The sequence below is a fragment of the Lactuca virosa genome, chromosome 1, assembly GCF_052849685.1.
Source record: "Lactuca virosa cultivar CGN04683 chromosome 1, Lactuca_virosa_CGN04683_v6, whole genome shotgun sequence".
Classification (NCBI taxonomy): Eukaryota; Viridiplantae; Streptophyta; class Magnoliopsida; order Asterales; family Asteraceae; genus Lactuca; species Lactuca virosa.
Window position 1 is genome coordinate 55,222,542 of NC_136426.1, and position 72,089 is coordinate 55,294,630.

Here is a 72,089-nt window from a genome sequence, read left to right on the forward strand (position 1 = left end):
TTGGGTTTTTGGACCATTTGAGTATTCCCAGTGGATAAAGTTGGAAACTTTATCCTTCTTAATCGCATTTTGGACTAGATCTGAGCTTTAGAGCTTTTGGAATCAAAGAAAGCAGCTGAATGTATTAAGCTGCTGGAACTCGGACAAACACGGTGTGTTTGTAAGCCAAAAAGGCGTGTTGGCTGAGGTTTTCCCGAACATTTTGATGATGGCGGAACACGACGTGTTTATAAGTAAACACGACGTGTTGGGTCAACACGTAATGTTGACCTTGACCGTTTACTTTGACTTTGACCAAGTTTGACCTTGAGGGTATTTTGGGTATTATGGAGTCGTATGGAAATTGGTTATTTAATGGAATCAGGTATCGTGTAGAAAGCTGAGATTCGGAGTCAGGCCTCATCAGTTCTGTTCATTTTGCGAGGTGAGTTGTCCTCACTATACTTTCGGTTCGAAGGCACCAATGTCGGCCCTTCGGATTGTTATCCTGGTTTATCGTATGATTGAGTGATCTAGTGATCTGCTTGATCTGTATCCTAGTAGATAGGATAATGCTATGCTTAGTGATCCGTGAGATATGTCTGATTATTATTGGATGGTTATTTGCATGATTGTCTGTTATGTATAGATGTATCGACACAGTGTTTGTGTGGTTGGGTTGAGGCATTCCTGCTTTGTGTTGTAGGCCAACAGACCCAGGGCGGCCCAGATAGGCTGAAGGCCCGTGAGGCGAACCAGTCAGACCGAAGGCCCGGAGAATGGTCCAGATAGGCTGAAGGCCCGGTAAGGCGGTCCAGTCATGCTGAAGGTTCTGTATGCATGTTGTTTGCTATTATTATTATTATGCTTATGTGTTGTGTTGGTACTTTGGGGGAAACTCACTAAGCTTTGGGTTTACAATTTTAGATTATGTTTCAGGTACTTCAGAGGATCGCGGAAAGGCGAAGGTGTGATCGTGCACCTCATCGTGTTTGGTTTTGTGATTTTGGGTAAACTCTAATATTAGACATGTTTTGAAAACTATTTTGTAAACAATGATGATTTTTGGGTTGTTTGAAAAGTTTAAATTTTTCATGAATTTTATGGATGTTACAATTAAGAACTTATTCTTTAAAGTCCTTAGTCTATCTTCACCAAAACAGTTTCTAACAACAAAACCAATGTAAAAGTTGGTGCTTTATAGACATGCATGTCTAATGCATGTCTTGACTTCATATTAGGTAAAAAATAAGGGTTTTATGACCAAAACTTCATGCATGGCTTCAAAACCCATTCGTAATTCAAATGCAAAGCATCAAACACCCCAATTATCCCAGAGATTCATAAAGTTGAAACCTTTATGAGATCTCACCGCCCCACCATCCTAGACTTGAAGAACATGGGACAAAACTAAAGATCTAGCAACGTATAAACATAAAGATTGATTCTTGGACACTTACAAAGGTCTAGAAGTGTACTAGAAGGAGGTGTGGAAACTTGCTTGTTGGATCTTTTCTTACTTCTTCTTCCTTCTTCCTTCAAGAACTTCCAAGAACACTAAAAATAAGCTCAACAATGAAGGAAAGATATTAGGGTTTTCTTCATAAATTTAGGAGGTGATGGAGGCTGAGGGTGGAGGAAAACCCTAGCCATCACTTCCTTTAACTAAGGTGAAACCCAGAAATGTAGGTTTTAAGTCATCAAATGGCTGCCACGCCGTGACCCATATAATGTCACGTCGTGGCTGCTTAAATGAAACTCGCGACCAAAAGTACATTGCCACGTTGTGGTGGTGCCTCCACCACGTTGTGGCAACCCCAAAATGCCAAAAATCAAAAAATGAAAGTACCTCAAGATCCAGATGTTACAAGATTGGTGGTAATGATGCATATCTGTTGGTAAATAAGATGATGGAGAGGAAAAATAATGTTTCCAACTTTTTTTATAAAGATGAGAATCAAGGTTGAATGCATTATTTTGGGTTGATGACACCTCGAAGTTACATTATATGGACTTTGGGAATGTAGTGTCTTTTGATGCAACTTTTCTTATGAACAAGTATTGATATATAAATGTATTATTTATTTGTATTTAAAAAAAGTAGTTTATAATTGTTTGTGTATATATAGATACGATATGGTGTTTTTTTCGTTTACCGGAATTGACAATCATAGGAAGTGTGTTACTTTTGGTGTCGATCTTTTATCCCGAGAGGACACAAATTCATATACTTGGATTTTGAATGCTTTTCTGGAAACATTTGGCAAACAACCTAAATTGGTGTTATCGGATCAAGATGTTGCGATGAAGAAAGCAATCGAACAAGTTTTTCCAAGATCTACTCATAGACTTTGCATGTGGCATATAACATCTAAGCTTTCTAACGAGGTAAAATTCACGGAATAAGTTAATAGACATTTTGGTCTCAAATACATTTATTAAGTAAGGTGGAGTTTGTATGGATTCCAATTTAATAAAATATATTATTTCATACTTTAATACAAATATAGTTATTAAGCCACTTGTTGTGCATTGAAACTCTATACTTATCATTAATATGATTAGACTTCAAAGCGGTTCATATCTTAGAGTATATTTTCTATATATTCCCCCCATTTTCAACTTATTCCTGTTATTATTATCCTCTTTATCTAATTTCTTCACATACTTATTCCAGAAGGAGATTCCAAACGAATAGAAATCTCCTTATGATTTCTATTACTTCTATAATTATATGTTTTCTGGTCATTGTAACTTTGTTCAACTAATTTATGTTGAGAATGGTAAAGCAATTGTGACAGACTTTTTATCCCAATTGCATGAGGAAGACTTCTCCCAAGATGAAGAAGATGATTATAGAGTTTATTAACACTTTAGAAGAGATATTGGTATATTTGTTTAACAAGTATGGGGTTTTGGATTTCCCAAGCTTATATGAAACCAGGATATTTGCTTGCTAATGAAATTGTTCAAACTTTGATTGAACATGGTTCTAGAACTTTATGAAATATATGTCAGCTTTTTTTTATTTAATATTTATTCTTGTATGTTTATGTTTCTATTTGATGTTAATTATGTAATTTATAAATTTTGAATATCAATGAAAATATATGTTAGTATATGTGTTATGTTTCATCATAATCATATAAATATAGTCATTTCTTTATATAATATAAGTTAATATATTGAAAAATATAACATTTTTTGAACCACCATTAAGAAATAAATGTCGAATCTTACAAATTATTAGATATATATATTAATATTGTGAAAGTTAGGAACAGTACCTGACCAGGGTACTGTTCCTTGGGTTAGTTAGTATACTTGAGTTAGTTTAATCCCACATTCCCACCTATCCACTTTCCACCGCCTCTTTCTACCTTCCAGTTGGAAGACCTTCTACATCCAGTTTCGCCTCTTTCTACCTTCCAGGACCTTCTACATCCAGTTGTTGGATTAGTGTCTAAGTTCATAACTATTTTGGTATGTACTTGACCCGATGGTGCATGGTCCTTTTGGGTTGCCTTCACCAAAGCAACTTGATAGGATGAATTATGGAGAGAGAGGATTAATTATGATTTATTAATATATTATATGAATAATATATTAAAGGAGAAATCATATTGTTTAATTAATATTGGTCAATAATTAATTAAGAATTAATTTTGTGGCTAAAAGATATTAATTAAACTTAGGGGACTAGAACTATCAATTGTGTGATAGTTGAATATTGGGCTAATAGACTTCTTATTAGAGGGGTGGACGAATTCTATGGGGAAACCCATTAGAAATCGTCCAAGGCCTCTAAAGGAGGAGTCCATGGGTTGCTTAGGGCCTAAGCAGTCAAATTAGGGTTTCCTTGTTAGATAACCCTAATAGCCTCACTATTTAAGCACCCCTAGGGCACCAAAAACGTGGCCATCTGATTCCTTAGGGTTTCTAGACGTTTTTTAGTATCTCTCCTCTTCTCCTTCTTCATCCTCTTGCTCTTGGTGTTTGTGAGCCATTAGAGGAGTGACATTTGTGACTCTAAGCTTTTAGAAGCCAATTACTAGAAGGAATATATTGTTATTACTACATAACAATCAAGGTATGATCTAAACCCTATTCTTATGTTAATATTGATTATCACATGCTAGATCTAGGGTTTATGGCTTTGGATGATTATTGCATGTTCATTAGACAAACTAGATCCAAAGCTTTAGGGTTTGCATGTACACCATAGGAATGTTGTAGTGCTCATAACCCAACAGTGGTATCAGAGCCTAGGCTGTTTGTATGATGAATTGATTCTTAAATGTTCATTGCTTGCTTAAAAAATCAATTTTTCTGGGTTCTGACTGCCAGACTCACCGAGTCCATGAATGGACTCGACGAGTAGGTCCTACTCGACGAGTTCCATTGTGGACTCAACGAGTCCAAGGGTCTGTCAGCTTAATTTCGCGATTTTCTTGCCTTTTTGGCTTGGGATAATTACCATAAACGTTTTTAATTAGTAAAATCCGATTTTTATTGATTTTGGGTGAATATCCTTTCGAAAATAGTAGATAATTGTCAATTAATCAAATATTTGTTGCCTTATATGATAATGTATAATTATTTTAGTTATTTGGTGAATTGTCTTGCAAGTAATTGGACTAGGTCAAAATTAGATAACCAAATTAATTGTTAATTGCCTTATTTGAATTTTTGATCTAGAATGTTCTTGATAAAATTTGAAAAGTTTCAATTTTCTCCCTTTAGGTTTCATAGTTTTAAATTTCAACTTTAAAAGTTTTAGTTTTGAAATTTAAATAGTTAAACCCTAATATTTTGAAATGTTTCAAAACTTGCCCTCAAGTTTTGGAATTTAAATTTTGATTAAAAGTTTGATTTTAAAATGTTAAATTCTAAAACCCTAGTTTTGAAAAAGTTCAAACTACACCCTTATGGTTTTATTAAGTTAATTAAAGGTATAATTAAAAGAAAGTTAATAAATCCATTTTGACATGGTTTATGTTTAATTAAATTAAAATGTATAATTTATTAAATTAACACATCTAGCATTTTAAAAAGTGTAAAATACACCCTATACTATATATAACATTAAAGGTCTAATATTATATATGTATAACTTAAAATGCTAGTCTTACCGTTAGTAGGCCTCATTCACGAAGCTGGTCTATAAGGTGTGTTTAAGGAAATTGCCTATAAAATGGCGATTGAATGGGTATCCACTCTTACCCACCGTACTCTTGACTAGTGGAGGGTCGTTAGCCGAAAGGGTAGGATAGGGCGAACCCTCTCATCATTAAAAGTATAATGAATAAAGTAACTAAATGTTTTATAAAATTCCCAAATCTTAGTTACTTTAGGAAAAAGTGAAATCGATGCAATTCCATGGAATTACACTTTGTACCCTTGTCGAGACAATTAGTGGAGCGTGTGTGGTTAACCGACACACTAAGTTGGGTTTGGCATTGGTAGCGAAGGATGACTCGATGTTTGTCATAGATCGATGAAGCGTGTGTGGTTAACCGGCACGTCGATTAGGTGACTGTAACATTGAGGGCACCACGTACATTCGCATGGTTATTCACACCTTATTTGTGATCCTCGGCATCCCAGTCACAAATGAAGGGCATAATCGAGATTAAACATGACATTGAAAAGTTCAATGAATCTCAACAGATCTAGGAGTTTCAATTCATTTAAAACTTAACCTTCTTTTCGTTTTTCATGGGGGAAATTGGTAAATCGTCATTTACCTACCTTCAAATGTTCTGCGAGTTGATTACGGCATCCCTCTACCAACTTGTAGGATATTGTGTTGGGTCCTAGCCTTAATATCTCATTTGGGTGTTTTATTAAGGACTCAATCAACTAAACTTGAATTTTCTCCCGTTTCATAGATGTCAAAGTCTGACAACTATGGTCTTCCCAAATCCGTTGGAAAAAGTTTTCCACATGAAGATGATGTTCCACGATTGGATTGTGGAAAGAGAAATCATGCTAATCTTCCTCCACCTCCTCCAATAATTCTCCCTGACCCACGTGTTCGAAGACTTGAAAAGTTCAAGGTCACTCAAACCCTATTAGCAAAAGACATGAAAATGGAAAGTCTATATGTGCTCATGTCTTGAATAAAAGGTAACATATTGATAGTTTGGGAATGTTAGGTGTCAATGTCTAAGGGAAGTTGGTTCTTGACTTGGTTCTTCAGTCACTTCCCAAATCATATGTAAGTTCGTTAGAGAGTACTATATGATGAACCACAATATGACCCTTATTGATTTGACTTATTTGCTTATTTGCTGCTAAATCAGGAATGATTTGGCGCACTGGTCGGAAAACTTGTCTGGTAAATCAATATCCCAACCCTCTATGGGAAATGGTAACATTGGAAGTCCAGAAAAGTTTTCTCTACGCAAGAGAAAGGCTGAGTCTGAGATAGTCTCGTGTACCATTCCAAGAAGAATCCATATGTTTAAACTGCCAAAAGAGGGGGCATTGGCTATGAAGCTACCCTCACTACCTGGGAGATCTAAGAGATGGGAGAGTCAAAATATATGACTCTACATCAGGTAAAATCCACTATCTAACTCTATTAAGTTCTTTTTAGATTCTTAATACATGATGTGATAAGATTACATTTGGTGTTTTGTAGAATCAAAGAAGAAGGAAGCTTAAAAGGAAAGAAGTGAGCTAAATCTGGTCATGAAGAAATGGATCTTAATCGCATGACTCAAAGATCGGATTGTTTGAGCTACTACTTTTGAGTTAGGATAGATTGCTAAGTAATATTTACATAGTTTTCATTTGTAATAGCATTGTAAGGACAATATTTTTCCGCAATAAAATAAATTTTGATTTATCTTGTTTATATTTCCTTGCGATGAATTTTATGAAAATTGGTATTTGAATAGTTCTATTGTTAGCAATATTGTGAATGGATTTGATTCTTAGTTACGTTATTTGTGGTAATGTCAGAAGTTTACCAAATGAGGAAAGTTTCTCATCACCCAAGTTTCAATTGGACAGAAACTTGGAATCATGCAACTGGTATTGTGTGATGAATGAAAACCTTCGTATTTGGGAAATTGAAACTAATTCTTTGTTCACATAAGTATGTGAGTCAAGTGAAGGACTAGGAGATCTGGTACACAATGTTGTGCACTGGTCAAAGAACGATAAGTTTATTCGTCATGATTTACTAAAAGTCTAGTAAACGTGATTATGCTTACAAGATTAAGTGTAATTCTGAATCATTGAAAAGTTTCAATGAATAGCAGAACGAATAAGAAGAATCAATTAGGCAGAAAGATAAAAATTTCTCCAATCTAAGAAGAAGGGAGAGTACTTTTGTATCGTGTTTTATGATCGTCTTGGTTATTGTAGGAACCATATTACAATCCATCCTCTAAGGATACCTTAGTGCACTAGTTTGGCTAAGAAGAGGAATGGTGAATTGTAGAAATGGTTAAGTCAATAAGAGGTATCGTACTTCGTTCCAATATCAAGTCTTAGAGTCATACTCCAACTCTTTGAATTGAGTGACATAATCTTAAGTAGGAATTTTGTACATTTTCACATTTTGGTAAGTTGTGATGTCTTGGATAAGACAAAGACCAGCTAATACCAAATTGTGTGTAGGTTTGTCTTGATAAAGACATACACTGACTCTTGAATATTTGTTATGTCAAGAAATGTTTCTCGACAAGAGAATCTTATATGTCGAGAGGTCAGTGGGAGTCTAAAGATCTTGGAAAGTTTCAAGAACAAATCAAGAAGTAAACCTATTAAACACTAGCACACGACTTGAGGATTGTAACCTATCGTGTTGATAAAAAAATTTATTTCTGTGCCAATCCAGTTGAGTGATTATGCATATGAGTTCTACGAGTTCTCAATTGAATGCATAAGGGCAAACACCTTGATCAATGAAAGTACATTGACTGGCATAGGTGAGCTGCTAAATAACTTAGAAGCAATGGTGGGACCCTTGATGGCAAGAAATTAAGAATGAACAAGTTCTGTCCATAAGAGGTTGAATTTGTCACAAACATTATCTTACGATTATGCTTATGACAAATTTGCATGGATAGGAACACATGCACCATAAAATCTAAGTGTCATAAGGTTTCTCTCCTTCATGAAAATGATTGTGAGGAAACGCTTTCACTAAGAGAGATTTTAAGGAGATAGCGATTATGTAAATTGCATTCTCAAATTCGATTATGATTACGGCATCCCTTTTCATAGTTCGAATTGTGAGATTTGGCAATTAGTTTGAACAATCGAGACTTATTGCTATAAGTTCTGTAATTTGTTAGACACACATGTGAGTTGTCTAAAGTAAGGTGTATGAGTTTGAGATGCTTAGATAAAAGCTTATCAAAGCATAACGTATTGGAAATATGAACTTTGGAAAGTCGATAAGTATTGTCTTTTAGAAGTCCAACTGTTTTCTGAATACGTGTCAAAGCTAGTGGGAGGATAAATGTTATACTAGTATGGGTATAATCATCATGTTAGTGGGAGCATGATTATTATTGCAAGATAGCAATATTAATTATAGAAAACAAAAGTTTCACTTTGCAAAGTTGCATAGGTTGAAAAGTTGTTTTGCTATAATTAAGGGAGAGAATGTTATACTTCGTTTCAAATCTAAAGGTTTAGATCGAGAAATTTTAATCAAATTTAGTCAAAAAGATATATGAATGTTATGTTGAAAGGATTCAACGTAAGAGAATTCTATATATATATATATATATATATATATATATATATATATATATATATATGGAAATATTTGTTGCGTTCTCACACTCGATTATGATTACGACATCCCTTTTCATAGTTCGAATCGTGATAACATGGCAAATAAAAATATTATAGCAAAAGACTGGTAAAGTATCATGTCGTAGTAATATTCGACCGTTCTAAAAGTTTCCAATTGCCTAGGGCATTAAGAAGGAAAGAGGACTAGAATCGGATTTGACTGAATTAGTTAAACAACTGTCAAGGATAATCTAAGGCTCGCCAAGGATTGGTCGCTTGTGAACAGTTGGAAGTATAGTAATGGAAGGACCATATTGACATTATTATTATTAGATATGATTCTATTAATAATGAGTTGTCATATGGCAAATATGGAAATATTTCCTTATTGGGAGTTGAACGTTAAGGATCTATGTCTAGATTAGAAACTTTTATGCAAGAAGGATATTCAAAGGAATATACTTTGAATGTGAGACTTCATGACTATGGAATTGTCTTGCAACAATCTCCAATAGAAGACTTTGCAATTTCATTGGCCGAGTCTTGGTGATTGTGCCATGACATTACGAAAGGACCATTGCATAAAGTGTTAGAATCTAACATATTCTATAAGTGGAAAGAATTTGGTATTCTTACACTTGCGGTTAGGATTGGGAATTGTAAAATAAGTGTGATTGAAAATGTTATTCAATTATACTATTTCACAGAGTAAGGATCATAAGTAAACATAGTGTGCATGCTAAGAGCATGGGACAATTGTCATTATAATTCAATGAGAAGTTGATTAACCGAAACAACAAATAACGAGTAATCAATATGGTGATTAAATAAAAGGTGTTTTATTTATACTCAAAGGTTTGGGCCATATAAGATTAGTATTATTCTTGTGTTTCAATTTGCATGTTTTGACTTCCTAAATAATTGAGTTATTTGATAATAATCAAATTATTTGAATGTTCCACAGTCGCTCATACTTTGGGAGTAGGTATGAAAGAAGATTGTCATGAATTGGTGTGTAGACTGTCTAAAGTGTATTAGAGATAGCAAAGGTTTGCTACAACGTTCATGAGTGCTTACGAATATGATTTGAGCATTGGATTAAACCCACGCTCACTTGGATCACTTCATGGATTTTATCACGAGTGATTGGTGAGACTATAATATCTTATATTCTTGAAACCAAGATGTGTGAGTTGTATCTTGCGAGTCGGTTATACATTGATAATATGTAAACGCACAAGTAACTTGGTGTTATAAAACGTATTGGTGTGTGTGATTCGGTGAGTAAGTACAAGCGAGCATTGAGTCGAAGTTTATCCGTTCCTTTTACCCAATGTGGGATAAAAGCGATATCTGTGGGCCCCTTGATGATTTAGTGATAACAAAGGAAAGTGCTCGGCCGGGCCAGGGCTAATTTGATTTGTTCAATTAGTCAGTTGTCGTAAATCAGAAATCGGGAAACAACACATAGACTGAGAGAATGATTTCAATCCATGTCTCACGTCTATATGATATCTAGAACGGAGGAATATATGATTCCTTATCTAAAGGACGCGTATCTGATAAGATCAGAGTTGACAGTGGCTTTTGAAAGCTACGATTGCGGATCAGGTTCTGAAGTCATATGCAGAATAGTTATTAGACTTATCCAAGTGGGAGACTGTTGGATTAGTGTCTAAGTTCATAACTATTTTGGTATGTACTTGACCCGATGGTGCATGGTCCTTTTGAGTTGCCTTCATATGGAGAGAGAGGATTAATTATGATTTATTAATATATTATATGAATAATATATTAAAGGAGAAATCATATTGTTAAATTAATATTGGTCAATAATTAATTAAGAATTAATTTTGTGGCTAAAAGATATTAATTAAACTTAGGAGACTACAACTATCAATTGTGTGATAGTTGAATATTGGGCTAATAGATTTCTTATTAGAGGGGTGGACGAATTCTATGGGGAAACCCTTTAGAAATCGTCCAAGGCCTCTAAAGGAGGAGTCCATGGGTTGCTTAGGGCCTAAGCAGTCAAATTAGGGTTTCCTTGTTAGATAACCCTAATAGCCTCACTATTTAAGCACCCCTAGGGCACCAAAAACGTGGTCATCTGATTCCTTAGGGTGTCTAGACGTTTTTGAGTATCTCTCCTCTTCTCCTTCTTCATCCTCTTGCTCTTGGTGTTTGTGAGCCATTAGAGGAGTGACATTTGTGACTCTAAGCTTTTAGAAGCCAATTACTAGAAGGAATAGATTGTTATTACTACATAACAATCAAGGTATGATCTAAACCCTATTCTTATGTTAATATTGATTATCACATGCTAGATCTAAGGTTTATGGCTTTGGATGATTATTGCATGTTCATTAGACAAACTAGATCCAAAGCTTTAGGGTTTGCATGTACACCATAGGAATGTTGTAGTGCTCATAACCCAACACCAGTTTCTTCCACAGCTTCATTTTCCTCTCCCTGACTGATTCTGAATGCTTTTATCGGCTCTCTCTCTCTCCCACCGTCATTATGTCGGCTTCTCCATGGATGCTCTGCGTTTTCTAGGTCGTCTTTGTCATTCATCGGCAACCTACTCCACTACTCTATGCACCCATGAGCGGTCCCTCTGTTTCCTTCACTGCAATTCCTCTAAATCTACCAATGGTCGCTTCGGTAAGCATCGATTGAAATCATATGTTCAAACGTTGGTGACGGAAGGAGTTGATTGCAAGCGGTCGTCATCTACCCACTCTAGAAATCGACGTTTGTTTGCCTCATCTATCTGAGAGAAATCGAGTTTCGCCAGGTGAAACACATACAAACACACTCCGTCTTTCAATTTTGAACAACATATGGTAGGGCATCGTCGCTCCTGGTACGACACCATCTCCTTCTTCTTTCCCCCCCTTTTTTTACCTTTTTGATTGTTTGTTTTTCATATTCCGTACCCTAATCTTGCATTTTTATAAAAAATGGTAGCCCTCTTGCTGTACAGATATGCCGAAATACACAACAGATCGATCAGGTAAATCCCACTGACCTCAATGTATCATCTTTTGGTTTTGGTTGTTTTCGATTCTGAATCATTTTCATGTTAGTTTCCTTCATATTTTCGTTGGTGCTGTTTTCAAGAAAAACAAACGATTACAAAACCAATTTTAGGAATTCAAGGTCATGATTTGCTACAAGAAAAACAAACCCAATTAGGTATGGAGACCGGTTGTCCCTGTTTAAGGTTTACCACAAAATTTACCTATTGTAATATTGACTATAATAATTTATTGGTTATTTTACCAATTTTTTGTTTTTTTTTCAGCAGTGTCATTTGAAAAACACACTCAGTTTGTTCATCTGTCATATTGTGTTAATATGTATGTTAGATTTTCATTAATATCTGTAAAATTTTCAGACACATACGTTAGGGCATCAATACAAAAGTTTATAAAGCCCAAGTACATATATGAATTCATGTTTTTAAAAAAATATTGATGGTTATATCTAATTCACAGGTGAAGAATGAAAAGAGATGACAGGATAGGAATCGAAAATGGTGCTACAAGCTCCAGATTATCTTAAAATAGTTCACACCTCATTTCTTATTTTTCTTATCTATAAAAATATTTTTTGTTGTTAAACTACAAAAAATGAAAATATTTTACTTAAATATTGTTTTTTATTTTCTTTTTCAGGTACCCGTTATGGTGGTAGTCTGCGAAAACAGATAAAGAAAAGGGAGGTCTGTGATAACTGCACATCGCTATTGAATATCCAAAAGTATTGATTACCTTTATATAGTTCCAAGTTTGATTTTTTAATAAATAAAGCTTTTAAAAATATACTTATTTATTCATGGGTAAATTAGTTGTAAGATCCACCAAATCTCCACCATTTTATTCTAATCAATTGACAATTCATTGATTTGGTTGTCGTTTATAAGTAATTTCACTTCAACATAAATATGGTGAAGGACAAAATTGATTGATTAATTTCATCGTGCATTTGTATTCTTGAAGCAGGTAGCTTTGGGGCTTCAACTTTGACAATGGATAGCGGTAATTTTTGTGTAACCAGCACTATGTACGTACAATTCAACGTTTTTATGGGTGAACATCTCAATTGAAGGTTTGTAGACTTTATTAACATTTATTTTCTTAATTTACAGATAGTGGAATCTGTGGGCAGATTTGGGAATCACACCATCATCTCCATCTTAACCTCCACGTAACAGACCCGCTTTGGAGCTGGCCGCTTCCTCCTCCATACAGGTTTGTTTTCATATTGGATAAAATCGGTAAGACCAGCAACAATCGAAATATGTCTATGTATGTGTTTCTGTATATATAAATATTTGTGTAATAGTGTATATATGTGTGTATCTTTATATGTACATGTTTCTATTTGTGTATGTGTTTTTATGTGGGAGTGTTTGTATCTGTGTAGGTGTATATATTTGTTTATTTGTGTAGGAGTGCATACCTTTGTGTATTTGTTTGGATTTATGTGTTTGTTTGAATCTTTGTGTATTTTTGTGATTGTATGTGTCTGTAATTATGCTTCTATTTCTATATATCTATGTGTCCAGATGTGTGTATTTATGTATTTATTTGTGTAGAGATATGTATTACTGTGTATTTATACGTTACTTTTGTGTAATAAAAAGTATATTTCTAAAAAATGTATGTATTGATATTGAAAAAAAAATAGCATCCTAAAGCTGACAAATGTGCCATCATTTACAAACCGTGGTCACTACCACCGTCTTCCGGAGCTGTCTGTTACTCAGGTATACATTTGGTACTCTTCTCTTCACCAGTAGATATGTCTTATGTGAAACTGATTACTCAGTGATCCGAAGGTAAATTTGAATTTTTTATACAGATGTCCTCAAGCAAACTTCAGATGATGAATCAAGAAAGAAGAAAGATGGCCACTTTCTTTGCATGAAAGATGAAACAAATTTAATGTTTAGTTATGAATTTAATATTTCAGGTTCATATTCGCATTAATTCTTTAATTTTGATCAAATTTAACAACATTTTGTATCCCTTTCATCCAAGAGGAATCTGATTAATTTAATCAATTTTTTTTCTACTTTCTATGACAGGAAATTGTTCGTATTATGTTTGAATTTAGAGATAAATGTATTCTGGAAGTTGTAAATGTAATCTCCTAATTCTATCCATAATAAACCGGTCTTAATGAGACAAAATGACCATTTTACTCTTTACCTCTGCCCTTTTTTTTCTCCCAACACTTTTCACACTAAAAAAATCATAAGTATCTTTATAATTGATGAAATACAAGGATTTTTTTATTTCGGAGCGCAAGGGTAAAATGGTCAATGAATAGTGATTTTTGTGTTCGCACCAACATAATAGCATCAGAACACATGGTTTCATTAATTGCATAAGCGCTTTGTACGTCATCTAACACATTATCTTTACATTTTGTAGGCTGACCATTGTCAATTTCAGAGAGGTGTATGTACAATGAAACCAATTTTTCTTACAAGTTGATTTGGAAGACGGCGTGACATAGGAAAATGCAAAACTACAATCTGTTTCAGGATATATATGAAGGGTATTTTCGGTAAAACTATACATTTACTTTTGAAAAACATAGAGTTTTGACTGAAGATAACGTTTTGGACACATTTTTAATAATATTTGTGTGCTGGAAGGAGGTGTTTATGATCCTAAATTGTAAGTTGTTCATTTTGAGTTCGTGGGCTCTTTTTGTTTTTGTTTTTTGTTTTTTGTTTTTTTTTTTTGATAAACAAGGATTTTCTTATTACCATGTAATTGTTGTTTATTCCCAAAACCCACCACATCAGTTGCTCATCTATTTCAAATTCTTTTATGCCACATAAATGGAAGGATGTTGATATATTACTGCAATTTGAACAAATTTATATGATTTATGAGTTTATGGATTTTTTTTTTACTTTTGAGAATTTTCTATTGGAACAGGTTTTCAAGTAGATGTCGGTTCCAAAGGCTGATGTATTTCCTTACATTAGTCTAATCAGGTAAATATTTCCTCGGTTGGACCTTAGTTCTTATTCTTGGTTACAATGATTTAGTTTTGAATCCCCTTTCACATGGAGATCTTATGTTAGAAATTGTACTATACATTCATGTGGAATAGATCTTCATGTGTACTTATCAGGTAATTCTGGGTAGTTTGCAGCATATATCTTTTTTATTATATATTTTGGATTCTTTTCTAAATTTCCCTTTAATATACTATCTTTATGTTAAACGCCTGATAGTTAATTATTTGATTCTTGCGTCATCTGTTAGATGTGGCCACCACCGGAGAATGAAGAGTACCCGACAACCTGATTCAGGAATGATAAACAACAGGGGAAAAAATAAAGGTTCTACAAAACCAAACGTTCAGTAAAAAAATGATTTATGCAGGTTTTATTATTTTATTTTAATATTTGGCTGTAGGTTAGATAGAAAGCAGCAGATTATAGCAATTCCAGGTTGAGACATAATAATAAATTTTATTTGCATTTATGTTGTTAGCAACTGCTGCTATGTTACTATCCCCTGTTTCACTCTGGAGGCTTAAGGTGGTTCTTTCATCCTTTTTTATTATTTTCTGGTTATATGTTTTGTGTGTAATCTATATCTAATCAGACAAATCATGAGAAAATTATGGCAGATTGTGGCAGGAAGGAAAACAAGATTAAACGAACTAATTTAAGTGGATATGTTTTGTTTCTGTGGGAGAAAGTGCCAAGAGGTGGTGGATTTGACTGTGACATGGTTAGTTGAAGTCCGGTTACTGGATTTGTGGAAGGTATGCTTTAGTTAACGCTTTTCCCCAAAAAGAAAGAAAAAGAACAGACTTTTAATTAGACCAATTACCTTTATTTTTGCTGGCTTTTTTAGTATCTTTATTCATATCCCCTAAGCAACATTGTTTTTTCTGTTGATTTCTATAGATTCAAAGTTGTAAATTGATAGCAAATAACAGATGATTACTAGATTGTTGACTCAGTCATCATCACATAATTGTTAACACTTAATCTGAAGTTTTTCTCAAAAAAAAGTTACATCAAATTAATCAGGTTAATTTTATTAATATAAAAAGTGTGCAGGGGCAATATGATCCTAAAAATGTAAAAATTGTTTTTTTTAATATTAAAACATTATTAAGGGGAAATATAGTCCTAAAGCTATAAAAATTGATTTTTATTTATATAAAATACTAAAAATTTGCCATTTTTCTGACCTTTGTTGATATTGATACATTCAAATTTGTTAGTTGGGTTTTGCAGATCACAGTTTCATACGAAGGTCACTCCCTTATTTCATTAAGATGGAAACCAGAAGGAATTCAAATTTTGGAGTTGGAATCACCATACATCAGATTGATGTATGTTGATTTTTTGTTGTACTATTATGCAATTTTTTGAAATTGTTGTCATTTATGTATTTTTTTAAGGACTGATCATTTCTGATGTTATTTTAAAGCACGCCATCTCAACATTTTGTAAGCATGAAATATTTTTTGAAATAACTAAAAGTTTTCCTAATTATAGCATTATACTTCAAAAGTATAATGCTATAACAGAAAACCGACACCTTCCGTCCCGCGCAACGCGCGGGTAACCATCTAGTTATTATTGTTGAAATTACATATTCACGCACACATCTCGTTAAGGGCAACTAGTAAAAAATTACATATGTCGATTTGTTTGTAATTGTCTTGTACATAATCCATATTTTACACATTCATTTATAAAAAACCACATAATATAATCTATCATATATATGTAATGTTTCACTAGAATATAATCATATTTTTGCATAAAAACATTATCACTTCTTTATAATATAAAACTTCATATATTCAACAATGTAACATGTTTTGAAACTCCATTGACAAATATTCGTTAGTATATGTGTTGTGTTTCACCATAATCATAAAAATATATTCATTTCTTTATGAAATATAAGTTCATATAGAGAAACAGTGTAACATGTTTTGATCCACCATTAACAAATAAATGTCCAATCTTACAAATTATTATTGTTGAAGTTACATATGTAGACACACGTCTCGTTAAGACCAACATCAATTAAAAAATTACATAGGCCAAAATGTTTGTGATTGTCTTATATATTTTCCATATTTTATACATTCATTTATAAGAAATTACATAATATAATCTATCATATATGTGTTATGTTTCGTTATAATGTAATCATATTTTATGTATGTTATAAATGTTGCATAAAAACATAATCATTTATTAATAAAATATAATTTAATATATTGAACATTGTATCATGTTTTGAAACTCCATTAACAAATATATATTAGTATATTTGTTGTGTTTCATCTTAATATAATAATGTTTTATGTACGTTATAAATGCTTCATAAAAACATAGTCATTTATTTATAAAATACACTTTCATATATTATAAAATGTATCATGTTTTGAAACTCCATTAACAAATAAATGTCGATTATTACAAAATATCGTTGTTGACTTTACATAGTCACACACACATATTTGACACTTGAATTTCATATTTAACACATGCATTTATAAATAAATCACATACTATACTCTATCATATATAATTTAATAGCAAAAATGAAACTCAAATATGAAGCAAATTAAATATAATGTTAATAAAACCAAACATATCTCTATTTAAATAAAACAAAGTATGCAAACGAAAAAATAAATCACCGGATTGTCAAATGCAAATTTTGATATCTAACAAATTCATAAACTAATATGGAAATATAATGAGTTCGTGGTAAAAACATTATCAGCAATCATCATCCTTCATCAAAATTTAAGATAATCCTTCATCTCTTGCATGTTCTCTTCTTTTTTGTATCTTCATCCAAGCTCAAAAACTCAAATGCTTCTTTTTGAAATTCATCCTTACAATCATTGAATTCAGAACACATTAGTTTTCCTATGTATTTTTGTCAAAGACGACATAATAGTGTTGATTGTCAATTTGACTCAAACTGTAATCCACAACTCCATCGAGTGACAACTTCACCCACGTAGCTTTCCATATTCCTCATCAATAAAACTCCTAAATTTGGTGAATATGTGACCGATTGACACTTTATATTAAAAAACACAATGTATTTTTTGAAAATATCTAACGAAAAATACTTTCCCACTACTTTTCAAGTATATCTACAAAAATTCATTCTAAAAAATAAATTTTAACATGTAAAAAACATCTACATTATAAACATATTCTTATAGTACCAACACACGAATCTAAAATAAATAACACAAACATTGATCAATATTATAAACATATTCTTTTGACAAAAATATGTAAGTATCTAAAATAATAATTTGATATACTTACCAGAAGCATTAAAAAAATCATGATCATCATCTTCAATGTTGATAGTTTGCTTTCACTTTCACTTTGTATGATCCATGATTGTTCAAAACTTATTCAAACCGAAACTGATATCGATTTCTATGATGTTTCGCTCCAAAATATTGAATTTACAATGGGTCTTCCCTCTTAATTAATGAGATAATTTTATTCTTATTGTGTTTATTATTGAAAAAGATTCATTCTTATAATGTCTCCTAAACTGATGCAAAGACAGTTAAGCATCGGACGGTTACCTTAATGAATAATTAACATTTTTACTTATCTACCCTTCCATGTTAATTACAACCATATCAGCATCTTTTTTTATTAATATTTAGGTAGATAACAAGAATAATCTCGCCCACTTGATCTACCAAACCAAAAGGCTGAAAATCATTCTCACATTTACACAATAATTGTGTTTCTCAAATGAAGCTATATATATATATATATATATATATATATATATAATAATAATGTTGGGTTCAATAAGGAACCATTTTAAACCATAAAACAAATATACCAATCTTGGCCGTTATAGAGAAATTGATCAAGGGCCAAATAATGGATGCGCATTAAGAGGTTGGACGCACATCCACCAAATCATAACAAAAAACTCATTTCTTTTTTTTTTTTTTTCGTTTTTTAAATTTTCAGAATAAATTTACTACCGAGAAAAAACTGAATATACCAATGTTCATAAGTTTTTATCCTCTTTCCATAAACATCCATATTTATATATAAAAACAAACTTTTTTTTTCGTAAAAAACTCAGTTTGTTTAGTTGTTTTTTTTTCAATATTTAGGTTATATATTTTATCCAAACAAAAATAAATATACCAAAATTCTCAACTTTTTGTCATCTATAAATAGACGTCTATATCAATAAAAAAAATTAGTTTTTCTTTTCATTTTGATTTGGTCAAATTTACACTATGAATATGAACATCATATAATTTAGTTTTAGCATCCACAATGTGAACCTGACATAATATTTCAAAACTTTGATCATTCATAAATTATTTTAGTGAAATTACATGTGAATTGAAGTATATATATTTACTTGTAATTTTATAATATTTTCACTTTTTGATTACTAATAAATTAGTTTTGTAAAATTCACAAGTAAATTTATTCACACTGTGAATCTGACCTGTATATAATTCATTTTTTTTTTAAGATTCACAATGTGAATATGACTTACTATTATTCACACTATGAATATAAACTAAAAAAATAATTCATCCACAATATGCACTTGAGCTAAAATTTTCAAAAAAAAAAAGTAGGTTTTTATATATCATAATGAATGTATATTTGAAGAGTACCAAATAATATGAACTTTGGTATATTTATTTTATTTTTTCAGATAAAAATTAAACTGAAATATTTAAAAAATAACAAAACGAAGTGGTTTTTTAATTCGTTTTGTAAAATTCTCAAGTGAATTTATTCACACTGTGAATCTGAAATGTATACAATTCAGCTTTTAGGATTCACGTTGCGAATTTGGCTTATTTTTATTCATACCGTGAATCTGAACTGAACTTATAATTCAATTTTCAGCATTCACAATTTAAATGTAAGCTAAAATTTTGGAAATTCTTTTATATGAAGATAAAATATTATGAATTTTGGTATATTTGGTTTATTTTTCGATAAAAGAATAGTCATAAAAATAAAAATAAGAAAAGAAAAAAGAAAATGAGTTTTTTTGGTATTATTCGGTGTATGCACATCCATCATAAGTGATGAAATTGTATGGATGAGATTGATTTCTTAGTTTTATGGTGTAAAATTGTTCCTTATTGAACTTTTAACACCCTCCTCTCTCTCTCTCTCTATATATATATATATATATATATATATATATATATATATATATATATATATATATATATATATATATATATATATATATATATATATATATATATATATATATATATATATAAGTAGGTTCAGTTGAGATTCCGAAGAAATAGAGATCTTGAGATCTAACCTCAGCCACATATATTTCATTTGTTACTCTAGCGCTCCGGCATACCGGCACGATGGGAAAGTTATAATCATTAAATATTATTCAGAAATGTCAGTTCTTTTTTCCTCCGCCACCTTCCCCACCACCACCTTTGTAATCAACCGACCCCACCACTGCCACCTCTGTCACCTATACCACCACCACCACCTCATCTGCCACCAACCACCATAATCATATATGATTACTTAATCTATAAACATACATATATGTATAATCATTTATGATTAGGAATATATGTAAAAACATTTATAATCATATATGATTATAACTCCCTGCCATATAATCATTTATGATTATGATTAGGCATACCTACTACTACCGGTACGCTGGAGCGTTAGAGTATCAAATGAGAAATATGTGGCTGAGGTTGAATCTCAAGATCTTTCTTGTGACATCCTCTAATTTTGAGAACCAATTAAAACTTTTCTTTACGCTTTTAAAACCATTTATTTATTTTTTGCAGAAAATCCCAGTACAAAAGATCATTTTGATTACAAATGTTTGTTTTCCAAAATGTTAAAACCCACCCTAAGGATGTCATAATCAATACAGATACATAAGTTACATCGTAAAGACTTGATGATCCTGAATACTATTACGAGTTGTCTCTTAATCATTTAGTGTCCTAATCAACTTCTAGTAGCTTAAGTCTTGATACATGTGATGCATATAAACTAAGTGGGTCAGGTTAGAGAAACTGGTGAGATACATAGGGATTTCAATCCCACAATATTGAAATGATAATATTCCTTGATTATTAAACCCGCAAAACCAACCGTTACCATACTAAATCCATATAGGCTTACATTCCTACATATCTATTCCTACCGATCCTCACAGATCCTAGTCTAAGATTATCAGAGAGAATTATATATCTGATGAACCATTAAGTTAAGGGTTTTACTACACAACTAGGGGCTCCCTTGGCCGGTGTAAGTCTTAAGGCACCCAAGCCTTCAGAGTAATTTGATGAATATGGTATTACCTTTCATCTATGTCTGTAGGTTATGAGCCTACATGAACAACGTAATTTATAAGACCTCCTAGAATGGTCAAGTGTTGTTATCCTACTATGAGAGATGACCAGACATACCGCTAACAGTTTCCTAATCGGGACCCACCATTTATGGTTATCCTGTACGGAGCTACCGTACATCGACACCTGATAGTTTCATGGAAAATAACTTTATTCTCTGTTCCTAGGTTACACACATTCTCTTAATGAGACCAGTTGATACCAACTTAACTAAATTGGGTATCTTCCATAAGTCTAAGTTTATCTCTAAACTAGATTACAGTGCATGTAACCAACTTTTAATACCAACTCTATTCTTGGGTGACACTAACCTATCTTAGTCTATATCTATTCCATAAGAGTATTAGGTATTATTATTCATTTATCTTCTCAACAATTCTACTTTTAATATCATTATATAATATTATCCATTTATCCTAACATAAAATAGAACCATATCTGGTTCGCACAAAGCACATTATGTATATATATCCTATCATATAATCCAGGAAATAAGCACATAATTCTCATACTACTTCCAACAAATATTTAATATTTTAGTTAATACTTATATTAACTCATGTTCATGAAACGGACTATGCACTCACTTGACAAAGTGTCTGGTGATTAATGAATTAGGCAGAGCTTCGCCTTACACCTTTTTCCAAAAGACCTAGATGTACATAATGTTAAGTCTTAGTCTAATTTCATACTTCATGGAACTATTGTCCTAAGGGTTTGGATTTCTCAACAATACCAAAGTCTACTTCAAGATCTAAATAAGGAATAACTAGGTAGGATCATATCGGAGGTAGGGTCCGTTTGGTATACAGAGTATACTGTTTGGAAATCTCGCTTTAAACACTTCACTAAATCCAGCCTAGACATCACTCCCATAAGTAGATCAATCAGTATAACGACATGGAATTACTGATAAATCTTATTTATAGGGTCGTAATAATGACTTATGACTATAAATATAAGTTACACTGAAAGGATTAGAGTGTAGCTTAACTTACAGAGGTTCTTCCTGAAAAAAGTTAGGAAATTGCACTCGAAGAGTTTCTACTCGCTAGCTACTACTATTTCAGAGGTAGCTGGGCTTTGCCGAAGACTAAAACTAAGGAAAATGAGGCTAGAACTGAAGGAAATCGAGAGAGAATGATAGAAGAGGTGTGGAGGAATGAATGAGGCTTGGCCTCCTATTTATAGCCGATTTTGGGGTGTGCAGCGTGCAAAATGGGTGGACGTCGTGCATTTTAAACTGAAGTCTCCCCAGACACTTTGTGCCACGTGCTAGGCTCTCCGTGGTCCGCGTTTTCACCTTCTAGAAGCGCGCGCCGCGCACCGTGCGGGGTGCAAAACGCAAATTTTGTAAATTTCATAACTTCTTCATACATACTCCATTTTCGATGTTCCTTATATCCCCGGAAAGCTCTCGACGAGATCTACAACTTACCTTTAGACTCCATTAGCTAATTCGGACTTTATTTTTCGTCCCTATTTTTATAAGATTAAATGATTTTGCTAAAATCATAACTCTCTCGTACGGAATCCGATTTTGGTGTTCCTTTTACCAAAATTCTTATCTCAAAGAGTACTACGACTTTCATTTTGGCGGCTTTACCCAAAATTCAACCATTCTCTTTGTACCTTTTTACGACACACATTCCATGTGTGCGGCTGAATTTTATATCTTATAAAAATCATATCTAATTCATATGGAGTCAGATTTCTACGAAATTTATATTTTCGGGATCGGGACGACGTGTACTTTATATATATATATATATATATATATATATATATATATATATATATATATATATATATATATATATATATATATATATATATATATATATATATATATATATATATATATATTGGTGCACTTATTTTTACGATTTACGAATGATTCGGCTGATTTTTCATATTTTTCCTTAATACGAAACTTGTATTATATAGTCTACAGCACGCACAAATATAGATTATCCTATTCAACGATTTTAATTCTAATAATTATTACTTATGTGTATCCTGAATTTGTGGGCGTTATAATTATCTCCCCCTTAGGATGATTACGTTCTGGAATCTGCACGTTACCTTTCCATCCTAGGTTCTAACCGTAAATCTTATGTTTTTTCTATTGAGTTTCCAACTCTTATACTTATTGACCACTTACGGTGTTACATCTATTCTTCCTTCTAAATTCGATCTCCATTTGAAGCTCCTGCTCTTTCTTAATCTAAATTAAGGTCCTTACTTTGACTATTGTAACAGATCGATGGGTCATGTCCTTAATGACCTCTCATCGATGATACAATGGTTAGACTCATGTCTCTTTGACTCGGGTCCTCACACAAAGGATACCTTACTTCATGTTCTAATGTGACATAATCACATTGTGGCTGGTAGCACTTCTAGCTATAGGCTACTTAATCCTAACGGTGGTTGTGATACTTATATCGATCGCTTTGATTATCTTTTCTTTCAATCAAAAGTCGGATGCTATTTCGTACTTACCTTGTAGAGTAGTCAGACTCGATTCACTTTAACTACTAGGTTCAGAATAGAAATCATCACCGAAACATAGGTAATGATGGAAATGAACAAGAATAAATACAATCAATAGTTCCTTAGTAACCTTGTGACTCCTCCTGATCCAAGTACGAGTCATGTGCTTCTGGTAGTACGGGCCCATACTACCTTCCACACCTACTCATACTCGCAAGTTGTCTCGCAGTTTTCCCAAGTTATTATTTCTTAAAGATCACAAAAGAAATTTAACACATATAGATGTGTCTAAGTAATCATATACAACAAATTTCGTAGACTCCACTAGGATTTCTTCCACACGTATCCTCAACCGCAATTTCACTCTCCAACCTTTGGTATAAATTCTTTCTCATGTAGTGTCCTGCTTTACAAGGAACACTATACTAGAATTTATTCTTAACCAATCCATTATGTAAAAATTATAATTTCGTAATGCCACACAACGATGTAACATAACTAGAAATTTTTATAAATTTCGAAAATGATTACAACATTTATTCATACAATATGCCCCTTATATTATGCTTCGCATCCTATTACTATCTATATAGGACGGCTACACATATATCAATCTTCAGACAAGCATCTTCCTATTCTTGATTTCCCGTAATGGCATCCGCTTCATCAAGGATCATTTGGCCTTTCAATGTTCGAGCAGTCCGACTTCACGTGCCCTTCTTCTCTGCAAATGAAGCAAACTTTTCCTCTTATTGGGTAATTTGTAGAGACATGTACCGGCTTCTTGAATTTGTAGCAGATGACACAGTCGCCAAAATGCCTATTCTTGCACTATCGCACCACTTCCTTCCTGGTTGCTACCAGACTCGTTTCTTGACTTCTTGTTGTTGTTTTTGTTTTTGTTGTTGTTGTTGTTTTTGTTGTTGTTGTTGTTGTTGTTGTTGTTGTTTTTGTTGTTTCTTCCCTCAACTTTCCTCTTCTCACCGACTTTAGCTTTGTCGGCTATCCTTTTCTTCATCATCCCTTCAACAGACTTTGCAGCCCAGACGGACGCCTCAATTGTACGTGCCTCCTTAACCAGCACAATGTACTTCCATGGTAGCCCCTTGGCATACTTGTCAATCTTGGTCAGTTCGTCCAAAACAAGATGCAGACAGAACTCCATTTTATCAGTGAAGGCGTTAGTATACTCATCCACTAACATGCTTCCTTTTGTCAAAGGCAGTAATTGATCCTCCAATTCCAACATTTTCTCAGCTGAATAGAACTTCCCTCTTGAAATGACTCAATAATTCATCCCATGTTAGCTGTAGTGGCCTATTCGGGCTCACAATCTTAACTAATGTGTTCCACCAACGAAGTGTTGTTCTCTTGAACCTCTTCGCAGTGTAGGCGGTTTGTAGCTTGCCCGTGCATCCACACATTTTGAAAGCTGACTCCATCTCTGATATCCAATCCATGACTCCTACATGATATTCCTTCCCATTAAATGATGATGGCTTGTAAGTCATGAAATCCTTATACTTGTAATAACCCCTAGGCTCATCATTTATCTGGACCTCTCGTTGCTCCGACCCCTAATAACTTTCCGGGTCATCATTATTTCCTTCTTGGGTCGTATGCGTGGGAATTGGTCCGTTGTTGATTCCTTCAACAATTACGGGCTCAATGATCATAGTTGTGTTGCCTCTAATAGTAGCCAACTCTTGAGCTAAAAGCTCCCTGAACTCGTGTCATTGTTAATCAAGCATTTCTTGCATCATGGTGCGGACTTCAGTCATCGAGATTTGAGCAACTCTCGTTCCGACGTTTTGAGGTGTTGGACCTCCTTTGTTTGCGACAACTCTACCGCTCCTTGTGGGTTGATGTTTTTAATGTCGTTCATGGCAGTATGGTAGGGTTTTAGTTTGGAGAGTCCTCTGTTAGTGACAATGGACTTTAGGCTCGTATTGTTAAGTCGTTGAATGATCTTCATGATGTTGGGATTATTACTCAGTCTAATATAGTGATGGGATGACGTTTCTACTAGATTTTGGCATGATGTTTGGATTGGAGATATGACACTTAAATTACACATGCATGAGTTGTTTGCTCTGGATATTAATAAAGATTGTTCGGTTTCAGATTGACTCGGCGACCAAGGTAGGAATTGGTAGTGGAGTAGACGAGTCGGTGGAGGAGTTGAGCAGAACCAGTTTAATGATATAATGCAAACGATTTTCAAGTTTACGATAAAACTAAATTTGAAGGAATATCATTGTTTATTATTAGCATTAACTTATAACACAATTATGAATTCTATAGATTAAAGAACTTTACTATAATCAACGTAATTCAAGTGGTAATTCGTAAGCATAGTATAATTCAAGTTCTTAAATTAAACAAAACACGAATCACTAGATTAAAAACAAAACTCAAAACATCAATCTTATGCAATCAACCACACATAGATATACGTCAAACAAGAAGCCAGAAGAAAAGGATTTTTAGTCGTTCATGACTAAAAACAAACAATCAAATGTATTATTTAACACTAGTAACGTGTTAATTAAACTACAATGCAAAACAATGTTTTGAATGGGTTCTTAAATCTTCGTCTTCTCCAGATATTATTGCTTGTGTCCAAAGTTGAGATCCCCTATAGTTATGACCCAATGGGTGTTTAAAGTCATGACGGTTGGCATCCACTCGACTGAGTGCATTTTGGCATGTAATTCTCCTCGATCTAGTGACCTTCAAAAACATGGGATTATGACTTCTTCTTTGACTTGACTGAGTGGATACCAAGAGGAAAGCCAACTCGGTCGAGTAAATTTTTGTTTTCTAGTTTTCTTCAATAATTTTGACTTATTCACTTTCGTTATGGTCTTCATGAAACTGATCAAATCATCAAATACTCTAAAAATCAACCAAAAATGTGCAAATAATAAGGTTCCATCAATCTACAAATAAAGTCCTGAAAATGTCAAAATTCTTGAACTATAACATCTAAATGCAGTGCAAATACATAAAATAAACATTATGCTTCTAACAAAAAAAAAGATTACATGAAATAAACACACATACGATGCATAAAATGCTTCTAACAAAATAACGATTAATCAGAAACAGAAAAACTAGAACCTTTGACTTGCCTACGTTTACAAATCTCCAAGATAGATGAGAGATTTTTAATTTTGGTGTATATAAAAATGGTTTGGAAGACCCTATTTGTGTGTGCTAAAACCTTATGAGGCTAAAAAAATGGAGTGATGACGATGTCAACCCTATCACGTCATGCCATCTGTCACTTACAAAGACTAGGTAAAAACCTAGATTATGTGCATTGGTCATTGGTTTTTATCTACTTGATGATGTTATCTCTAAGGTGGTCAAACTATTGACCATGGTCGTTTCAGATCTTGGATTCAACTTATAATGCCGCTGAATTCGGCTCCTATTAACATGCAAAAGTCTAGACAAAGAAATTTGCTAACTTTCATTTCCCCTTCAAATATTTAACACTTTTTCATGAATTAGAGCATTGGGTATGAGCAACATGTTATAACACCATTTTGGTGTCACTTCACATGCCACATCATCAGTGGTGTTATAACACCAAAGTAGGAAATGATCACCATGTTATAACACCCACTAATTTATAAGTCATTATTTTTTTTCGAGTTTCTTTTTTTTAATTATAAAAAGAAATAATTTTTTATAACACATAGTATTTAAATAAAACATAATATTTAAAAAAAACTAACAACATTTAAAAACTTAAAAAAATATATAACATTTAAAAACTAAAAAAAACATAACATTTAAAAAGTGAAAAATAAATAAAACAAGATGAAAAATTACATAATTTTTTCCTAAATACACTACTCATCATCATCGTCGTTACCTATATATAATCCGCCAAGTCTTCTTGAAATGGTATGTGTTTTGTGTTTTTGCGTGTCTTGAATATCAACATCTCTATGCAAATATTATGTTGGTCCCAGTTGAAATTGAACGTGCCTAGGCTCCGTTGGGATATAATGTGCCATATTTTGTCCTTTTTTCTTCTACCACTATGTTATGCATTATGATACATGCATACATAATATAACGTAAAGTTTCTAAGTCCAATGGTTGTGGCGCATGTTACACTATGTGTCACTTCAACTTTAGAACTCCAAAAGCACGTTCCATATCCTTGCGTGCTCCTTTCTTGTATTTTCTTGAATAATTTGCCTCTTGGTTCCATCGGGAGTTGGAATGCTTTCATGAATATGGAATACGCATGATATATTTCATCCGTAATGTAATACCCAAACTTGTATTCGTTTTCATTCACCGTGAAAGGAAAATTTGGTGTCTTTATTAACAAAAAATCGTTGAATATTGGTGACTAATCAAGAATGTTGACGTCGTTGTTGGAACCCACAACCTTGAAAAAAGCATGCCAAATCCATAAACCTTGGGAAGCAACAATCTCTAATACAAACGAAGGTGATCCATGATGACCACTTGCATACTTTCCTTTCCATGCAACTGGAAAAAAAAATTCCATTTCTAGTGTGTGCAATCTATGCTTCCAAGCATTCCAGGAAAGACATGTCTTTCTTCATGTGCTGCAAACAGTTCTTGCATATCATGCAATGAAGGTTTTCTTAAATAAATGTCACCAAATGTTTCAACACCCTTTGACAATCTGTACAAACTTTCCATTGCAGTTCTTTCAGACATTCTCATATAGTTGTCCATGGAATCGAGTGACTCCCCCCATAGCCATCAAACGAATGTTAGAAAGTAAAGGGATCATAATAACAATAAATGTAGACTTAGATAGATTCAACGATCGTGTTTATTAAACACTTTCCAAAATCTATAATTCATCCCTTTTACATGGGGTACACAAATTTAGAAGTGGGATAATCCAAGAATAAACCAATCTGAATTACATGCCTAATTCAGATTGAAAACACATAATACCTTGCTTGATATGTTCTTGAGAGATAGAGAAATTATGATATAATTTTGAGTATATGAATGTTCAACCTTTTTTTGAAACCAGAGAAAGTTCTTATCCTAAAGGGAAAAATGGTTAGAATCGGTTAAACCAAAAATGGTGCCAAAACATGGTAGTTATTGGACACAACCGATACCTACATCATCATGATGTCATTAGTGGGTTTTTGGCGGGAAAATGCATGACTGGAGTTTCAATTGATACAAAATTCGTTTAGGTTTCGGGGCGCTGCCCCTTGGAACCCCCCTTGGACCCCGCTAGGGGCGCTGCCCCTAGAACCCGCCAAGGGGCTGCATCCCCTTGGAAACCTACACCCAGGGGCGCTGTCCCCAGACCCCCGTATTCTTGAGTTCACATTTATCACACCGAATGTGCACCCCGCACCTCCAAACTCGGTTAGTAAATGGAGTTCGGCCTATCTCATTATTAATAATAATTACACCAAAATAAGTTGATAACACTAAAATCAACAATAACGAATGGCCACATCACATTTCTACAACGTTGTGAATCATTTCCTAGTTCTATCATCATATCTCAATTGAAAAACTCTATACCTAAACATATATTAATTATGTAAACATTTGTATTTTTTTTTGTAAAAAGATATAGTAAATATGTAACGCCCCATTTCTGGTATGTGATTTAAATGAAGTAATTTTCATTTCTTAAGGGGTACTCGACGAGTCAGTAGCCCGACTCGTCGAGTAGAGACGAGTTTTGCACGCGGTTTAAGTTGGCAACTCGACGAGTCCATATTCTCGGACTCGGCGAGTCTGCCAGTCTGAATGAAACCCTAATTTCAAGGGTTTGCACCCTATTTAAACATCATTATGCGCCTCAAACCAGCCTCCATCACCCTCAGAACGTCCCTTACTAAACCCTAGCCTCCCTTTAAGCATTCTTGGAGTATTTCTCATTTTGTGGAGGATTTTGGTGCATTTTGAAGTTAGAATAAGAAGAGAGAAGAGGGGTTCTCAAGAGGAGCAAAGAAGATCTGAGTTTAGTGTGTCTTTCCAGCTTCCATCAAGGTATAAAGCTCGAATCTTTGCTTGTCATCATGTAGATCTCCATAAAAGCTTGCTAGTCTTGCTTTTGAGCCTTTTCTAGACTTTGAGGTCGATTTATGGGTAGTTAAGACGAATGGGTTTCAGATCTAAGCACTTCAGGACTCCTTAAGCTCAAGGTTGCCACCTTTATTGAGCTAAGCACCCATTCCAAACCTAGATCTCCTCTTTTAGCTCCTTATTGGGCATTTTAGCTTATCATGAGCATGCATGAACGTAAATTTAGAAACTTTACATGTGAAATCAGTCCTAGGACCCCAGATCTATGAATTGGATGCATTGGAGTTGAGAAAAATCTACTGTATAGTTTGGCATGCTTGGGACTCGACGAGTTGTTCTTCAGACTCGGCGAGTCGAGTCGCGAGTCCTTGGTTTTTCCCCGATTTGAGAGTTTAGGGTGAATCAGTGAGAAGAGTAAGGACTCAGTGAGTTAAGACTTGGATCTGGAAGCAGTCAGACTCGACGAGTTGTTCATATGACTCGGCGAGTCAAAGACTGGGTGTGTTCTTCTGTTCAAAGGAACTCGACGAGTTGTTCATACAACTCGGCGAGTCGGATGAAGATTAGACTCGATGTTAGTATCGAAGAAGAACCCGTTGAGTCTTTGCCAAAATCGACGAGTAGAAGCGAGTAGAGGATTAAAATGGTTGATGGGGACTCGGCGAGTTGGCGGTCCAACTCGGCGAGTCTGGTCAACTGAAAGTTGACTTTGTCTTGGAAGTTGACTTGTCCAGGGGTAAATAGTCATTTTTGTTGGGTTTTGAGCATTCTAACACTTCCTAAGTGTACATGCAACCCTAATAAACCTTGGATCTATGTTTGTCTAAGGTACATGCAAAATATTAATTTCCAAGGTTTATAACCTATCTAGCATGGCATGGGGTACTTTTAAACATAAAAGGACTAGATGAATTACATACCTTTTGTTGATTGTTGATTTCTTGGAGTTTGAGAGCCAAGCACCAATAATGTGAATGCCTCAAATGGAAATCACAAATCACCACAAACTTGGAAAATGTATGAGAGAGTATACTAACACTTAGAAATCGGCCACCACTATTACACACACACTAGGGTAGTATTTCATGCAACATGAACTTGTTTATATAGTGTGCATGGTTAGGGTGAAACCCTAATAACCCATGTCTTTTCCTTTCCAAGGATCCATGGGTTAAAAGCTCCATGGATCATCCATGGACTTCCATATAAGCTTAGCCCATTAACAAATGAGTATTAGCCCACACCATATAAATATAATAGCCCATGATTTAATTAGTCTTCCTTTTAATCACTAAATTAATTCATAATTAATTCAAGATTAAAACTAATTAAATAACATGACTTTATATTAATATATTATAACTTATAATATATTAATAAATCGTAAGTATACAATTCTCATAAAATTATCCATAAACAGTTTGGGTGAAGTGCAACCCAAATGGACCATGCCGGGTCGGGTCAAGTATATACCAAATAAGTTATGGACTTAGACACCTTATCTAACAGTCTCCCACTTGGATAAGTCTAATAACTGTATTTGCGTATGTTACTTCAGGAACCAACCAGCAATCGTAGCTCTCGAAAACTCTGTTGAACTATGAAGCGCCATTTTAGATAAGTGATCATATAATCCTCTGTTCTCATGATATCAGCCGGACAAATACATGGAACAACGTCGTACTTATTGTCCAGCAGTTTGTTTCCCGATTTCCGATTTGTTTGACAAAGAACTAAATTGAACACTTCAATTAGGTTCTGACCGGGCCCGGTACATAGGTCAAAACAAAATCATCGAGGGGCCCAGATATCGCTTTTAATCCTCCAAGGACTAGAAGGAACAGATAAACTTCGACTCATATACTTGTTTCTACTACTTGTTGAATTATACACAAAGGCACGTTTTATAACATCAAGTTACTGATGCGTTTACGTGCAATCAATGCACAACCAACTCATAGGTAACAACTCATATCTCTAGGTTTGAAGACTTATATGATATTACCGTCTCACGATCACTCGAGATAAATTCCATGAAGTGATACAAGTGAGCGTGGGTTAATTCCAATACTCATAACTTATGAGTACTCATGAATGTTGTAGCAACCATTGCTATGTCTAAACACGTTTAGCCATCTACAAACTCGATTCATGACAGTCTTAATTCATACCTACTTCCAACATATGAACGACTGTGGAGTGTTTAAATAACTTAGTCATTCGGAAAGAATAACCTAGCTATTCTGGAAGTCAAAACATGCAAAGTGAAACACAATAATAATCGAATCCAATATGGTCTCAGAACCCTTTTGAATATAAATAAAACCACCTTTTATTTATCACCATATTGATTACACATTATTCATTGTATAATGTTTCAAATAATCAACTTAATACTTGAACAAAAACAACAGTCGTCCCATGCTCCTAGCATGTACACTTTGTTTTTCTAAACAATAGTTATGCCATACTCCAAGTATGCACACTATGTTTGTCTATGATCTTTACTTTGTGAAATAGATCAATTGAACATGATTCCAATGATGCTCATTTCACAATCCCAAATCCTTATTGTAAATGTAAGAATTCCTAATTCCTACCATTTACCAAAAAAAACTGTTAGATTTTAAACTTATATGCACTGATCCTCTCGTAATGGTTATGCACAAGGTCACCAAAACCTTGTCATCAGTCATTACAGAGGATTCCAAAGGAGATCAACTCTATGGAAACGAACTCTCATATTCAAAGTACATTGCTTTGAACATCCTTCTTGCATAAAAGTTTCTAACTTTCTCATAGAATCTTAATATCCAACTCCTAATATGGAAAATTTCCATATTCCTATTTTGATTATCATATCTGAACAAGAGCTACCTCTTTTCAGAATATATCCATATGGTCCTTCCAAAATTTAACACTATACTTCCAACTGTCCCTGAGCAACCAATCTTTGGTGAGCCTTAGATAGTCCTCGCCAATTGCTTAATCATTTTAGTCTTATCCAATTCTAGACTTTTCCCTTCTTAATGCTCTGAGCATTTGGAAAATTTAGAAAGGATGAATATTATAGCACATGTGACCGATCCTATACCCGAAGCATATGGGACACGATTCACGATGTCTCACATGAAGACCTGATACTGGATCAGTCTTTTGCTACAATATTTTTTTTATTTTCCATGTTTTCAAAAATCGACTATGAAGAGGGATGTCGTGATCATAATCGAATTTGAGAACACAATATATATAGAATTTCCTTATGTTGAACCATTCCAACATAAAATTCATACATATATCCTTGACTAAAGATGATTAAAACTCAATCTAAGCTTTTAGAATTGAAATGAAGTATAATTTCCTCTCCCTTAATTATAGCAAAACAACTTTTTCAACCCCTACAACTTTACGAATTGAAACTTTTGTTTTTCTATAATTAACATTGCTAACTTGCAACACTAAACATAATAATCATGCTCCCACTAACATGATGATTATCAGCATAACACTTATGCTCCAACTAGCTCTGACATATTTCCAGAAATCAGCTGGACTTCTGAAATTTAGATTCGTACACCCTTTCTTAGATAGCTCACATGTGTGTCTAAACAATTTCCAGAACTATGAAAAGGGATGCCGTAATCATAGTCTTAATTGTTTAGACCTTTGCCATTTCTCACAAGTCCATGTTACTGTGCCGGTTAACCACACACGCTCCACTAACGACTTTGAGAATGCAAACATCACAATTGCTATCTACTTAAAATCTTTTTAGTGAAAGCATTTCCTCACCATCATTTTCATGAATCGGAGAGAAACCTTATGACACTTATATTTTATGGTGTATGAGTTCCTATCCATGTGAATTTGTCAAAACCATAATCACAAGACAATGTTACAGAATTATACTTAACCTTATAAGTATAACCATATTTACTAATCTTTAGTAAATCATGACGAATTGATCTTTGTGGTGGACCTTGACCAGCACACACCCAGTGTACCTAATTCCTTAGTCCTTCAATTGACTCACATATGCATGTGATCAATGAATTAGTCTCAATTTTACAAAGATGAAAATTCTCATTCATCATACAATACAACTTGTATGATTCCAAGTTTCTGTCTAACTGAAGCTTGGGTGATGAGAACCTTTCGTCATTTGGAAAATTCAGACACTACCACATATGAGAGAATCAAACTCATATTTCCAATATTGCTAGAAACATACAAACATCAATTTCCATAAATGCCATTGTAAGGGGATATAATATAAAATAAACTAAACAAAACTTTTATTTCTTTATTAAAATGCGGAAAAATATTCCTTACAATGCATCTTCAAATGAAAACTATGATATTACATATTTCCTAGCAATCTATCATAACTTTTAAGTAGTAGCTCAAAAATCCGATCCTCGAACCATGCGATAGAAATCCATCTTCGTGATCAGATTCAGCACACTCTTATTTTAACCTTCCTTTTGCTCGATCCTGCTAAACATCAAGATGCAACCTAGTCACATCATGTAATAAGAATCAACAATTAGGAACTTTAACAAAGTTAGATAGTGGACTTACCTGAAGCCGAGTCAAACATTTTGTCTCTACTTGCTTTCAAATATTTCAGGTATTCAGGGCAGATTCGCTTCCAATGTCCCTTCTCATGACAATAAAAACATATAGACTCTTTAGGAATGGTACACGAGACAATCACAGACTTAGCCTTTCCCTTTACCTTTTGGTCAACCGGGTTGACCAAGGCCGATCCCCTTCCATTGGGACGAGAAAGCTTTTCTGGACTTCCAATGTTACCATTGTCCATGTCAATGGAAGTTTGAGAAATAGATTTTCCATCAATATTTGCTTGACCATTGCGCCAAATCATTGCTGATTCAGCGGCAACAAGCAAATAAGAAAGATCTATTAGGGTTATGTCAGGATCTGTCATATGGTAGTCTTTAATAAACTCACTATATGACTCAGGAAGTGACTGAAGAACCCAGTCAACAGCGAACTTCCTTGAAATAACAGCACCCAACATTCTCAACCTGTCTATGTGTGACTTCATTCCTAAGACATGAGTGCACACAGGTCTTCCATCTTTATGTTTCATTTCTAGTAGAGCTTGAGTGATCTTGAACCTTTCAAGTCTTTGGGCTTGTGGGTCAGGGAGAATAAATGGAGGAGGTGGGGGGAGTGAAGAATGATGTTGAGGGACATCATCTTCAAGAGGAAAGCTTGTTTCAAGCGATTTGGGAAGATCATAGTTGTCTGAACCAGACATCTACAATGGGAGAAAATCAAGTTAGATGATTCAAGTCCTTAATATAACACCCAATATGAAATATTAAGGCTAGGACCCAACACAATATTTTATAACTTGGAAGAGGGATGCCGTAATCCAAGCTATAAAATATTTGAAGGTAGGTGAATGACGATTCACCAATTTCCACCATGAAAAACGAAATAATTTATTAGGTTTTAATTGGATTTGAAACTCCTAGATCTTTTGAGATTCATTGAACTTTTCAATGGCATGTTTCAATCTCGATTGTGCCCTTCAAGTTTTGTGACTGGGATGCCGAGGATCACAAAACAAGGTGTGAATAACCATGCAAACTCACTTGGTACCCTTAATATTATCACCTAATCGATGTGCCGGTTAACCACACACGCTCCACCGATCTATGATAAACATTAAGTCACCCTTCGTGATCCTTACTAGCCCAAGTTAGTGTGCCGGTTAACCACACACGCTCCACCAACGACTTGGTAAGGTACAAAGTGTGAATTTCATGGGTTAGCACCATATTCACATTTTCCTAAAGTAACTAAGATTGGGAATTTATAAAAGGTTTAGTTACTTTATAATATTCATTATACTTTTAATGAGAATTTAAAGTCATTGTCCTACCCGTTCGGCTAAAGACCCTCCACCGATCAAGGAAGCGGTGGGTGAGAATGGACACCCATTAAGTTGCCATTTTATAGGCAACAACCTTATACCCCCCTTTTAGACCGGCTTCGTGAATGAGGCCTACTAACGGTAAAACGATTTGATCTTATACATATATATAATAATTAACCATTAATGTTATAAATAGTATAAGGGTTGAATTTTAACTTTTAAAACTATAAGGGTTTGGAATTAAAGTTTATTAAAGTGTGTGAAACTTTACAAATTCCAAAACTTGAGGGCAAGTTTTGTAACTATCCAAAACTTTTCATTTCATAACTTATGAATTAAAGGTTCATAAAAATGAAGACTCTTCATTTTATGTAACTTATGTGTTTTAAGTATGTGTTTAAAAGAGGTGACCTTTGGATATCCATAACTTGAGGACAAATTATGGACTCCATTAAAACACATAAATGATCAAGAATTAATCCTAAACAATTCAGCAAATAATTCCTATCATCTTCTAAATTCATAAGAACATGAACATGATCATCAAAGTTTCAAGAATTATATGAACACATACAAAGCATGAAATTTTGATATAAGCTATTGTAAATGGATTAGAACTACCATTACACCAACTAAAACAAGTTTTAAAACACCAAAACAGTTTAGGGTAATGTTTCTAGTCCATTTCCAGCAGCAAAAGTCGAAAATCTGCATTCTGAGGCTCCTACTCGCCGAGTGCACGAACCTACTCGGCGAGTAGGATGAGTTTACACATGAACTCGGTGAGTCCCCCCATGGACTCGGCGAGTTCATCAGTCAGACAGCAAAAAATTGACTTTTTATCACTGTTTTGCATCAAGTATCAAACAAACAGGCCTAGGCTCTGATACCACTGTTGGGTTTTGAGCATTCTAACACTTCCTAAGTGTACATGCAACCCTAATAAACCTTGGATCGATGTTTGTCTAAGGTACATGCAAAATATTAATTTCCAAGGTTTATAACCTATCTAGCATGGCATGGGGTACTTTTAAACATAAAAGGACTAGATGAATTACATACCTTTTGTTGATTGTTGATTTCTTGGAGTTTGAGAGCCAAGCACCAATAATGTGAATGCCTCAAATGGAAATCACAAATCACCACAAACTTGGAAAATGTATGAGAGAGTATACTAACACTTAGAAATCGGCCACCACTATTACACACACACTAGGGTAGTATTTCATGCAACATGAGCTTGTTTATATAGTGTGCATGGTTAGGGTGAAACCCTAATAACCCATGTCTTTTCCTTTCCAAGGATCCATGGGTTAAAAGCTCCATGGATCATCCATGGACTTCCATATAAGCTTAGCCCATTAACAAATGAGTATTAGCCCACACCATATAAATATAATAGCCCATGATTTAATTAGTCTTCCTTTTAATCACTAAATTAATTCATAATTAATTCAAGATTAAAACTAATTAAATAACATGACTTTATATTAATATATTATAACTTATAATATATTAATAAATCGTAAGTATACAATTCTCATAAAATTATCCATAAACAGTTTGGGTGAAGTGCAACCCAAATGGACCATGCCGGGTCGGGTCAAGTATATACCAAATAAGTTATGGACTTAGACACCTTATCCAACAGTCTCCCACTTGGATAAGTCTAATAACTGTATTTGCGTATGTTACTTCAGGAACCAACCAGCAATCGTAGCTCTCGAAAACTCTGTTGAACTATGAAGCGCCATTTTAGATAAGTGATCATATAATCCTCTGTTCTCATGATATCAGCCGGACAAATACATGGAACAACGTCGTACTTATTGTCCAGCAGTTTGTTTCCCGATTTCCGATTTGTTTGACAAAGAACTAAATTGAACACTTCAATTAGGTTCTGACCGGGCCCGGTACATAGGTCAAAACAAAATCATCGAGGGGCCCAGATATCGCTTTTAATCCTCCAAGGACTAGAAGGAACAGATAAACTTCGACTCATATACTTGTTTCTACTACTTGTTGAATTATATACAAAGGCACGCTTTATAACATCAAGTTACTGATGCGTTTACATGCAATCAATGCACAACCAACTCATAGGTAACAACTCATATCTCTAGGTTTGAAGACTTATATGATATTACCGTCTCACTATCACTCGAGATAAATTCCATGAAGTGATACAAGTGAGCGTGGGTTAATTCTAATACTCATAACTTATGAGTACTCATGAATGTTGTAGCAACCATTGCTATGTCTAAACACGTTTAGCCATCTACAAACTCGATTCATGACAGTCTTAATTCATACCTACTTCCAACATATGAACGACTGTGGAGTGTTTAAATAACTTAGTCATTCGGAAAGAATAACCTAGCTATTCTGGAAGTCAAAACATGCAAAGTGAAACACAATAATAATCGAATCCAATATGGTCTCAGAACCCTTTTGAATATAAATAAAACCACCTTTTATTTATCACCATATTGATTACACATTATTCATTGTATAATGTTTCAAATAATCAACTTAATACTTGAACAAAAACAACAGTCGTCCCATGCTCCTAGCATGTACACTTTGTTTTTCTAAACAATAGTTATGCCATACTCCAAGTATGCACACTATGTTTGTCTATGATCTTTACTTTGTGAAATAGATCAATTGAACATGATTCCAATGATGCTCATTTCACAATCCCAAATCCTTATTGTAAATGTAAGAATTCCTAATTCCTACCATTTACCAAAAAAAACTGTTAGATTTTAAACTTATATGCACTGATCCTCTCGTAATGGTTATGCACAAGGTCACCAAAACCTTGTCATCAGTCATTACAGAGGATTCCAAAGGAGATCAACTCTATGGAAACGAACTCTCATATTCAAAGTACATTGCTTTGAACATCCTTCTTGCATAAAAGTTTCTAACTTTCTCATAGATTCTTAATATCCAACTCCCAATATGGAAAATTTCCATATTCCTATTTTGATTATCATATCTGAACAAGAGCTACCTCTTTTCAGAATATATCCATATGGTCCTTCCAAAATTTAACACTATACTTCCAACTGTCCCTGAGCAACCAATCTTTGGTGAGCCTTAGATAGTCCTCGCCAATTGCTTAATCATTTTAGTCTTATCCAATTCTAGACTTTTCCCTTCTTAATGCTCTGAGCATTTGGAAAATTTAGAAAGGATGAATATTATAGCACATGTGACCGATCCTATACCCGAAGCATATGGGACACGATTCACGATGTCTCACATAAAGACCTGATACTGGATCAGTCTTTTGCTACAATATTTTTTTTATTTTCCATGTTTTCCAAAATCGACTATGAAGAGGGATGTCGTGATCATAATCGAATTTGAGAACACAATATATATAGAATTTCCTTATGTTGAACCATTCCAACATAAAATTCATACATATATCCTTGACTAAAGATGATTAAAACTCAATCTAAGCTTTTAGAATTGAAATGAAGTATAATTTCCTCTCCCTTAATTATAGCAAAACAACTTTTTCAACCCCTACAACTTTACGAATTGAAACTTTTGTTTTTCTATAATTAACATTGCTAACTTGCAACACTAAACATAATAATCATGCTCCCACTAACATGATGATTATCAGCATAACACTTATGCTCCCACTAGCTCTGACATATTTCCAGAAATCAGCTGGACTTCTGAAATTTAGATTCGTACACCCTTTCTTAGATAGCTCACATGTGTGTCTAAACAATTTCCAGAACTATGAAAAGGGATGCCGTAATCATAGTCTTAATTGTTTAGACCTTTGCCATTTCTCACAAGTCCATGTTACTGTGTCGGTTAACCACACACGCTCCACTAACGACTTTGAGAATGCAAACATCACAATTGCTATCTACTTAAAATCTTCTTAGTGAAAGCATTTCCTCACCATCATTTTCATGAATCGGAGAGAAACCTTATGACACTTATATTTTATGGTGTATGAGTTCCTATCCATGTGAATTTGTCAAAACCATAATCACAAGACAAGGTTAGTAACAAATTCAGCCTTACATGGATTGAACTTGTTCAATCTTAATTTCTTGTCATCTGGTAGCACAAGGCCCACCAATGCTTCCAAGCTGTTATGCACACAGTTTAGAACTAACAGAACTCATATGCATAGTCAACTTAATAGGAACAGACACAGAAACAAGAATTATGTCAACTTAATAGGTTGCAAACCTTAAGTCGTGTGCTAGTGATAAAACTCAGGTTTTACTCTTGATTAAATCTTGAAATCCTTTCAGAATCTTTAAGACTCCCACTGTCCTCTTGACATATAAGTTTCCCTAGTCAAAAACCATTCCTTGACAAAACAAATATTCAAGGGATAGTACGGATTCTTATCAAGACTAACACTTCATACAATTGGTCTTAATTGGTCTTTGTCTTATCCAAGACATCACAACTTACCAATTTCAAATGTACAGGAGTAGAAAACATTTTACACTACATTTGATAAGTGTTTTAAACCTTACTTTATGTCACTCAATGTTACAATCTTGGATTATGACTCTAAGAGTTGTTTTGGAACGAAGTATGATCCATCTTCTTGATTTTAACCATTCCAACAATTCATGACCCCTCATCTTAGTCAGAACAATGCACTAAGATGTCCTTAGAGTATGAATTTGTGATATGGTTTCATAATCATTAAGATGATCATAAAAACATGTATGATCCATCTTTTTGATTTTAAACATTCCAACAATTCATGACCCCTCATCTTAGTCATAACAATGCACTAAGATTTCCTTAGAGTATGAATTTGTGATATGGTTTCATAATCATTAAGATGATCATAAAAACATGATACTAAAGTACTCTCCCATCTTTTCAGATATGATTCTTCTCATCCGTTCTGCCATACATTGAAACTTTTCCAATGTTACAGAATTATACTTAACCTTATAAGTATAACCATATTTACTAATCTTTAGTAAATCATGACGAATTGATCTTTGTGGTGGACCTTGACCAACACACACCCAGTGTACCTAATTCCTTAGTCCTTCAATTGACTCACATATGCATGTGATCAATGAATTAGTCTCAATTTTACAAAGATGAAAATTCTCATTCATCATACAATACAACTTGTATGATTCCAAGTTTCTGTCTAACTGAAGCTTGGGTGATGAGAACCTTTCCTCATTTGGAAAATTCAGACACTACCACATATGAGAGAATCAAACTCATATTTCCAATATTGCTAGAAACATACAAACATCAATTTCCATAAATGCCATTGTAAGGGGATATAATATAAATAAACTAAACAAAACTTTTATTTCTTTATTAAAATGCGGAAAAATATTCCTTACAATGCATCTTCAAATGAAAACTATGATATTACATATTTCCTAGCAATCTATCATAACTTTTAAGTAGTAGCTCAAAAATCCGATCCTCGAACCATGCGATAGAAATCCATCTTCGTGATCAGATTCAGCACACTCTTATTTTAACCTTCCTTTTGCTCGATCCTGCTAAACATCAAGATGCAACCTAGTCACATCATGTAATAAGAATCAACAATTAGGAACTTTAACAAAGTTAGATAGTGGACTTACCTGAAGCCGAGTCAAACATTTTGTCTCTACTTGCTTTCAAATATTTCAGGTATTCAGGGCAGATTCGCTTCCAATGTCCCTTCTCATGACAATAAAAACATATAGACTCTTTGGGAATGGTACACGAGACAATCACAGACTTAGCCTTTCCCTTTACCTTTTGGTCAACCGGGTTGACCAAGGCCGATCCCCTTCCATTGGGACGAGAAAGCTTTTCTGGACTTCCAATGTTACCATTGTCCATGTCCATGGAAGTTTGAGAAATAGATTTTCCATCAATATTTGCTTGACCATTGCGCCAAATCATTGCTGATTCAGCGGCAACAAGCAAATAAGAAAGATCTATTAGGGTTATGTCAGGATCTGTCATATGGTAGTCTTTAATAAACTCACTATATGACTCAGGAAGTGACTGAAGAACCCAGTCAACAACGAACTTCCTTGAAATAACAGCACCCAACATTCTCAACCTGTCTATGTGTGACTTCATTCCTAAGACATGAGTGCACACAGGTCTTCCATCTTTATGTTTCATTTCTAGTAGAGCTTGAGTGATCTTGAACCTTTCAAGTCTTTGGGCTTGTGGGTCAGGGAGAATAAATGGAGGAGGTGGGGGGAGTGAAGAATGATGTTGAGGGACATCATCTTCAAGAGGAAAGCTTGTTTCAAGCGATTTGGGAAGATCATAGTTGTCTGAACCAGACATCTACAATGGGAGAAAATCAAGTTAGATGATTCAAGTCCTTAATATAACACCCAATATGAAATATTAAGGCTAGGACCCAACACAATATTTTATAACTTGGAAGAGGGATGCCGTAATCCAAGCTATAAAATATTTGAAGGTAGGTGAATGACGATTCACCAATTTCCACCATGAAAAACGAAATAATTTATTAGGTTTTAATTGGATTTGAAACTCCTAAATCTTTTGAGATTCATTGAACTTTTCAATGGCATGTTTCAATCTCGATTGTGCCCATCAGGTTTTGTGACTGGGATGCCGAGGATCACAAAACAAGGTGTGAATAACCATGCAAACTCACTTGGTACCCTTAATATTATCACCTAATCGATGTGCCGGTTAACCACACACGCTCCACCGATCTATGATAAACATTAAGTCATCCTTCGTGATCCTTACTAGTCCAAGTTAGTGTGCCGGTTAACCACACACGCTCCACCAACGACTTGGTAAGGTACAAAGTATGAATTTCATGGGTTAGCACCATATTCACATTTTCCTAAAGTAACTAAGATTGGGAATTTATAAAAGGTTTAGTTACTTTATAATATTCATTATACTTTTAATGAGAATTTAAAGTCATTGTCCTACCCGTTCGGCTAACGACCCTCCACCGATCAAGGAAGCGGTGGGTGAGAATGGACACCCATTAAGTTGCCATTTTATAGGCAACAACCTTATACCCCCCTTTTAGACCGGCTTCGTGAATGAGGCCTACTAACGGTAAAACGACTTGATCTTATACATATATATAATAATTAACCATTAATGTTATAAATAGTATAAGGGTTGAATTTTAACTTTTAAAACTCTAAGGGTTTGGAATTAAAGTTTATTAAAGTGTGTGAAAGTTTACAAATTCCAAAACTTGAGGGCAAGTTTTGTAACTATCCAAAACTTTTCATTTCATAACTTATGAATTAAAGGTTCATAAAAATGAAGACTCTTCATTTTATGTAACTTATGTGTTTTAAGTGTGTGTTTAAAAGAAGTGACCTTTGGATATCCATAACTTGAGGACAAATTATGGACTCCATTAAAACACATAAATGATCAAGAATTAATCCTAAACAATTCAGCAAATAATTCCTATCATCTTCTAAATTCATAAGAACATTAACATGATCATCAAAGTTTCAAGAATTATATGAACACATACAAAGCATGAAATTTTGATATAAGCTATCGTAAATGGATTAGAACTACCATTACATCAACTAAAACAAGTTTTAAAACACCAAAACAGTTTAGGGTAATGTTTCTAGTCCATTTCCAGCAGCAAAAGTCGAAAATCTGCATTCTGAGGCTCCTACTCGCCGAGTGCACGAACCTACTCGGCGAGTAGGATGAGTTTACACATGAACTCGGCGAGTCCCCCCATGGACTCGGCGAGTTCATCAGTCATACAGCAAAAAATCGACTTTTTATCACTATTTTGCATCAAGTATCAAACAAACAGGCCTAGGCTCTGATACCACTGTTGGGTTTTGAGCATTCTAACACTTCCTAAGTGTACATGCAACCCTAATAAACCTTGGATCTATGTTTGTCTAAGGTACATGCAAAATATTAATTTCCAAGGTTTATAACCTATCTAGCATGACATGGGGTACTTTTAAACATAAAAGGACTAGATGAATTACATACCTTTTGTTGATTGTTGATTTCTTGGAGTTTGAGAGCCAAGCACCAATAATGTGAATGCCTCAAATCGAAATCACAAATCACCACAAACTTGGAAAATGTATGAGAGAGTATACTAACACTTAGAAATCGGCCACCACTATTACACACACACTAGGGTAGTATTTCATGCAACATGAGCTTGTTTATATAGTGTGCATGGTTAGGGTGAAACCCTAATAACCCATGTATTTTCCTTTCCAAGGATCCATGGGTTAAAAGCTCCATGGATCATCCATGGACTTCCATATAAGCTTAGCCCATTAACAAATGAGTATTAGCCCACACCATATAAATATAATAGCCCATGATTTAATTAGTCTTCCTTTTAATCACTAAATTAATTCATAATTAATTCAAGATTAAAACTAATTAAATAACATGACTTTATATTAATATATTATAACTTATAATATATTAATATATCGTAAGTATACAATTCTCATAAAATTATCCATAAACAGTTTGGGTGAAGTGCAACCCAAATGGACCATGCCGGGTCGGGTCAAGTATATACCAAATAAGTTATGGACTTAGACACCTTATCCAACAATTTTACCCTGTGATTTGTTATCAGTATTTGATTTAGTGTTTATGGGATTTGTAGCCGGGGAGTTCCGGAGCAGCAGTCAGGCAGTTTCTGATCTAGCATCTCGGCAGCCAGCGTTGCGAGGTGAGTTTTCCTTCCAGTAGGAACGGGTCTACGGCCACAATGCCGGCCCATTTAGTTAGCAGTAGTTCCGGACCTCGGTCCGATGCAGTAGTTAGAGCGCTTGACGTCTTTGTGATTCAAGCATGTTTTGTGTTATGTGTTCCGGACTCTGGTCCGATGCAGTATGCAATATATGTATTCATGTTAGTTGGTATGTTTATGCTATGCTATGTTCAGTCAGTTTCTGGACTTCAGTCCGATGCAGAGGGCAAGGCCCTGGTTAGTTTCGGACTTCGGTCCGATGTAGTTTCCGGACTTCGGTCCGATGCAGAGGGCAAGGCCCTGGTTAGTTTCCGGACTTCGGTCCGATGCAGTTTCCGGACTTTGGTCCGATGAAGTGGGCAAGGCCCAGTATGTGTTCTATATGTTATTGTATGGTATGTGGTAGTTTGGGGGAGCTCATTAATCTTTGTGCTTACAGTTTCAGATTTGGTTTCAGGTACTTCCGCTAGCAAAGGGAAGAGCTCGGGTTGATGGCATCGCACACACCACAGCTTCAGTTTTGTCCTGGGAGTTTTATTCAGATATTTTGATATGATTGATACAGTTTTGTTTTGACACAGTTACTGTGACTTTTTAGTTACTCATTCCATGGTTCTTATTATATATGACACTCGATGTTGTGATTTTTAGTAATATTAAACAAAAATTTTTGGGTCGTATTTTTGGGATGTTTCAAAATATGTATTAAAATTAAAGAAGGGATACCTGTTTTCCGGTGTTGGCTATCCATAGAAACATATTTCTACTCAAACAAAATCTTCTTTTGAAATCCTTTGACTCGTAGACACAATTATTCGCAAAGTAATCCCGATATAGACGTTCGTGTCTTTTGTTGGTGATTTGTTTTCACTGATTGTATTTAAGTGTAATGGGTTGACTTGTTGACCAAAATCAATCTTGATGAATATTAAACAAGTAAGGAAGGTGCGGAGTGCACACTTGTTTAAGTGTATTCAAGATTAAAAGTAGACTGTCATTTAGGGGCGAAGCCCCTGAATGAACGGGGGTTCGGGGGCATCACCCCCGGGAGCGGGGTCCAAGGGGCGGCAGCCCCTGGCTGGGGTCGAGCTGAATTCAATGTGGAAAGCTTGATATTTGATGATTGGAACACATTATTATCATCATCCCAAGGTATGTGTTCAGTACTGCAAGTTAAGGAGGTTGAAATTTTATTTCTTAATAGTTCTCTGGAAAATTGCATGTGTAGGTACAAGAAGAAAAGAACTACCTATATAAGCATGAAGTTTAGCTGCTTCAAGAAGTTGGGACTTGACTTTGATATGCTTATTGAAGGATGGGACACAAGCTAGTAAAACATAGTGTTAAGTTAGAACTTATGAGAATGTAAACTGTTGTGTGTATTATCTTCATGTATTCACTATGAATAGAAAGGGTTTAATCCTTAGTGACACCCTGATATTCAAATATTTGGAATGAATAATATATTAATGTGAAATTCAATCGTCACAACATTTCATTTATGCATCAGTTTGTTGTTGTTATGTTTTTGTATTAAGTTAATCAAGATTACACTTAAATGGGGGATGTTTGTTGGTGATTTGTTTCACTAATAATATTGTATTTAAGTGTAATGGGCTGACTTGTTGACCAAAATCAATCTTGATGAATATTAAAAAAGTAAGGAAGGTGCGTAGTGCACACTTGTTTAAGTTTATTCAAGATTAAAAGTGGGCGAAGCCCCTGAATGAACGGGGGTTTGGGGGCAGCGCCCCTAGGAGCGGGGTCCAAGGGGCGGCAGCCCCTGGATGGGGTCGTGCCGAAATTTTTTATTTGGGTTATATTGTTGTATTAAAAATGCATCAGAAATCAAAATTTTGAATATTTGACATGTTTTTGGCTTTGCATTAATCCTTATAGAAAACACGGATTTATGACAGTTTTTGACTGTTGGAAAACTGTTTTATGACAGTTTTCAAACAAAGGAGGTATTTAACCAATTTTTGGTCAGTTTTTTTGGTACTCACAAAATTGATACATCTCATTCTCTGTTCTGAATCTCTTCTGAGTCTTATCCAATCATATATTAGGGAGTACCACCCATAATATTGTATTAGGGGGATGTTTGTTGGTGATTTGTTTCACTAATAATATTGTATTTAAGTGTAATGGGCTGACTTGTTGACCAAAATCAATCTTGATGAATATTAAAAAAGTAAGGAAGGTGCGTAGTGCACACTTGTTTAAGTTTATTCAAGATTAAAAGTAGACTGTCATTTAGGGGCGAAGCCCCTGAATGAACGGGGGTTTGGGGGCAGCGCCCCTGGGAGCGGGGTCCAAAGGGCGGCAGCCCGTGGATGGGGTCGTGCCGAAATTTTTTATTTGGGTTATATTGTTGTATTAAAAATGCATCAGAAATCAAAATTTTGAATATTTGACATGTTTTTGGCTTTGCATTAATCCTTATAGAAAACACGGATTTATGACAGTTTTTGACTGTTGGAAAATTGTTTTATGACAGTTTTCAAACAAAGGAGGTATTTAACCAATTTTTGGTCAGTTTTTTTGGTACTCACAAAATTGATACATCTCATTCTCTGTTCTGAATCTCTTCTGAGTCTTATCCAATCAAATATTAGGGAGTACCACCCAAATTGAACAAGTTTGAAGGGCAAGATTTTCGTAGATGGCATAAGAAGATGCACTTTCTACTTACTACTCTGAAAGTGGTGTATGTTCTGAGTACATCCATGCCAGAATTTGCTGAAGATGAAACTTTGGAGGCAACAAGAAAGAGATCTAAGTGGGACAATGATGACTACATCTGTCATGGTCATATTCTAAATGGTATGTCTGATTCTCTGTTTGATATATATCAAAATGTTGAAACTGCAAAAGAACTGTGGAATTCTCTTAAATCCAAGTACATGACTGAAGATTCTTAAAGAAAGAAGTTTCTTGTAAGTAACTTTATGGGTTACAAGATGACTAACTCCAGTCCTCTTATGGAACAATTCCATGAAATGTTAAGGATCTTGGGACAGTTTGCTCAACACAATCTGAAAATGGATGAAGCCATTTCTGTGATTGTGATCATTGACAAACTGCCCCCTTCCTGGAAAGATTTTAAACATAATCGGAAACATAACAAAAAGGAATTAACTTTGACTCATCTTCGAATCCATTTACGGATTGAAGAGTACTTAAGGACTCAAGAACTTGATAACAATCCCAAAGGAAAGAACCAAGTTGGTTCCTCTTTTGTAAACATGGTGGAAGGAGAAAGTTCAAAGAATCCCAAGAAGTCTAATGGAAAAATGAAGTTTAAAGGAAAGGATGACAAGTCTTCCAACAAGAAGGCTAAGTTGGTTTGTTGGAATTGTAACAAACCGGGCTACTTCAAGAAAGATTGTCGTCTTCATAAAGTGAACAAGGATGGTGTTGGACCAAGTGGATCCAAGGATCCAGAAAAGCAACAAGGTCGGATTTCTATTTTCATGCAGAACTCTAAATATGTTCAGAATTATATTTCTGTGATTTCTGAAGCATTTTATGTGTAGGATGATGATGTTGCATGGTGGGTTGATTCGGGAGCAACAAGCCATATATGTAAAGATCTTCGTTGGTTCAAGGAATGTTAACCAATTGACGATGGATCTGTGGTGAAAATGGGAAATGTTGCAACTGAACCAATCAAGGGTTTAGGATCTGTTTTACTTTACTTTACTTCTGGAAAGTGTTTGTGTCTGAACAATGTTTTATATGTACCATGGATTCGAAAGAATCTTGTGTCTAAAATTGTTTTAAATAATTATGGTTACAAACAAGTACAAGAAAGTGGCAAGTATATCTTGTCAAGACATGGTTCTTTTATGGGTTTCAGAGATGTATGTAATAGAATGATTAGACTTAATATTAATTATCCTAGTTATGATAATTTTGTTTGCATGGCTTCTTCTAATACTAGCAATAACTTTAACAAATCTGATTTATGGCATGCTAGATTAGGACACATTCATTATAATAGATTAAAAGACATGTCAAAAATGAGTTTAATTCTTGCTTTTGATATAAGCAATAAAAAAATGTAAAACATGCATGTTAACTAAAATCACAAGACAACCTTTCAAAGATGTTATTAGGGAAAGTAGGTGTTGGAACTTATACATAGTGATTTATGTGATTTCCATGCAACACCTTCCCTTAGAAACAAATAGTATGTTGTTACTTTTATTGATGAAGCATCTAGATATTGCTATGTTTATTTTCTACATTCCAAAGATAAATCTCTTGATAAATTTAAGATTTAAAAACAAGACGTTGAACTTCATAAAAATGAATTAATAAAAGTTTTATGTACTGGTAGAGGTGGTGAGTATTATGATCCGGTTTATTTTGAATCAACTGGAATAATACAGCAAACCACGACTCCTTATACACCACAACAAAATGGTGTAGCTGAAAGGAAAAATAGGACTTTAAAAGAAATGATTAATTCAACGTTGTCCTATTCAGGTTTAAGTGAAGGATTCTGGGGTGAGGCTATGTTAACTGCATGCTATATTTTGTGTAGAACTCCAAACAAAAGGAGTAAGAATACTCCTTATGAACTTTGGTGTAAAAAGGTACCAAATTTGAGTTATCTCAAAGTTTGGGGTTGTCGAGCAATTGTGAGGCTAACTGAACCCAAAAGGAAAACATTGGGTGAAAGAGGTATAGATTGTATCTTTATTGGATATGTTGAGCATTCCAAAGCTTATAGATTCTATGTTTTAGAATCTAATGACTTTGTGTCTATGAACACTGTTATAGAGTCAAAAGATGCTATATTTGATGAAGAAAGATTTACATCTATACCTAGACCAAGGGACATGATAATCTTTCAGCATGAACACAACTCAAGCTGGAGATGTTTCTGGTGGTACAAGTTTTGTGCCTGAACTTAAGAAGAGTACTAGAGCTAGAAAAGCTAAATCTTTTGGATCTGATTTTCAATTATATTTAGTTGAAGGAACAAGGGATGAGATTGTGTCTCAACATCAATATTGTTTTAATATTGAGGAGGATCCAAAGACTTTCAGTGAAGCTATGGCTTTTAGGGATGTTCATTTCTGGAAAGAGGCAATTCAAGATGAGATTAATTCTATCATTCATAACAATACTTGGGTATTGTCTGATTTACCTCCTGGTTGCAAGGCATTGGGATGTAAATGGATCATTAAAAGGAAAATGAAGGTGGATGGCACAATTGATAAGTATAAAGCCATATTGGTTATCCAAGGCATTAGGCAAAAGGAAGGCATTGACTTCTTTGATACTTATGCTCCTGTTGCTAGAATTTCCACAATTAGATTATTGTTAGCTCTTGCAGCTATACATAATCTTGTGATTCACCAAATGTATGTGAAAAATGCATTCTTGAATGGTGATTTGGATGAGGAAATATACATGAAACAACCTGAAGGGTTTGTGATGACTGGAAATGAACACAAAGTGTGCAAGTTGAATAAATCATTATATGGTTTGAAACAAGCACCAAAACAATGACATAAAAAGTTTGATGATGTTGTCTTGTCTAATGGTTTTGCATTAAACCAAGCTGACAAGTGTGTATATAGCAAATTTGATACTTATGGTAAATGATTTATGATTTGTCTATATGTGGATAATATGTTGATTTTTGGTACTGATTTAGAAGAAGTTGATAAAACCAAAAAATTCTTATCATCTAGTTTTGAAATTAAAGACCTGGGGGAGGCTGAGGTAATTCTTGGTATAAGAATTAAACAAGGAAACAATGGGATTTCAATTTCTCAATCTCATTACATTGAGAAGATATTGAAAAAGTTTAACTTTGAGAATTGTTCTCCTATTAGCACTCCTATAGATCCTAGTCTTAAGCTTCTACCTAATAAAGGGTATCCAGTGTCTCAACTTGAATACTCAAGGGATTTTGGTAGTCTAATATATTCCATAATTAGTACTAGGCCTGATATAACATATGATGTGGGAAAGCTTAGTAGATATACTAGTAATCCTAGTTCACATCATTGGCAAGCTGTAAGTAGAGTATTAAAGTATTTAAAAGGGGCCATGAATTATGGTCTAACTTATAGTGGATATCCTTCTATTTTGGAAGGTTATTTAGATGCCAGTTGGATTAACAACTTAGAGGATGACTCCTCTACAAGTGGTTGGGCGTTTCTTCTTGGAGGAGGTGTCATTTCATGGGCATCTAAGAAACAAACTTGTATTACTAACTCAACCATTGAGTCTAAGTTTATTGCATTGTCTATTGTTGGTAAAGAAGCTGAGTAGCTAAGGAATTTGATTTATGAAATTCCAATATGGCCTAAACCGATATCTACCATTTCTATCAGATGTGATAGTGTTGCAACCTTGGCTAAGTGTGACAACCGTCAAATTTCGGTCAATTCAAAGTCAACAAGTCAAACCGGTCAACTCCAATAACCCTTGTATGCTAGGGTTTACGTTATGTAATCACTATACAATTCGCTATTTTAATGAGAAATCCTCATTTGGAAAGTTCATGTGTTTGATTTTCCTTAGCCTTAACAGTGCTAAACAACGAACCAAAGCGATAAAACACTATTGCACAATCATCGGGATTGGGTACGACACTAAAACACGGTTTAATGGGGTTTACGAACCTTGCGTTGTGAAGCCGGACACTCAAATTAATCACAAACGAAACCTCTCTAAATCGTTTTCACTCTATCTCTTTCTAATTGAAATCTCTCCCAAATCTCTCCCAAATCTCTCTCAAAAGTTACTTTAACTTTTTGTAATCATTTGGGTCATCTCGACCCTTAACCGGGTCAAAAATCGCTTGAAACGGGATAAAAACGAGTAAAATAGCTTTAAGGATCCGAAACCAAAGCTTCTGGTCCGAAGCTGTGTCCGATGTCCGAGGTCCGAAGGACCAGTGTCCGAAGCGAAGCAGTGTCCGAAGTCCCGTGTCCGTCCGAAGCGAGGTCCGTCCGAAGTCGTGTCCGTCCGAAGCGAGGTCCGTCCGAAGTCTCGCAGGGTCCGAAGTCCAGGCCCTTTTTACCGGTTTTTCGACTACGACTTCGTTTTAACTTCGTTTTTCATTATTTTAACGTGGGATTTTCACCCAAAACTTTATTTTATAAACTAAGGCCCCAAAATATATAAATCTCCAGGGTTTTTATAAAATATATTAAAAGAATTGGTGATTGATCTAATTATTGAGGGAATATTTGCTTTTCCTTAATTTATGGCAAAAGCAACCCACTACCACCTCACTCTATGACCAGCCACTCTTTCCCACTACCCCTTGTCTCCTTAGTGGACCTTTACAGCCAATCTCCAGCTCTTCCCACGTTCTAAGAGCTGGAGGATTGATCCTCTCTCCTCATTCTCCATAAAACTCTTTCATTCTACACTTAGCAACCAAGAACACTCTCCAAAATTCTCTCATCTTTTCTCTCAACTTCAAGAACTTCAAGGCTTTCTCCAGGGATTTCTTGCTTCAATTAGTAAGTATCTTCATCATTCACATAATTATTAAACTCCATTCTACTCAAATCATTGATATCTTACACAAGTTCCATCTTATTCGGTGTTAGATTTTCGAATCATCAAGACATCTTCTTAGTGTTCTTGAGTTGAACACTTCCTTTCTCTCACTTTCATCTACTAAAACCACATAAGGTGAGTTCATACCCATACATTTACATGTTTTTCTTAAGTTTTAAGGGGAGAATACAAGTAAAATCATCAAGAACACAATTAAACTTTTTCTAACAGATTACATCAGAAAAGATGGACGTTAATCACGGACTGTTTTGGTCAACTTAAATATTTTAGTTTTCAAAACTGTTTCAGGTGCAAGTAGTTCAAACTCTTAGCTTTAAAATGGCTACTTGCACATCTCCAAATGATTTTTCTACAATTAATGGTGATTTTTACAAAACTGCCTGTCATTTCAGAGGCAAACCCGGACCAGTCTGTGATTATGAACATTTTCACCTCTGTTAGAGATCACTAAAAATCATGGTAAAATTTACGAACAAACTAGACTCATATTCCAAACTCTCAAAATTTGCGGATTTGGATTTAGAGCTGTGATGATTTTTCTATAAATTTTCTAAGAACGGTAACAGAAACTGTTTTTAACGAAAAGTTGCTGTTAATTTCATTTCACCTTGTAACATGTTGAGCAAGGTGTATATCTTTATGTGACTATATGTTACTGCAATATATGACATTTTATCTTAATATTTAGACACACATCAGTTTACAAATGGATTTGGTCATATAAAATATAAAGAATAACAAGTGATTATAATCAAAGTAAAATCGATACATTCAAACATTAAATAAACTATTTTGAATATAGTTTGCATACATTACCACGTACTACCCTTGGTTGATAAACTATAATAGGTATAGTTTATGATACATTACATAACACATACATTTAAAAAGGGTACATTTATACAAAGGATATTTTCATTAAGCAAGGTACGGCCATACGGTACCAAGTTTTCATAACACGAAATTCCGTTAATGACTTTGTGAGACAATTACTTCAAATTACCATTAAGTCCTGTATTGTAACCAGAGTCTCCTTGAGGGAGAGCGTGATACTTGTGTATAGATCTATATTGGGTTTGACAAACCCACACCTAAACTGCATGCAACAGTTAGACCGATAGGTCTGGGGTGACAAATGTCATAACATTTCCGACGCCTGAAGAACGTCGTTTTAGGCAACCTTGGTCATAGTATGGTTATAATAAACTCACATAAAGTATTAACAAACATTGGAATTTACGGGGACTTCATTAAAATTTAACGAGTTTATGTCGATTTAAACTTGCATTGTTTTACTATAAATATGACAAATTACTTGTACATTTCGGTCTTTGGGTTTTAAGACTACATTTACACATTAAGGAAAATATTGGATTTTTCTAACACAAATACTACTTTTACAAACGAAAAGCTTATGAACTCACCAACCTTTGTGTTGACACTTTTTCAAAAACTTGTATTCTCAGGAAATCATTAAACAGGTAATCAAGTGCTTTTGAGGATGGGACGCTAAGGCGTCTACTATTTCATATTTTATCAACATATTGTGATTTATTCGTAAACATGTAATTCATACAATGATGTAAATTTTTTTATATATATGTTGGTTGTGTTTGCTTGAATTACTATTACAATTGCTGTTATGATACTATACATGAAGTCCTCCACCCCCGGACGTTTCCGCCATCCTTGGTTTGGGGGTGTGACACTAAGGCTTATAGTCAAGTGTACAATGGAAAGTCTATACATTTAGGTGTTAGACATAGCATGATTCGTGAGCTCATAAAGACTGGTGTGATATCTGTGGAGTTTGTAAGAACTCAGTTGAATTTAGCCGATCATCTAACCAAAGGGTTAGCAAGAGATCTTATGCACAAGGCGGCTGTAGGGATGGGTTTAAAGTCAACTTAAAATCTTTTATATTGAGATACCCAATTTCCATCTAATGTAATATTGGATGTTAAATTCAATGTGGAAAGCTTGATATTTGAAGATTGGAACACATTATTATCATCATCCCAAGGTATGTGTTCAATACTACAAGTTAAGGAGGTTGAAATTTTATTTCTTAATAGTTCTTTGAAAAATTGCATGTGCAGGTGCAAGAACAAAAGAAGTACCTATATAAGCATGAAGTTTAGTTGCTTCAAGAAGTTGGAACTTGACTTTGATATGCTTATTGAAGGATGGGACACAAGCTAGTAAAAAATGGTGTCAAGTTAGAACTTATGAGAATGTAAATTGTTGTGTGTATTATCTTCATGTATTCACTATGAATAGAAAGGGTTCAATCCTTAGTGACACCTTGATATTCGAGTATTTGGAATGAATAATATACTAATGTGAAATTCAATCGTCATGACATTTCATTTATGCATCAGTTTGTTGTTGTTATGTTTTTGTTTTAAGTTAACCAATATTACACTTAAATGGGGGAGGTTTGTTGGTGATTTGTTTCATTAATTATATTTAAGTGTAATGGGTTGACTTGTTGACCAAAATCAATCTTGATGAATATTAAACAAGCAAGGAAGGTGCGGAGTGCACACTTGTTTAAGTTTATTCAAGATTAAAAGTAGATTGTCATTTAGGGGTGAAGCCCCTGAACGAACAGAGGTCCGGGGGCAGCGCCCCTGGGAGCGGGGTCCAAGGGGCGGCAGCTCCTGACTGGGGTCGAGCCAAAAAATTTTATTTGGGTTATATTGTTGTATTAAAAATGCATCAGAAATCCAAATTTTGAATATTTGGCCCGTTTTTGGCTTTGCATTCATTAATCCTTATAGAAAACCCGGATTTATGACAATTTTCAGACAAAAGAGGTATTTAACCAATTTTTGGTCAGGTTTTTTGGTACTCATGAAATTGATACATCTCATTCTTTGTTCTGAAACTCTTCTGAGTTTTATCCAATCAAAGATTAGAGAGTACCAAATATTTTGATTTGAAAGTGAAATCATAATTCTCAGAATATCCATGTGCCTTTATTACCCTGAAATTCTAACATCTTTCCTCACGATTTTTTTTTAACATTGCGCGTCTTGTTAGTAGAGGGGCTACATTTGGTTGTAGTAAGTAGATTATCAGTGCAATACTCGTACATCATAGTGATGAATATATCGTCACCGTCATCATGGGACGAGTCGAAATGATCCATAAATGTTTTTTGAAAAGTTTTGAAATTGTATAGAATATAGAGAAAGAGAAGAATGATATGAATAAATCTGGGTTAAAAGAATGTATCTATAGACAAAATATACTAATTATTAATTTTGTTTTCTTAAACAGTTAAAAAAAAGAACTAATCACTAATTGTGTTGCATCTCGTCGCCGTTACAACCTAATACACTATAACGCCCGTTAAAGAGATTGGGGACGGTGTGCTCATGTTATGACGCCGTTATTACTGTTCCACGTCGGCAATAACATCGTGTTTATGTACCCATACCACATCGTCTTATAAATCATTGCAAATCCAAATCACTCATGCATCTAAAGTTATAAAGATGAAGAAATAACCTATATATTTGTAAACATCCATGATATCAGTATAATTTTTTTAAGAAATAAGAGAGTCAAATAAAAATGAAGGATAGCGTCATTCCATTTTTGCTATATACATGTGTCGATACTTATGTGGTGTTATGGGTTATTTTAGAAATGGTATGGGCATGTCATGACTTCTCATGTGATCATGTTTCACCTACTTTGACTTCCTCTAATATTTACTCATCAACTTTTCCAAAGCAATTACGTATCTAATTTGGTCGACTAAGTATATGAGTTTAAGTTAATATGTAAAAACAATTTGTTTGTAAAAGGATGCATGTTTAATTATATAACAAAGTCAAACTTTCACATTTTATTGGCCAACTACACGAATATTAAATCATTCCTTACTTAGACGGCGAAGTTAAACGGTCGTATGCCTTAAAACGAGTTTTTAGTTGTTTTATAAGATCAAACGATTTTTTTTAAATATGATGTTGGAATTGTATATAATTATAAGTGATTTAAAGCATTTGCTTTTTAGATGCATTGAATCCTATAAAGAAATTCCATGATCCTGGTATATGTGCCAAATTACAAATGCTTGTTGTTGAAAACAATTTAATATTAAAAAAGTCTTCTTTATTGGTAATAAAATAAAATAAAACCCGAATAAGATAAGTTTTACAAAGCTGTTTGACCATAAAAATCTCAAACATAACAAAAGAGAGCTTTGTAATGTAGCTCGGTTAGTTTATACTTGATATGTTGGGGTTTTGAGAAATAATTATCTTGAGTTCTAAATCTAATAATAAAAGACCTTTTATTTATTAGATAGATTTCTTGTTAACGGGTTCGACTCTAATATTTTTGAAGGCTTTGTACGAAAATTAAAATAAGCTCCTATAAAATATTTCTTATAAAATATTATTAAGTAAATTTACTATTGTTCAATTCAAAACGTAAAGTTATGTCTAACCTCAAGCTTTTCTGAGCCTTGGCGAGCCATGTCGTTTGTAAGGCGTGACATAAGGCGGCAATTTTGTATATAATTAATATTTTTATATGTATTTTCAACTATTATTCATTTTTATACACATATATGAGTTAAGGCGGCGTTTTGGTAAAACTTGGCGCCATGTACAAGCCTTGGAGCCATGGTGCGCCATTGCGGAGCCATGACGAGCTTTTTAGAACCTTGCTATTTTCTAAACATCGATCTTCTACCATTTAGAAGAAAATTTATCTAGTACACTTTTAATGATCAATATTTTCAAGAAAATTGTTCTTAATCGAAATCAAAGTCATAACGTTTAATTTCTTTTGAGACATTGTCGAACGCAAATAAGATTTTAAAAGTTTTAGTTTTGTGAAGTTTTTTTTCCCGCTAATGCAACTGTAATAGGAGCAGTCAACAATATTTTATATGCTAGACAAGAATATATGTATTTATCATTTATAATAAATTTAGTATTTCGTTAGTCGTATTATGTTTAACTGATAAATGTTTTTTGTATCAGTTCTGGTTCGTTGAATAAACTATTAATATTGATGTCTAAGATATGACCATTTTGCAACCTATTTTCAAGATTTTTTGCGACTTGCCTTTAGATCACTCGTATTAATGACTTCAAATTTTTTGTGGTGAATAAGAAACAAAAAAAATATCTTTATATTGTTTGTATTGTGCAAACATTCTTTCCAATGAACCAATAACTTGATCAACTATGTAAACAAAATGCGGAATCCTGAATAACTCTAGAGGTGAAAGTTTATTTACTCGTTCAGACGACCCAACATCACTCTCATCAAAATGTCTTTTTTTTTAAAAACATATTCTTTTATTAATTTTCTCAACAAACAATAGATCAATTACCAAATCAGAAGCAATAGCTCTCGTACAATCCAAAGTCTTCTCAAAACACTATATAAAGTTGTATTTTATGATAATACCAACATCATATCTATATATTTATCCTAAAATTCGGAGGCCTCCTAAAATCGGAGACCTTGTGCAACTGTACCTCTCGCATACCTCCGGGCCACTAGGCCCACCACTACTTGTTAACTAGCGAGGTACTTGTTCACCCTATCACATAATATTCATTGGGTTGGATTGGAAATAAGACAAATACTTATTGTTAGATTTTTTTGAAAAACATTATCTAGTATCATTATGAATAGTTTTAAGTATTTAACTTCAAATATATATTATATATCTAATGAGTCAAATATATGAAATTAAGGGAAATTGAGTAATCTAACCTTTATAAACGACCATTTTAACAAAAATAACCAACATTGTTTTTTGGTAAAATGACCACATGCTTCAGGACAAAGCATTCCGGAGTGGTGGTCTCCGTTCCGGAGTTCCTGGGTTCCTGTTCCGGATTATAACCTCAGTTTTCATCTCTTATATATATATATATATATATATATATATATGTGTGTGTGTGTGTGTGTGTGTGTCCACATGTTCTTAGAACCTTACCTTCAACCAAGTAATCGTAATTTTCTCTTATTAGTGCTTCAAAATGAGTTTCTCAGAGAGTCAACATGAAAAAAGCTTTAACAACCTGCATGTTTACCTTCATAACCTTAGATGAACCAACCTGCATAGTTACACTCACATCATAACTGATTTGATGGATTGTTTCGAAGCTTGTTTTATGACTATTGGATGGGTGATATATTTGTTTTTTTGCACTTTTCTATTGTTTCTTTAAAATTGATAATGTTTCTACATCTAATTTAATTCGTTTTTGTTTGCAAAAAATACATGTCCATGCATTCATAGGTTGCTTCTTGCCTGTCATCTTCATAGTATTGTCCCTCTTAGAGGGGACTACCTAAAAACAATGTTTGTAGCGGTTGCTATCGACGGGAACAACTAGACCCTCCCTATAGCATTTGGTCTGGCTGTGGAAAATAATCTCTACTGTTGTACCTGGTTCTTGATGAGGTCAAGATAAGCTCTCACATAGGGTAGGGAAGTATCATTCATAACAAATATGGACGATGTCGTTAGTTCTTGCATAGAGCATGTATTCCCTTGATTCTTATCATGGGTATACTTCTAAAAGTGTGTTCAAGGATATGCGCCCGAGAGGCGTCTCTGGAATAACATTACAACCTTCGTTCTGGATGACATCCAACTTATATACCGTGTGTGATTTTGAAGAAAACTTCCGTCGACTGACCCATGATACTCGTGAAGTGCTTGCCAACATCGGTCATGCGAAATGGGCAAAAGCTTATTTCCCTAACATCCGTTTGAATGTAGCCAACATTGATGTTCCCTAATTTTTTTTGGTGTTATCGGTAAATCAACGCAATATACCGATAATAACACTTACCGAGGCAATTTGTGACTACATTCAACAGACTTTCGTTGAATGCAGTTTAATGGCAAGTAAAATATCAGGTGCAATATTAAATTATTTAATTACTTGTACAAGAACCTTATTTGCTAATATTTACTTTTTAGGGAGGTTGACTAACATACTCACCCCATATGCTGAAATGATGCTTCATAAAAGGATGCAAAAGTGTGTTCGGTGGCAAGCAACAAAGATCCCGCCAGAGATCCCGTCTCCGCTCCCATCAGACATTAATCGAGTTTTTGATTTTAAAAAAACTTGTGTTGTTGATTTGAGCCGTCATACATGTTCATGTGGGAAATGACGCAGTCTAGGTATAGCGTGTGGTCATGCTATTGCGACATCACGTCATTCGAACATCCACGATATACCTGATATGGTTCAAATATATTACTGGGCTGATGTGTTTTAGACTGCCTACCCGACACAAACTGTGAACCTTCTTCCCCCTCCATCAAAATAGGAAATACCAGACCCTTGGATGGTAGTTTTATTGCCAATGTAATTGCAATTAATTATGTTTGTAATTGATTTGCAGTGTGTAATGGAAAATATTATTATTGCCCTAATATTTGTTACGTATTACAAAGATAGAAAAAACATTATTTACAAGTACCATAGTAATACTAACAAACAAGCAAACATTACTTATTAAAAAGATTAAGTAATAAGCGTTACAGAAACTTAGTTGATGAACATAAAGCTTACAACTTGTACACAACAATTCCAAAAAAAAAAAAAAATCCAACTTCAAATTAATGTTATCTTCAAATTCATATTTTGGGTTTCAAGTTTCTTATTCGATCGAAATAAGTTACTAATTATCTACGAATTATTGTCTTTTGCTTTATCAACCCAACAGATAAACCCAGACCGTGGTCCCTGAAAATTTAAGATCAAACACATGACGTATATTGTGTAAATTAATATTAATTCCAAAAAAATAATAAAAGGATAACCCACATACCTCTTTAGGACAAGCATAAAAAAGTTATCTATGGTTATTTCTAATCGTTTATGTCCTTATAATACCATCAGAGCCACAATCGCAGTATGCAATTTCTTTGGATTATGAAAAATGAATTTTTAGTAGTAAATTTAACAAGGTAAAGAGTTTAGACGCTTGAATTCCTTTATATAATGACATTTACTACGGTTATGATTCCTGACACTCTTCCGAAAACACATTTCGAAGCAACATTCCAAAATTGCTATTTCGGACCCTAAATTCGAAACAATAATTGTCATAGATTCATGACATATGTGTAGTCATTCCGAACAGTAAAAGCCATAGAATCCTGAAAGTATGTGTAATCATTTCGTACAGTAAATGCCATAGATTCCTGACAATATTTTGAACCCTCTTTCCGGAGCCACGTTCCGGACTGGCTATTTCGGACCCTTGTTCCTGACATTGCCTTTGTACCTTAAAATGCACCTAGCATACATCCTCATACATTTTGACCCCGTATTCATAGACTGCACTATGTGTTGTCATTCAGAACAATAATTATCATAGATTCCTGACATATGTGTAGTCGTTTCCCAACAGTAAAAGTCGTAGATTCTTGACTGTATGTGTACTCATTCCGAACAGTAAATTTCATAGATTCCTGACAGTATTTCGGACTCTCTTTCCGGAACCCCATTCTGGAGCCACTTTTCCAGAATGACTATTTCAGATACTTGTTCTGGACATTGCTTTTGGTCCTTAAAATTCACCTAGCATGCATCCTCAACGTAGAAAACAATTTGGAATAAGTTCATCTCATGATGGTGTTTGGCATTGTGAAGAAGAAGATTGTTATGTTTGTTCAGATAATAACCCATTTCTGGAAGGCCCAGATTTCCCACTCCCGGATAAAATGCATGATGACATAATTGCAACTAGTTTAACATAACAGGTTTGTCTGCACTTGCTCTGGTGCCATCTTTCAGATTTCTATCTACTTTCAATTTAAGTTTTAACACCCTTTCTGATTTCTTTCTTAATTTTATAGGTGTCTTTGCTGGTTTATTTTTTTTATCTTATTTTGAAACTCAGCATCTTCGTTTTTTATCTACAAAAACAAAATTCCAAAAACATTTTAGTACATTACCATAAAAATAAATTAAAATTATAAAATTATTGTTTTTTTATTTTACCTTTATCGGGCACAATTCCAAAAGCTCCTGTAAATGGAATACAACTTCGTCGTCCGTAAAACCCACTTTTTTAAAAAACATCTACACAAACTCGTCTTTGGACTAACATGGGTTATTAAATAATACTTAGAAAAAAATATAAGTGTAGTTATTCCGGATTGATATTCCATAACATCATTCCGGAATAGATCATCGGGTTCCAGACCACGTTCATCGTGTTTCGGACCTACATTACCATTCTGGAACCCCTACAATACCTAATTCTGGACTAAAACAAGCAATCTGAAACACATTATAACGTACTTGCATTGGATTCATACACGTACAATGAGAAAAAGATTAAAAAAAGGATAATCGATCATAATATTTCGGAATTGTTCCAGACCATTCTGGAATACATAAATCGTTTTATAAAATCAAATGCAAAGTAACTTAAAGTGTAGAACTTACTTGGTTTGACGAATCCATGCTGAAAATTTGGTCCGAAATGCGGGTTGATCGTGCTTCGGATTTGTAAATTCCGAAACGCATGTTCTGGATTTTTTGTGTGTGGGACCCATATATATACCATTGGGCTACAATATTGGGCTTGGGCCGGTTTTCGGGTCCGGAATGACCTATTCCGGACCAAATTGTTAATTTTCAAAAAAAAGTTGATTATATTTTTAAATAAAACCCAAAAAATGATTAGATTACTTAATTTCTGTAGCGCCCGAATCGTCAGGTAACCCTCTTTTGCAATTAACCTTTTTTTAAGAATGGACTAGGCGGAGTACGTTGGGCGTACACAAGGTATGCATCGCGTACTCCCATGCATGCGCGGATTGGGGGTGTCCCCTGCGTACGTTGGACGTACCCATGCATACGCGGGGCGTACACGAGCCCGAGGAAAACCCTAATTTTTAGGGTTTGCACCCTATTTAAACACATTAATCCCTTCATCCTTTTCACCTTATCATCGTCCTTTGCCTCTTGAGCCATTTCTAGAAACCCTAATCCTTTTTTCCTAAAGTTTAAGCTTTTATGGGTGTTTTGTTTGTGTGTTGCTTAGAGAAGAAGAAAGAGATTTGTGAAGAAGCATTGGACCAACAAGAGCTTGTAGATCCAGAGGTTTCTCACCATTTCTAGCTTACTGGAGGTAAAAAGCTCCTACCTTGATGACTCCATGTGTTAGTTTTAGTTTAGGGCTTATATTCTTCATAATATGGTCCTTTAGGTGGTTCTTGAGAGTATAAGCTATTCCAAAAGAAAATAATGTTAGATCCTAGTCTCTCTGATTTCCCTTGAGCATAAAATGGAGTCTTGATGGATTAAGTTCAACCATGCAGGGGTTGAAGTTGGGTTCATGAAGTTAGTTCAAGATTTAACCTATTTAAGACATGCAAAAACATAAAGTTTGCAACTTTATGGCTTCAGACACTCTAATGAGCTTATATTTACAATTGGACGTTAGGTCTTAACTGAGTAAGACCATAAATTGGAAGTTGGTTATCTAGGGCGTACGTCGGGTGTACGAATATGTACGTTGCGCATACGCACCAGAGGTCCTGTAAGCTGCGAGGGTTTTGAGTACACCGGGCGTACTCCGAGGGTACGTTGAGCGTACTCCCCAGAGGGAAGAATTGGGCGTATTTCGGGCCATTTTTGGACTTAGAGACTTTGGGCGCTTGTTGGGCCGTGAGTTTTTCTGTGATGGTCCTTTGGACTTGGACTTGGACCATTCTGGTCATGGTATCCTTTGGGCCTTGGGACTAATTGTATGTAGGCCTTGGTGGGTTAGCCCCAAATAAGGCAAGGATTGAGTAATTTTTTCCTTAAAGCTAGGATTTAGGGTTTGGACTCTCGGGTTAGATTGTTGACCTAATTTATAATTAGGATTTTATACTTGTGATCTAGTGAGTGGATTTTGCGAGTCAGTAGCCCGAGTGTGATTTGATATCTTCACTCTGAGGTGAGTTTCCTTCACTGTATTTGTGGGACGAAGACACCAATGTCGGCCCACTCGTTTATGCTTGTAGTATGATGATTGTCTTCGTGACAATTGCCCGTTATGCATGTATTTGCTTGATGTCTCTGTGACTCTTTTGTTATGATATTATGTGGTAGTGGTAAGGGTGAAATAGACCCGATACCAGTTGAAAGAGACCGAAGGAGTTGAAATATACCTAGTACCGGTTGAAAGAGACCAAAGGGGTTGAAATATACCCAGTACCGGTTGAAATAAACTGAAGGGGTTGAAATATACCCAACACCGGTTGAAAGAGACCGAAGGGTTGCAAGCACCCGAATATGCTTAATTGTTATGTATGTGTGGTATGGGGTATTTTGGGGGAATTCACTAAGCTTTGTGCTTACGGTTTTCAGTTTATGTTTCAGGTACTTCCAACTCGAAAGGGAAGGACCCGACTTGATCGCACTGCATGCACCTATGTTTTTCCGCATCACGTGATTTTGGGATTTTGTACTATGATATTATTGTATTACAATATACTCTCGATTGTTTTAATATGATTATCGTATGATTTGAATGGATTTAAAAATGAAAGTTTTATCTGAATTTTGGGTTGTTACAATTTCCTTGAAATTAAAGCCTAACTTGAAAGGAGACGAATCCAATTGTTTGAAAACCACTCAAAGCGAGTTATACATCATCTTATATTAAAAAAAAGTATAAAAACTATATGTTTTACTGATAGTTAAAAGAATATTATAATGATATGGATAAATTATTTTCTTAAGTGGAATAATTACCTCTCTCTTAACAAATTTGTACTAATCATTACCTCATTTGATGATTATTTAATTACACTTAAACATATAACTTGATAAATTTAATTTTGTAATTAGTATACTTTAATTTTGTAAAATCCGACCGTATTCCCTCTGTGTTGGCGCTTAAGAACCATGGAATCCATACCGTCACTGCCAATTGTTCTGAATGTAACTTAGCCGAGGAGTCAAGTGATCACCTATTGTGTATGTGTCCCTTTGCCAAAGACACATGGAAAGGAATCTTTAGATGGTGTGGTATGGTATTGCCTTATTTGGACAAGACAACTGAAGTGTTAGAATTTGCGGCGACATGAGGAAATTATCCAAAAAAGAAAAAGGTTTTGGTGGGTATTTGCTACGAAACGATTTTGAGTATGTGGAAAGCGAGGAACGATAGAATTTTCAATCAAATACGGATTCCACCAACTAAGATCATGGACATTATTCAGTCCACGGTGTTCTTATGGTACAAACATAGAAGTAATAAGGAAAATTATAACTGGTATAATTAGTGTACTAATCCACTTATGTAACAATAGCAATATAGGAGTGTATCTTGTAAGAAAAGGTGTGGTTTTCTGTTTCTCTCGGCCTCTCTGATTGTATGGCTGGGTTTTCTTCTTCGTTCTTTTCTTAATTCTTTTCTTAATAAAATTTGTTGGTTCCAAATAAAACAGAGATCTTGAGATTCAATCTCAGCCACATAGTTCACATCTGCCGCTCTAAGCCTCCAACGTACCAGCGCAGCGGGTCAACTATAATCATAAATGATTATGTAGTGTCGCCCGTTCTTTTCACCTCCGCCACCTTCCCCACCACCAAAACCACCACCGCCACCACCACTACCACCACCTCTGCTACCAACCGATCCCACCACTGTCACCTCCGTCACTTATACCACCACTACCTCTGCCACCACCACCTCTTCTGTTACCAACCGTTATAATCATGTATGATTACTCAATCTGTGAACATACATATATGTATAATCATTTATTATTAGACATATACATATAATCATGTATAATCATATATGATTATACCTCTCTACCATATAATCATTTATGATTAGGCATACCCTGCTGTAGCCGGTATGCTGGAACGTTAGAACGGCAAATGAGAAATATGTGGCTAAGGTTGAATCTCATGATCTCTGTTTTTTTAATCTCAAATGAACTAATATATATATATATATATATATATATATATATATATATATATATATATATATATATATATAGAGAGAGAGAGAGAGAGAGAGAGAGAGAGAGAGAGATAGGTAAGTTTAATTGATAAAATAAAAAAGGTTGTGAATGGGGGAATCATTCTCAGCCAATCATTTATTTTTGCCGCAAAAGCCTCCAACGTACAGGCGGAAATGGGAAAGGAATACACATTTGTTTTCTAACAAAACATGTTTTCTTAAACTATGCTAATCATTACCTTAATATATACAAAAGCATCGTTTTTTTTTCGTTTTTTTAATTTTTAAGGAGCTATTTTTATCGAAAAATGATTTTAAATACATCAAAATTCATAATTTTTTATTCTCTATAAATAGACATCCATATTTATATAGTTTTAAGATAAAATAAAATTTTTTATTTTTTGTATCGTTTCAGCTCTTGTTATTCATAAGTGAATAAAAATCAATCATATTTTTACTACAGTACATTCGTTATTCACTTATGAATAAAAAATATGTTTAATTTTTTTAGAGTTTAAATATCATTTATATATAAATATAACATATATAAACCTTTTACAGATTACATCAATTCTCGTCACAAGTTATAATCACATATGAATAAAACATATATTAGTCTTTTCCTCACAAGTTATATTCATATATGAAAACACATTTATTATAATTTTGTTACGGTTCATTTTGTTATTCATATATAAATAAGTAGTTCACAATTTTAAAACACGTCGACTTTATTAACATACTACTTATTAATATTTGAATAACAAATGAACTAAAAATCTGATAAATTTTTTATTTAATATATGAATATAACATAGGACGACCATTAATATATATTTTATTCATATATAAATATAACGTGTGACGAAAGATGATGTAAAACAATATATTTTAGGCAAAAAAGTTTTATTACATGTTATATTTATATATGAATGATACTTAAACTGTAAAAAATTTAAACATACATTTTATTCATAAATGAATAACGAACGTACTGTAATAAAAATCTGATCAATTTTTATTCACTTATGAATAATGAGAGCTGAAACTGTAAAAAAAAAGTATTTTATCTTAAAACTATATCAATATAGATGTCTATTTATAGAGAATAAAAAAGTATGAATTTTTATATATTTAAAATAATGTTTTGATAAAAATAGCTTTCTAAAAATAAAAAAAAAAACAATTTTTTATGTGTATATTAAGGTAATGATTAGCATAGTTTAAGGAAACATGTTTGGTTGGAAAACACATGTGTATCCGTTATCCATTTTCGTCGGTACGCCTAAGTGTTTTGCGGCAAAACAAATGTGTGTCTAAGAATGATTCCCTCATTATCAACCTTTTTTTTCTTCTCAAACCCTCCTCTCTCTCTCTCTGTATATATATATATATATATATATATATATATATATATATGTATATATATATATATATATATATATATATATAGAGAGAGAGAGAGAGAGGTAGATTCAAGTGTTTATATATATATATATATATATATATATATATATATATATATATATATATATATATATATATATATATATATATATATATATATATATATATATATATATATATATATATATATATATATATATAGAGAGAGAGAGAGAGAGAGAGGTAGATTCAAGTGTTTCTCACATCTAGTGTGTGCTAGAATGCACCAATAAGAATTTACTAAAAATTATATGTATATTAAATGATATCCATACTTATAATTCATTTTTATGGAAACTAATTGAATTGTTCATTAAGGTCAATAATAATATTCTTTCAGAATGAACTCGTATCTAGAAGAATGAGAGTATATTCTAGCAGAATGAGAGTGTATTCTAGTAAAATACACTCTCGTTCTTCATATTCCATGCACCTTTATTGTATTTTAAGTGAGTGAGTCCTAAAACAAAAAACGAACCCATACATAAAAACCTAGATGCGAATTCATTCTGAAAGAATGTTATTGCTGACATTAATGACGAATTTAATTAGTTTTCATAGAAAGAGAATTATAATTATGGGTATCATTTAATATACATACAATTATGAAAATCATTTAATATCTATCTTTATTTAATTAAATAATTATTTAATTTTATTAAATTTCTATTGGTGCATTCTAGCACACAATAAATGTAAGAAACACATTAACCTAGCCCTATATATATATATATATATATATATATATATATATATATATATATATATATATATATATATAGAGAGAGAGAGAGAGAGAGAGAGAGAGCTAGGTTCAAATGTTTCTAGCAACTATTGTGGGCATGTATGCACCAATCACAAATTAGTAAATATTAAATAATTAATTAAATCAAATAAGGGCATTTTCGGTTATTTGTATTTACAATTAATGAGGTCATTTAATTTAATCCTACAATTAAGGAAAGAAAATCAGTATTTTAAAACCCTAAAAATAACCCTTGTCGTTCATTTGCATCTACAGATCTTCTTCCTCCAGCGGTTCTTTCTTCCTCCAACGACTCTCCCCTTCGACGACAAAAACATTCAATCGATGTCTCCTCTCCAACAACGCGTCCCCCTCCTGTTTGCGGTGATGACCCACCACCGTCATCAAGCGACCACCCTCCTCTGTCGGTCTTCATCTTCTCAGGTAAAAGAGTAGAAATCATTCGCCAATCTCACATCTTAATCTTCAATTAAAAGTTGACATCTTCTGTAATTTTTTTAAACAATTTTATTTTTTCTTCATGACTTCAAATCACTTAGCTTTTCAATAAATTTGATTGTTTTTTATTGTTTCTTTTCTTTATTCCACATCATGTCACATTTATGTGGTTGTCTCTGTGGATTCTTCCTATGCATTTCTATTTCATGGAGTTTCCCTAAGTTTGAGTTTTGATTGGCTCGATTTGTAACTGTCTGCTTTTGTTTTGTTGGGGCTCCTCTGCGATTCTTGCTGTCCGGAATGATTTTCAGGGTGGTTGACCTTTTTACCTATGGTGTTTTTTTGCTGTGTTGTTGGTTCTTTGGCTTGTGTGTAATTGTTTGTTGCTGCTTAGTGGTAGTGTGGTGGGTTTTTCCTGGAGTTGTGGCATGGTTTTTGTTGTTGGTTCCTTTTACCTTGTATGTGTGTATTGAGCTTCTCCTTTGTTGGTGGTTTTTCTTTTACACAGAAGCATTTGATAATGCACAGAAGGTGTTCGATAGAATGCATAAGAGATGTTTCAAGCCAAATTCCCGGTAATTGACTAATTCGCAGTAGGATACCATTAGTGTTTGTTTTTTACTTTTTCTCTCTTGCAATGTATTAAAAAAACCCAATTGGTGTTGTTTTTTAGAAGAAATTAGTCTATTATGATGTGAAAGTTGAGTATGAGGTGTGAATGGATTTGTGTGTATTCTGTCAAAATTTATTTATATAAATTCATTCTTTCAGAATGTTTGTATTCTTTCATAATGAATTAGTGTTTATTGTTGGATTTTGATGTTTTTGTTGCATTTGTGATAGGAATGGCTTGAATGTATTCTATATATTCTTTCAGAATGTATTATGCCAGAATAAAATCTGTGTATTTCTGCCATAATGTATTCTATGTATTTTGTCATATTCTATTTATTCTACCATAATATATAAAGTGATAGTTAATTGCACGTAACATGTTTTTAACCATTATTAGTTTTTATTGTATTTATGATAGGAATGGCTCGAAGAATGCGTTGAAGACCTAATAGGAATAACTTGAAGAATGAATAAAGTTTGATCATACTCACAATTTAAGAATGTTGTTATTTTTAAAGAATTTTATTCATTTTTGTTGATATTCTTTTAGAATATGTACAATTATATTAAAATGTATAAGGCTTTTAGTTTGTAAGAATATGCATGAATTTGTATTTAAGTTCGGATGTATAAAAATATATTAGAATGTTGTTATTTTTCAACCTCGGATACAAGAATTTTGTTATTCTTCAATAATATTCTAATAGAATAAAATTCGAAAAGAACCTCATTCTAACAAAAAAATATTTCGACAGAATAAAATCGGTTATGTTTACAAATTACTTTAGAATTAAAATTGAATTAATTAAAAAAAATCAAAATTTTAAAATTAGGAGAATTTATTCCCTAAAAATTCGAAAATTTCCTTTTATAAATATAGTTAATTGTCCAAAATATCATTTTGCTAAAATTTATGTGATTATATGGTACATGTTATCCCATTGTACTATCATACACCCTCAAATAATGTGCATTAATTAATTTCATCCGTTGGTCCAGATCTGTGCATTCTGGCACACAATAGTTAGTAAAAACAAAATAACCTAAGCCTATATATATATATATATATATATATATATATATATATATATATAAACTTTAAGGGATATTAAATGTTTAAAATATTTATCATAATTAAGTGTAGTCAAGATTACTATTATACCCTTACTTATTTAATAAATTAATTAATAAATTAATTGCTAAATTGTGATTGGTGCATTTATACACACAATATTACTAGAAACATCTGAACGTCTATATATATATATATATATATATATATATATATATATATATATATATATATATATATATATATATATATATATATAGATTAGTGGGTTAATTAAATGTTTATGTTGGTACGCTTCGACCATCCTCACTACATCACCGTTAAATAAATTTATTTATAAACTTGAAGATGTGTTCTAATCAATTATTCCATAAACTACAACTGTTTTTGTCTTTTTAATAATGTCTATATCATCGTATCATTGTTTAAGTTTGGTTTGTTTGAATTGCTGAAACATGCTTAAAATACTGTATATAATGTCATATGTTTCATATGCGCACATTCATCTGTCGGCACCTATAAATTTATATTAAACAGTTTTTATATATTTATGGTCTTAGTGGTTGGCTGGTTGTTCTTCATTTTTTATTTGATTAATTTTGGTTTTTGACTGATGTATAGGATTTAAAAATATGGATGGGCTTTTAAATATAAATTGTGATGTTTCTTGTTGAATTATAATTTATTTATTTATTATTATTGTTTAAGTCTTGGTAAGGTGTATGATGTAAATTGATAATTATCTTTAGACAAAATTTCATAATTGGTCCAGGTGGTTTATAAAATATAAAACCTTGAGGACCTCTTGGAAAAATGTCACTCCACTGGTCCTTATGGTTTTGAGTTCATTACGCGATTGGTTCCTGATCCTAATCCCGTCACTTTTGTAGTGTTAGTGCAGGAGTATTTTCGTCTTTTCAATGGGTCGTCCCTCTGTAATCTTTCATGATGGATAATATATAGATAATTTTTTACAATTAAATGCAAAGATCATCCTCTAGCTACCCATAAACCCTTTCGCTTTCATCATTATCTTCTCCACTGTGTTGAAGCTCGATTGAAGACGACAATGGTGTTAACGTTATGGTCGGTTCGTTCAAGACACACGCAAGCATCAAACTATGATTTGGAAAATATATTAAGTAAGTGACTAACGTGATCATACATTAAGTCGATTTGAAACTATGCCGAAATAGTTGAAATTTTGTTTGTTATTATTTGTTTTAGACAGAATAAGCCACTACTTCACACTGCAAATTCATCACTATAGGATATTTACCAAAAGCCATGGGAGAAGGTATGAAGATGGTAAAGTAGACTATGTCGACTTTGTAGATATTGACGTATTCTATAGTCAACTTTGTAGATATTGACGTTTTCTCCTTCCATGAGTTAGATACAATGGTTGAAGAAATAGGGTACGTACTAGGGAAAATTTTGTATTATCATTTTCTTATTCCAAAAGTAGAGTTGAACTTTGGTCTCTTACCTCTAGGAAACGATGGGGATGTGCATGTATTGTTAACGTATTTGGAAAAAAATAGTAAACTAAGTATTTACATAGAGCATGCACATACAAGGGTTAAAAGTTATTTTTTTTTTATCCCCAACAAAGGTTGTTATTGGGGAGTTGGTTAATGATGTGTCCTCTGAACTAGATATGAACCAAAAGAAGAGAAAATATGTTGGATCTCCTTGTACAAAACTAGACTACTCCCAGTCAATTGTGTCATATGGATAATTTGTTGGACTTTCCTAAGTGATACAGAGTAATGACAATATGAATGAAATTGAGCACCCAGACATATATGAGGTACCGATAATGTTTGATGAGCCAATGATGAATGATGAGCCAGTCATGGAAGATGATCCAGTCATGAATGATGATCCAGTGATGAATGATAGTGAATTCGATATTGAGGATAATGAATTTCATAGTAAGCATGATGCAATTAAAACAATGTTGACGAGGAACCTTTGATAGATGATGTGGAGGTGAACATGATCAATTTATGTAGTGTAGTTTAGGGGTGTTCGTTTGGATGGATCGGTTTGATCCGATCCAATCATGCGAATCCAAATTGATTTCGGTTTTCAAAACATGGATCCGAATAGTTCAAACTAAATTTAAATCCGATCCGATCCGATCCAATTACAATTCGGTTGGATCGGTTTTTATAATTCGGTTTTAAAAAACCGAAACGTTTTAAAACGACATATAATTATAATATTACCCAATTTTATACGAGAAGCAAAAAATAATTATATAGCTATGATTTGAAATTTATAAACAACTACTAAGAATATATATATTATAGTTAAATATTTTATAGATAGAAAACTTTTGAGAGATAATACATATTGATGGTTTTTTATCAGGTGAAACGTTTTGAATCTATTTTAAAAAGTAAATTACAAAATTAATATATAGCTATAGATATATATTATAAATAAATAAATAAATAAATAAATAAATAAATAATGTTTATTCGGTTTTTTTGGACTATTCGGTTCTTATTTTATAAACCAAAACCAATCCGAAATCCAAAATAATAATTCGGTTTTGTTGAAAACCAATCCAAAAATCCGAATATCCGAACCAAATAGTCCAATCCAAATTGTCCAATTGGATAATTCGGTTTTATCCAAATAGTGAACAGCCCTAGTGTAGTTGATGAAGACGTTGAATTGGGGCAGCCTGATCAGACAAACAATAATAAAGAGGTGCATGAAAACCTTGAAGATGAACCTTTAGAAGTCTTAGATAATGATGTGTTTGAATCAGTTGATAGTG

At 33.8% G+C, this 72,089-nt stretch overlaps 2 long non-coding RNA genes across 2 annotated transcripts; both read left to right on the plus strand.

Moving 5' to 3' along the window:
- The first annotated feature begins 11,351 nt into the window (after nucleotides 1-11,351).
- Nucleotides 11,352-12,103, plus strand: LOC145104793 (uncharacterized). The gene is made up of 4 exons (XR_013707170.1): nucleotides 11,352-11,608; nucleotides 11,713-11,758; nucleotides 11,896-11,940; nucleotides 12,050-12,103. It is a non-coding gene; the product is annotated as an uncharacterized LOC145104793 (long non-coding RNA).
- A 3,150-nt stretch (nucleotides 12,104-15,253) lies between these two features.
- Nucleotides 15,254-16,361, plus strand: LOC145104798 (uncharacterized). The gene is made up of 2 exons (XR_013707171.1): nucleotides 15,254-15,543; nucleotides 16,012-16,361. It is a non-coding gene; the product is annotated as an uncharacterized LOC145104798 (long non-coding RNA).
- Nucleotides 16,362-72,089: the final 55,728 nt, after the last annotated feature.